This window comes from Rhineura floridana, chromosome 8 (assembly GCF_030035675.1).
Source record: "Rhineura floridana isolate rRhiFlo1 chromosome 8, rRhiFlo1.hap2, whole genome shotgun sequence".
Lineage (NCBI taxonomy): Eukaryota > Metazoa > Chordata > Lepidosauria > Squamata > Rhineuridae > Rhineura > Rhineura floridana.
The window spans coordinates 69,186,267-69,246,257 of NC_084487.1; the positions used below are offsets into that span (position 1 = coordinate 69,186,267).

Sequence of the window (59,991 nt, forward strand, 5' to 3'; positions counted from 1 at the left end):
TTTAACATTGCGGAATGTGAGAAATCCACACTGGCTATAGTATACAGCCACTCTTGTGCCTGTATAATTACAATTTGCAATATAAGAAATAAAATCAACACTAGAAATACAATTAAAAATCAATATGAATATTTAATATGGACATGTTGTAGACCACATGAATAGAGCTCATAGGCTACTGGTGGTCCAAGGAGCATAGTTTGGGAACTCTGGCTAGGCGATGATAGGCTGCAGCATTTTTTAAATGTAACGCCTATGTTTTTAAAACATTTTTATGGGAGGATGTGGGCAGACTGTTATATTTTTCTTGGGTTATTTTAAGTCCACGATTGTATTCCTACTAAGCATGTAATCCTATGCACGCTTATTTGGGAGTAACTACCACTCAGCGGCGTATATGCATACGAGGGGATTACAGCTTCTTCCCGGAAGAGAACAGAGGGAGTGGGAAGCGCGTATCCAACTTCCTCTCTTGTGGAGCACACGCACTTGCGGCAGCCAGACCAGGAAGTGCCCCGTAAACCGTAGAAAAGAGAGGACGTCACTAAGGTGAGAGGGGGAGGTGAGGGATGCTCGCGTAGCAGGTTGGTGGCTTTTCCGTTTATTTCCAAGGTCTTCTAACTTTAAACGCAGGACGAGCGGGGGGGGGGGACAAGGTCACCTAGGCAACCGTGGGAGCGCGCGCCCATAGCGGGGAGTGGGCACACACCACTTAAAGAACCCGCCCCCCAGCCGTTAGGGGAAAGCTGCTTTTCCGAGTGTTGTTATCGTTATTGCCAAACCGGGTGTGTGGGTGGATATTCTTGCGCGCACAGAAGCGCTGGCCTGGCCTTCCCTTTTTGTTTTGTCTCTGAGTATCTTCTAACTGTAAAAGCAGTGCGCGCGCGCGGGGAGAGTTCCAATTTGTTTACTGGAAAACTAGGCAACGCAGAAGTGCGGCACCACAGAGGGAGAGTGAGGCGTGGACGGAGTACTATTAAAGAAACGGACGCCAAGGAGGGCTGTGGGTCTGCAGCAAAACAGGAACCCGTTTGAACTTCACGACAGGGTGGGGAAAAGTGGGTGAAGCAGTTCTCCTCAGTGATCCCACTACCGCCGGCTCTTCCATGTCAGGTAGCCGGTGTCCAAAGACGCTGCAATCCTAAACATGTAGCCAAGAACCCAAATATGTTTATTAAAAAAAATATATCCCAGTGTTTTCAGTTGGCTTTAGATTATTTCATATCACAAGTTGTTAGGATAGACTGAAACATACGTTGTAGTTGTTTATTAAAAAAAATATATCCCAGTGTTTTCAGTTGGCTTTAGATTATTTCATATCACAAGTTGTTAGGATAGACTGAAACATACGTTGTAGTAAATATGGTTAGAGTTGTCTTACAGGGCAGCCTACAGCTCATTTATTTGCAGTACGAACAGCCCTGTTTGATCAAGCCCAAGGCCCATCTAGTCCAGCATCCTGTTCTCATAGTGGCTAACCAGACTGCCATGGGAAGTCTGCAAACAGGACCTGATTGCAAAGAGCGCTTTCCCCTCCTGCGGTTTCTAGCAACTGGTATTCCGAAGGTGTACTACCTCTGAAAAGTAACGCTGTAAACAGCTCTGCTTAAGTGCTGGCTTCCTAGGAATGGTTTTGTTAATATCTTAATTATCCACCCTATTTTATGGGCTCATGCAGGGCTATGCCATTTCTGCCAGCAATGGTAGATGAATGACAGTTCTCAAAGGTGACAGCACAATCCTACTGAGACATAAGTAGTCCTAGTGAATTGAGTGGGGTTTACTCTCAGGTAAATGGGACCAAGATTGCAGTCTTAATCTAATAAAAATATATAAGGCCTGAGAAAAAACAGTAAGCAGTGAAAAAAAGAACAGTGGCAATATAAAATCTTGAATGTATATAATTAAGATTAATAAAAACCTTTCTACTGCATAATTACAGTGAGAGGAATGTCTGCAAAAGCATTTAATGTCACTAATGTTTCTTCAAGTTGTTAAAAAGCCAAAAAATAAAATAGCTACTACTATTGTAGTAGTATCCTTTATTTATTTATTAAATACATTTCTAACTTGCCCTTTAACATAAGATCTTGGGTCTGGATACAGTGCAAATTACAATTCCCAAAATATATAATGCACTAAAACAATCAAACCAAAAAGAGCAGGTAAAAATACACGACAAACTTTAAAATTACAAGAAAACATAAAGCTGCAGAACAGGCAGCTGATGCTTTTGCAAATGGGTCTTTACCTGGTGCTCAAACAAACAGCGGTCTGCATACATGTGTCCAGGGGAAAGACATTCCATAGATAGGATGTTGCCACACAGAAGGCCCTTTCCCATATTTATTATTTATTATTACTTTATTAATTATATTTCTATACTGCCCAATAGCCGAAGTTCTCTGGGCGGTTTACAGCATAAAAACATCCAGTATACAATTAAAAACATATATCAAACACATTAAAACAATATAACAAAATAACTAAACATAGTTAAACACATGGACACGACAGACACAATCCTAAAATGTTAAGTATAAAAACGTATTAAATCAGTTAAAATATGAAGCTGTTTAAGATGTTAATGTTAAAATTACTAAAATTAAGATTGTGAGTGATAGATGTAGGTGTTAAAAGTAGATATTAAAATGATGTACATCTACAAGTGCAACATTGACAAGGGCCTCCCCTGCTGATCTTCCAGCATTCAACTGGTTTGGTCTATGAGTTGAGTTAAATGGTATATGAATATGAGAAGACTGAATAAAATTTTGCAGAAAAGCATTTCTCAATTTAATGGATAGTTTGTGCTGGTATGTTAAAAGGAAAATTATAGTATGCAAGGCTAGGCTTTGAAACATGATAGCAAGCTATTTCTGGTTGAGAATGAAATATGAAATGTATTAAAGCTGATAGATGCTATAATTATAATCAATAAATTAAGACCTGTAATAAGTGGATTGTTTTTGGTCAGAACTGTCATTCAGGAGGGATCCTTAAAACAAAGCATGCTTTGCCCTATTTCTGTCAATTATCTCTTTTTTACAGTTTGTTGTTAATAGCTGAATTCAAATGGATTTGGAGGTTAAAGGAGTTGCTGCATCTCCAAGAAAGCATGTACCACTGTCCTCAAAGAAAAATAAACTTGCTCAAGTAAGTTGGGCAAATTAAAGATTAATATGTTTTTTAAACTAAAAATGAATTGATTTTAATAGATTCCAATAAATGCTTAGAATTTTAAGACACTGCAAAATTTTGAATATATAGAATGAAGTGCTGTAAAACCTGAACTTATTAAACAGTCTGAGTTCTAGTGAATAGAAATGTCTCCCAAGTGTGTGAGTCCATTGGTACAGAAAAACAAGGTAATAACACATTGTCAGTAGAAGGCACAGATTCTACCTTTTTCTCAATCAGTGCATGCCTACATGCCTGATAGCTTGGGAAAATTCTCTTCCACAGTATAAAGTAGGTGCTCACTGACAGTAAATGTTCGATCCAATTTCAATAAAACTAAATGAAGAGCTGTTTCAGTCTTTTATAGTGGTGCACAATAAATTTCCCTGCTAACTCCATTATGAATACAATATAGGAAAAGTGAAAAAGCACATTTCTCAAATGTTGCTCCTTAGTGTAGATGTTCTCAATTTGAATCTAACTTTAAGCTACCCCTCTTTTCTCCATGTGCTTCTGGGTCTGCCTATACCTATTTGTAATAGCTATTAGATTGCTGTGTTATGTCTGAACTATCTGTTTTCCCCAGACTTCCCAGAAAAAGGTAGTGTAATCTATACCTCATCCCTGGGTAGCATTTCTGATTGAAGTTCCATTTTTAGTTTTTATTCTGGGAAAGCCAAGACTTAATTAAAGGAGTATTAGTTTTCCAGAAAGGTTTATAGTGATATTTGGACAGATGGTGTAACAAACATTTTTTATTTCAAGTTTACTACTTGAAACAGCAAGTTGTAGCATCCCCTTGTGAGCATTAGCTTGCAATTTCAAACAGCAAACTGATGTGCTTACTTGCAATTAGGTTTTAGAGCTATCTGCTTAAAAGGGACCAGCTACCCACATGTAAATTGTTTTGTTTTTTGTCATTTCTTTTGTTTCTCATTGGTTTACTGTATTCTCTCTGTTGTTCTTCAAACACACAGACAGTAGCACCGCAACAAATAAGGGGCAAGAGAATCGGTGAATAACAGAATGGTGCAGTTGTATAATTATAGTGCTTGTAGAATGAAGTATTGACAGATATTTACCACCCTGGACTCCTTGGAGGAAGAGCAAGATATAAATTTAATAATAAGAATTATAGGGAAAGGCAGTAGGTGAAGTTCAGTATTTGATCCTCTTTTCCTTAGGATGGAAATGGCTGTAGTTATCTTCAGGTGCTACGGTTCTCACTTTTCCAAAGAATCCCTCGTTAGCACATATTCAAATATCACAATCTATCCTATTCTACTGTGTTATGAAAAACACCATGTGTCACTAAACTGATATGTCATTAAATACAGTAAGAGCTGATAAGTATGTAACACTAAGACAAATCAAGGCTTAGTGCAAATACGAGGGTTCCTGGAGAGGAGATTGTGGCAGCTGCGCTCCTCCCCTAGTTGTCCTACTGCTGTGCTGCTGTGAGGTTTAAGGTGTCATCCAGTTGGGCTCCAGACAAATCATAAGCTGTAAACCCAAAAATCAACTTTGGTTTCCCCTCTGCTATGCCTGTTATTTAAATATATTTTGACCCTAACTGATTCTTATTTAAAAGATTTCCATTCTTAGGGTTCAGATGTATGGGGGGGGAACTGTGATAACACATGGTTATATGTTTGGGTTTTTTTCTGCCTAGGGATGGAGGACACATACAAAATCAAACCATGGTCCTCGACCAGCAGAGTAAGTCTTATGTCTTCATTTTCTTAATTGTCTATGCAAAACGCATACAAAAATATATTGCATGTCATACACATTTAAGGGGCTAAAAAAAAGATCAGTAATCACTTTATGTTTCTGAACCTGTAAACCAAAGATATGAAAAAAGAAATGGTAACCCCCCCATAAATATATATATTTCTTACATCTGTTACTTGCCACCATCATTTCTATTTTTAACATATAACTGAATATCATTCAGTAAAGTGATAGTTTATCTCCTGTAAATGCATGTATTTATATGAATAACTATATATTTCTATTTACCTTACATGTATAAAAAAAGTGCAAACCTAGTAAACTGTACCAAATTAAAATTAGAATACCATAAAAGAGCAACATCATAAAACAATAGTACAACAGGGGGGAACTCATTTAATTAATCAAAACCCCTTTTCAAAGGTTTGGCAGAAGATGTGTGTCTACCTGTCTAAAACAAAGGAGTGAAGTAGCAAGGTGTACCTCAGTGGGGAAGAAGTTCCAAATGCATGGAGCCACCATTGTAAAAGCCCTGTGCAGAGGTCTTCGTGGTTCATATTTCATACAATTTAGGGACCATTAGGAGGGCCTCATTTGCTAAACTAAAGAGACAGGGCAAATAGATGCAGGACAATGCACTCTTTCAAGTACTTGGGTTGCAGGTCACTTGTGTCTTTATACCTCAATGTATGCAACTTGAATTGAACCCAGAAGACAATTGCCAACCATTGCAGATGCTCCAAAATAGGGGTTATGTGGGCATGACCAAATACTCACAACATAGTCCTCACTGTGTTTTTTGTAACCTCTGGACCATCTTCAAGGGCAGCTCCAATAAACTATATTAATTTTATGATTTTTTTTCTCCAAAATGATTTTATAGCCTTGCATTTCTACTGAATGTGCAGGAAACCTGTCGTGTCCTGATTTTGTTTTGGTGCATCTCCAGCACCCATTGCTTATATTTTAAAATATTTTTTCAGCCTTGTTGTTGTGTAATTTCTATGGTGTAATTATAACATTATTTTAAAATTATTTAAATGCTGCATTCCTTTCAAGAGTAAATTTCCATTTTTGCTATATTATTTTTAGAACTTTTCCATCCATCATTACCTCTTAAAGAAGTTATCCTTAGATTCCAATTCCATCAGTATTTCATAGATACATTTTAAATTATCCATCAAACACTCAGGTGTCATGATTTTATGTCAAGTATTTTTTTCTTAACAAGTCTATCACATTTTTTCATTTCATATACTGCCTTGGATTCAGAGTAGCCCTTTTGTGAATGGAAGGGCTCCTTCCGCTTGTGGAAGGGCTGGTAGTCCAGTGGAGGCTGCTGTTCGTAGAAGGAACGGTTATTTTCTCCGACTCCTCCTGTGGTCAACTGCCCCACCTCCCATACTGATCTTGAAGGCCATGCAGTCCTCTAGAGCATATTTGCAGAGGGAATGGGGAACTGACAACAACACTTCTATTCTGCTTCTGTGAGTGGAACTCCACTTATGGGATCTCTAGGTCTAACCCCCTGAAGATTACATAATACTGGAAATGTAGGAAAACACTTTGAACAAAAATACTAATTATTCTTCACCAAATTTCACAGGCTTGTTAACTTAGGTGGTTCCAATTTTGAACAGTCACAGATATAGCCATCTTTATGATATAGATGGATATGCAGATATAGATACTCTATAAGAAGATATTATTCCTTATTCTTGTAAATAGGCTTAATCATTTTGCTCTAATTAGTTTTGATTTGCTTTAATGTATTTATCAATAAATAAAATGTGTTCATAAGTTGAAGAGAAATAGGAAGAGAAGGCTATAATTCCTTTTTATACAATAATATCCTAGTTTCATGCACTTTTTAAAATTAGTTTTGTACTTGAAAACTCATATTTTACATTGGGATTAAAATTATCCCAATTTTCAAGACTGTTGGGATTATGAATGAGGGACTAAGACCTTTGACACATGTAAATAGGAGAAAAACAGGTAGCTGCTGGGGCTGGTGGAGACTTTGACATTATGATTTGGAGGTGATTTAGGAGAACTGTGAAGGCAGAAAGCTAGGGAAGAGTGCCGAGTACGGAGCTTATACAGTGGATGAAGTAAGTAGAAGTTGTGTGAATATAAATGTGGAATGGTAATAAGAGCCTTGTTGAGCACTGTTTTCTTTTTGCAAATCTTTACATCTCAACATTTTCACCTAATTGTTAATTTCTCAATCAACTTCACTGACAACTAGAGGGTGCTGAGATGCTAGATTACTAACAGACTGCCTCTTTCTAAATATTTGCAAATCATTTTGATGTGACTGAGGACTGTGCATTGCCCACTTTCACTATGATTAGTATATCACTTCAGAGAGATTACAGGATAGTTATAAGAGGCTTAACTGCAATCAATTTATTAAGAAAGGTAATGGAATAAGACCTTTAATTGCTGCTTCTCTGTAGGTAATGAAAAAGAATTAACCTGCATTGGCTCAAGCTTTGAGGCTCTAACATAAAAATTGCCTTCCAGAATTTCTTCACAGAACTTCTAGGGTCCTTTGCAAAATGGGATGAAAGTAGTATGAAATGTCTTTCTCTGTTTCCTGAAGCAAAAAAGGATTCCTGAAGCAAACTTTTTGTTCTTGGGTTACGCTCTTTTGAAAACCGATAAAACTGCTTGCAAAAAAACATCTTGTGGCACTTGAAAGCCAGGGAAAAGTTGAAAAGCTTGCTATATTTTGTAATTTTTGGTTTTCTGCAGAGTTCCATGCCTTGACTTGGGGAAATTGGGAGATTCAGAGGATGAGGTAATAACTATTATTTTCTGAAAACTTACCAATGTGTAGATGTGGAAACTGCTGGAAGAAAAATCGGAATAATATCCAGATCTCATGCTGCAGTTTGAATAGGCTGCCATTGTTGTCACTTGCCAGTCATCTAACTAGTTCTCCTGAATTTATGAGAACATTCTTTTAATAATTTAGGCTGAATGTTCAGTTGTGTGTCTAGTAATTATTTGAAGATGGAAAATTGTGTTTTGCAGCACCTAGTTGACATGATTAGGATCAGGTTTATGCTTTTTTAAAAAATCACCCCCTCTCTGAAATTATATTGTTAGGATATGTGAAACCCCATTTTCAATATGGACATGGATATTTGATAGCAAATATATAAATTATGGTGAACTATGGTAAATATTGGAAATTCTTCAGCGACAATGGCAACTAGGTTATTTGATCTGAAGATGTTTGCTATGATGTGGTGGCTTTGGCTTCAAGAGAGAGATGCAAATTGATTTGTGATTTCTGTGTAATTGAACATGATTACTTGGTTTCAAAGGTGCCTTCCACTCGCCCAGCAGCATTACCACTCTTGAAGGGTTCCTTGATTTTTCTTGATTACCCCTTCCTGCTGCAGCTCCCTGTGCCACATCCCATTCATTTCTATAGAATCCTCCAACCCCCGGGAGCAGATTTTGGGGGAAGTAAGTGGCTGCAGTGGGAACAGGGAGGTGTGAAAGTGAAAACCCCATTCTGTAAACAGAAGTTAAGATCCCAGGTAATTTTTTCCCCTTTCCTTTTTTATTCTTGGGTTCAGTAAACCTGAAAAGAGGTATTTAGGCGAAATGCAGGGTGCTGGCAAGAATTCTCAAGTGACTTTTTTTCTGATGCTGGTTTACTAGCAAGTCTGCTTATTTTCTAATGTAATACATTTAAAATATTTAACGTTTTAGTCTGCCCTTTCTAAGCATAGTTTCAGTAACAGAACTGAACAGGATACTACCATGTTTCTAGCATGCTAGGCTTCCGCTCTCAGTTTAGATTGCCATTTGGATAGCTGCCATTTTAACACACATCTTTATCCAATGTGATAAATTTTTATCACAACAAATATGATAATGTGATTGACTAACCTGCAGTCAAATAACTCATCCATTGGTAGTATGGTTATTTGTATGGATTTTCTGTGGCCCTTCTATTTCTAGTGTCTGGAAATGTTATGAACTTCCTTCCCAAATTCTTAGGCAACTAACACTCTATAATAGTTTAACAAAGTATAACATTTTGACATGAAAAGTTCAGAAATGTTATCTTTTATTTTAGGATGGTGATACCTACATTCCATACAGTGCTGGGGAGCCTCATACTGATCCACTACAATCATCTTCAACTATTAGCTGGGGTACTCCAGTACAGAATCCTTCTGCACAGCATTATGATATTCAACAGGTCAGTTTTTTCCAAGCATATCTCATTAGCAGTTATGGATAGTAGGCGAAAAGGCACAAGGAGTGAGGTGTACCATCTTGGAAGGAGGGACAGAAGGTGAATGAAAAGCCTGTTACTCTCTCCAGATTGCCCCTCATTCAGTAAGGCTTGGGTGGCCATGCTGACCTATCTTCTCCCTGGTGGTATTTCTGGTGAATGCCAAGTCAGTCCATAGTCCATAAAAATAAAAAAACCACTCATCTGTGATATAATTATGGATAAGGGGTGTATCACCAAGGCCTGGTAGACTAGATGATTGCCAATACACTGAAGCTGACTCCAGATAAGACATAGATGTCCCGGATAGGTGAGTGCTAGAGAGTGGTGTGCTGGGACCAATGGAGGAAGGCTTTGAATCCACATGATCCAAGGTTCTCTCTTTACCCCTGGTATACCCCCCAAACCAGGAAGAAAGCTGTGTTATTCCTAGAGCAATTATAGTGGATTTCTCTTCCATAGAAGCCAATGGGAAGGAAACTGGGGGGAGGGAGGGCAGGGGAAGGCCCAGAATTGCCAGGAAGGAAGCTGATCCTATCCAGCTTTTACCCTGACAAGCACATGCTCGCCAGGGATTTAATATGATGGTTCTGTTGCTACAGACACCCCATTCCCAACCACAGTAAGATTAGTCTGGACATTAGCTATTACCTTGCTATTGTCCAACATTCTGCTGAAATAATATTTATGTTTAGGATATTGATGGCTGATTTCAAACATTGCAAGTGTTTTATTTATTCTAATGCCCTAATTTGTTTTATTTTAAATAATGATAATTGTACTTTAGTAGATGTCCATATTTGTCAAAATAAATATTTTATAGCACATAAATTATTCTGGAAAAGTACAAAAGAGTAACCATTTGACTTCTACTTTTAAATTATTATATCACTATTCCACATGCATCACCAGCCTGAGCATGTCATGATTGTATTCAGTATGGCTCCCCCATAATTTATAGAGGAAAAAGTCTTACTTATTAATGTAGCTTCATCAGCCATATGCAAGAGAGTATTACTTATGGCTATGGATAGCAGCCATTATGCGAAGTCATATTTGTTTCAGTGGAACATTTGACTGAATGGCCATGATCCAAAGGGTCCATAGTTGTCTGTCCCTATACCTGTCCTGTCTGATGACACCAAAGTTTATAGAATGTGTGGTTTTAGATTACATGTAAGGATTGGTGTTTCAGGTTGCAATCCTACACATACTTAGCTGAGAGAAAGCCTCACTGACTGCAGCAGGGTCTCTTTCTGAGTAGACAAGCATAAAATTGTACTTAGCTATTTATAACTTGCTTAATTTTTCCCCAGCCAGTCATCTCTGAAATTAATTTCTTTTTGCATCATATTGATCACCTTAATATGTTTTAAAAGATTTAAGGTAATGTTTCTTTCCCCCCCCTTCTTTCGGACAGCAAGAAAAATGGCTCTGAAGAAAGCTGAGGTAATGTAGAGACACATGAAACAATGGTTTCATGTGTTTTTCTGATCTAAAATAAGCCTTGCTGAGAAATAATGAAACCATAGACATCCAATAATGAAATTGTGGACATCCAATGAAGCTGAATGTTGGAAGATCCAGGACAGACAAAAAAAGTACTTCTTTACCCAGCACATAGTTAAACTATGGAATTTATTCCCACAGGAGGCAGTGATAGCCACCAATGTGATGGTTTTTAAAAAAGGATTAGATACACTCATGGAGGATAAGGCTATCAATGACTGCTAGCCATGATGGCTATGTTCTGACTCCATGGTAAGAGGCAGCATGCTTCTGAATACCAGTAGCTAGAAACTACAGCAGGGGAGAGTGCTCTTACGCTCTGTTCCTGCTTGCAGATTTCCCATAGACACCTGGCTGGCCACTGTGAGAACAGGCTGCTGGACTAGATGAGGCATTGGCCTGATCCAGCAGACTCTTCTTAGGTTCATGAATATTTCTGCTTCTGTCAAATAATGGAATTAAAAGATCCAAATTCTGAAAAAAGCTGACTATTTTAGAAAAATATGCCAGTTGACATTTTCATATTTACTGTTTCTGATTTACAGATGAAGCGTGGACTGCTGTATTCAAGATAATGGGATTATGTAGAAATCTTTGTCAATTTCACTCAGTGTGTAATTGGTACAAGAATGGACTAGGCTATTGACAAATATTTCAGTCTCCATTTTAAAATGGTACTGGGATCATTTTTGGCAACATTATTAAAGCTAAATATGCAATTTGAAACTCATACAATAGGGGTTGCTATTTTGACTACTCCTGATTATTCATTTTCAGCTTTCTTTGTGGGAGCAAAAGACAGTACCAGAAAATTTGCCACCCCCAGCAGATTCATATAAACTAAAGTATCAGCAGTATGAAGCAGAAATGAAGGAAGGATATAAAGAGTATTCTCAGAGAGCTGAGGAAAAGAAAGCAAAGAACAGCCAGCCTCACAAAACTCCAGGAAAAATAATTGAGGAACAGGTAACACGAAACAGGAAACTAACATCTTCTGAAAAGCACTATGCTGAGACTTAGGCCCATTGGAGCGGGTGAGGCATATAGAAGCACAATCTGGAGGATTATACAGCCAGGCGAGTGGCTGTATTCTACGGTCAGCATGGATTTTTCATATTCCATAATGTTAAATTGAAAATACCTCTATGCTATTCTACTGCTTCCCATAAGCTCACTGCAAAACAAAACCTTACAAAACTTATAGTCCTTAACTGAAAAATGCTTGCTTAACAACCCTCTTAAGTTTTCATGGTGAGAATTGAGAGCTTAAAGTGTAAAACAAGATAAAGAAATTCAGACCTCTGTTGTACTTTTTTCCGTCAGTGGTCTCATAATTTGGTGAAATTAATTAAAAATTACTCATATTCAGTGTGTGTGTAATCATATTACTGACCTTGTCACCTTCAACTTCTGCAATTTAAAATTTAAAAAATGCCTGGCTGATTTTTAATTAATTTAAGAAATTTAACGTTTGAGTCAACGATAAGCGCTGGCATGCTCAGTAAAAACCAACTGTCAGTGTTCTAAAAGCCAGACTCATAGCTGTTTGGCTTGGCTAATCAAGTGGCTGCACCCATGCCAGGCCTCTATTTCACGTGAGACAGTCCTGGCTTCCCCCAAAGAATCCTGGGAAGTGTAGTTTGAAGGGTGCTGACAGTTGTTAGGAGACTCTTATTCCCCTGACAGAGCTCCAGTGGCCAGAGTGGCTTAACAGTCAGCCCCTCTTCTGAAAATTGTAGCTTTGTGAGGGGAATGGTGCATTGCCTAGCAATTCTCAGCACCCTTCACAAGCTACACTTACCAGGATTGTTTTGGGGAAGCCATGACTGTCTAAAGTGGAATAAAGGTCTGGTGTGGATGTGTCCAGTGACAACTTTGGGTTAAATTTGGGTGGGAGACTACATGTGCCTGCTGTAGCATAAAAAGGTGGGGAGCAATGATACTGTCCCCAATGTTTTTTGGAAAGGAAAGGGGCTTCCCCTCTGCCCAGTGCCCGCCCACACACCCTTCCCTTCTGTCCTCCTCTCCCTTCCTTCCCCTCCTCCTCCCCAGGTCAGTTTCACCTATCCTAAGCATGATTGTACAGGTGTATATCCCACTGAACTCAAAAAGCATGCAAATGATCAAACCTCCCCTCCCCTCATCCTCCCTCCTATTCCCTCCTTCTTGCCCTTCCCTTCCCTCTCCTCTTCCCTCCCCTTTCTCCTCTCCCATTGTCAGTTTTACCTATCATAAGCATGATTGCGTGGGAGTAAATCCCATTGAACTCAGTAAGCATGCAAATGATCAGACCTGCCTTTCTCCTCCCACTCTCTCCTTCTCCTTCTCTCCTCTCCCCTCCTCCTCCCTTCATCCTCCCCTCTTCCTCCTCCCCTCCCCTCTTCCTCCTCTCCTGCCCACTCCAGCCCTCCTTCCCTCCCCCTGGTCAGTTTCACCTGTCCTAAGCATGTTTGCATGGGAGTAAATCCCACTGAACTTAATAAGCATGCAAATGTTCAAACCTGCCCTCCTCCCCTTCCTGCCTGCTCCCATCCCCCTCCTCCCCTCTGCCCTTTCTCCTTCCCACCCTGTCCCCTGTGGTCAGTTTCACCTATCCTAAGCATGATTACAGGGGAGTAAATCCCATTGAATTCAGTAAGCATGCAAATGGTCAATACATTCTCAGCAAACTTGCACAGGATCCCATTTATTATCTCCCAGATTAAAAAGTAGAGAAATTCACTAATAGGCAAAAAACCCTTATGGTTTAAGAATGTACCTGTAGCCAACAGATATTTCTATCAAACTTTAAAAAGCAGGGAAATTGGGCAGCTATAATGAATGCACCAGGGGAGCAGGAGACCTGACCTCTTTGAGATATTGGACTGCCCTACAAATTTATAAAAAATGCAAACACAATTTGGGTTGGTCTTTCACAGTCCAATTCACTTCCTGTGTAGCTTGGAAGAATTTTGTAACATGTGCCTCTGAGCATATGGTGAGTGGTGGCAACACTTACCATCTCCAAAGATGGAGAATTATATTTTTGTATGTTTGCTGGTGTTCTTCTTACTTTGATTCTTCCTTGTGTTACTACTGTTTCTACAGAGAATGTAACCTAGAAAATTATATTTCTTTCATTATTCACCCTAGAAATCTGTCAAATTTATTTTTTTAATTTTAAAGCCTTTTTATTGTCAACAAAATGAGAACAAAATCAGCATTATAGAAGTGCGTTCCAGTAGTTATACTAGGTATTCAAAATCCTACTGGCTGGGAAATAAAGAGCACAGCCAGTTAACAATATCACACAGAGAGAACCACATGCATTTTCTCACCCGCATTCTCATGCTGAGAGCTTTGTGGAAATCTCTGTGCACTGCTATCTTCTGTTTCTGCAGTTCTCTGAAATGAAATAATAATGTCAAGCTGCTTATTGTTTTACTGTCTGAACATCCAACAACATGTTCTGTGCTGGAGACCACATTCTGAATGTTGCATGTGCTGGTGAATGGTTTTCACTATCAGGGAAATTTTATTTATTTATTTAAAACATTTGTATACTGCTTAATCATTCACATTTCTACGTGGTGTACATAAAATCAAACCATACATAAAATAAAACAATAATATAACCATAACACCAAAACTTAAAATGCTTGCTAGAATAAAAAAAGTCTTAATCACGTGCCTGACGTTCAACAAGATGGGTGCCTGTCTAATCTGTTAGGAGGGCATTTAACAGCCTTAGGCCCTGTACATTGAATGTGTGGTTTCTAGTCATTATGAGCCATGCATTTAAGCCATGGGAGACCACCACCAAAAACTCCCCCAAAGTTCTCAGTGATTGGGCTGGGATAGAAGAGATCAGGCAGTCCTTAAGATATCCCGGACCCATGTTTTAAGGGCCTTGTAAATTAATGCAAGAACCTTGAACATGGCCTGGTAATATACAAAGAGCCAGTGTAAGCTTTTAAGCACCGGAGTCATGTGCTGGTGTTTCACTGTGTCTAAGGCACTATGGAGCAGAGCAACTTTATCCTCAAAGTGCTGTACAAACTGCTCATAGCATACTACCAAATGCTTCAGAGGGCCATCCGCCACTTCAGGTATGGTTAACCTCCAGACCACCTGAGATAACTGCTAGATGGCACATTGAGGATGCGATGCTGGCAGCAAAGTAATTCTTTGCTGCCTTCACTGCCACTTGGTAGACAGAATTGTGTGATCTAACAAGTGTTTGATCAGTTTTGGAGTGAGTTTTCCACCATCTGTGTTCCAGTTGCCTCGCATCCTGCTTCACTGCCCACAACTCTTAAGGTGCAGTGCAGACATTGCAGCATTGGAGAGGACCCTTGGGAGATATCATGTCAACAGACCTCTTCATCTCTCCATCCCACAGGATCATCGGCTCTATCCACCGGGAAATCCCAGAGCGTTGAGGAATCTACCAGATCTCCAGGGTGGACTATTTGAATTGGTCATAAATGGGCTGCCACCAAAAGTCTAAACTTCACCAGGAAGTGGTCCATCCAGACTTCCCCCCTCATTAGGGGCAAATATTAAATACAGAGTATGCGCTGCTTTGTCATTGGGCCAATGACTACCTGGGAAGGCATAATAAAAGATTCTTAAGAGGAAAGTCAGCAATGAACAGCTTGCAGTTCTTTCACACTTTTCCTTTAGTATATATACACGTCTGATTTTGACAAGATAGTTGCAGTTGTAGAACTATACACAGCGCTACTGAAATAAATATGGATTACTCCTGTAATAAAAAGATTGAGGACTGCAGCCTAAGACAACCATGATATCATTATAAATGGCCTTAGTTTGTTAACGATACTGTAAAGTTCACCAGGATTTTTTTTTAAAAAAATACAAGGTATCAACGAAAGTCACTAGCAGTTGCAATGTTGACATCTGATCCTCACACAGTGTGATCGAATTCCATCTGAATCCACACCCATGTCTGAAAATAGTGGAATTCTTCAAGCTTCCTACTTCATTTGTGCAGTTCATCTGAACAAAGGTTTCAAGCTGTCCTCTTGATGTTTGTCTCTGGTTTTCATTCTTAGAGCCATTTAATTAATTCTGTAAAAAAAAATTGTTAAAGAATTTTACCTTGCCTTTCTTCTTAAAAAGTGTTTGATAGCTTTCTTTAAAAAAAACTTAACTATTGCACCCATTTCTCTGTGTTAATTTTATTTATTCTAGCAGAAGGAAAACCTGGCTGCTTATAATCGCAGAACTCTGCTTCTGAGCAATAACTATCTCAGTCCTCTGTATTTTGAAAAAAAATCATGTGTGTGTATAAGTGCACAGTGGAATAATGAAAATTTAAACCAACTCATAATTGTGCAGAATGTGCAGTCGGACAACCCTGGGGTAGGAAATGAGACAACCAGTTCAGTGTATGAGTTAAATTTAGGTTAGCTTTTATTGGTTACAGCAAGTAAGCAGAGTTGGCATGGCACAGGGCAAGAATCAGAATCTGAACAACCCTTCTGTTGTTTGAAACCATGGGTTTCCTGCTGGTCACACCCATGATAGTTACCAGCGTAGTAGTCCCTAATGTGGTGCAAGCCTAACATTTGGCAACTTGAAGTGAATGATGTCACGGCTGGCCCTTCAAGCTGGGGCTGGGGCCTGATACGCTGCCCCCAAGACTCCTTATGGTTTTCTCCTTTAATCTGATGGTCCCACTGAATGCCATTTTCTGCCAAGGTGTGAAAAAATTGAAACTGCAGCACCTAACAATGGTATGCTGTTATTGAGGGAAAGGCAAAATCCTCACAGTCCTGGTCCAATTCTGATAGTGAGTACTCCTTTCCAGCCCTGTTTACCAGCGGCCAGTGGAGTCCTCAGCAAGAACCTAAACCCAAGGAAGGGTGGGTGGGGAATCTGGTGACAAGAGGCCTGGTCTTCTGGGCGACAGGTGCTTTTATTGGTGATGCCCCCCACCCTTTCTGCTAGAGCTCTTGCAGTGACTCAGGATACCCCCAGCTGAGGAAAGCCATCCCCCACCCTTCTGGAGCTGCTCATCCAGCACACAAGGTGATCCTACTGTAGAGAGATGGTGAAAAACTGAGTTCTGGAAGGACACTTGTATAGGCTAGAACCTACAAATGTTTCCTTGCACATTCTGAAGTGAGGAAATGAAATGAAATGGAATAAGTGACTATCAGTGGAAATATTTAGATAACATGTTGTGTTCCTACATTTGCAGCCTAAAAACAAAACAGATGATGAATTGACAGTTCTTGATGAGAAAGCTCTTCTGCAGCAGTGCTATGCAAGTAAACCCTACACAACACAACACAACATAAGAAAACTGGAAGCTGTAAGTTTTCTGTGGGATGTTTGAAAATTCACTATATACTAGCTTCTGTTCTGTTACTTTTAGCTTTCAGTAAACATTGTAAAATAAGCAAAAGTTCCAAGCTGCTGAGTACCCTGGGTTTAGCTTTACTGCAATGGCCTAGGATTCCAGTATGTGGATTTTGATTGGAGTATAAAATGTGTTAAAATTTTCCTATCATTGTAGTCACATAGATTAGTCTAAAGCAATATCCTGTGATGCTCTGAATGGAAGCAGAAGTAATGGAGACAGTTTTTCTGTCTGTTAGAATGAAATTTGCACATGTGACAGATACATTATTCTTAGCAGTTGAATGAAAATGAGTCTCTAATAACTACAACTGAATTTATGAATAATCTGTGAAAGCTTTATAGAGGATGATATTTTATGTGTCCTACAACCCACATCCACAGTTTTACAACCCACATCCACAGTTAATTTTTAAGCTATCCAAATGATCCTGTGTAACTTTAATAATATTTTCTGAACTACTTAAATTATATATTTTTTCTGTTTAATGGTTGGTTGTCTTTCAGGAGGATTTAGCAACAGAAAGAAAAAAACAAGCTGTAGTGGAACAAGTAATGATAGATCAGTTATCTAGGTAAGATAACAAATATAAGTGCTAATTAACGAAATAGAATAGTAGTACAATGTAGATTCATGCGTTTTCCCCAGGAGAAGAGATGCAAATTATTAATGCACCGGGGAGAGTTATTAATTTAACTGGGGAGAGTTAAGCACATGAAATCAGTAGAAATGCAGAGAGCCTAAGGCTGCAATGTTAACCATGTGAGAAGTAAGTCCCACTGAATTCATTGGGGTTACTCCTAGGTAACTGGAGTTAGGATTGCAGCATAAGTTTCTAAATTCAGCTGGATTGTGCCATTATTTATTGATTTTATACCTCGTCTTTCCAATATGCAGAAAGTGCCTTACTTTTGTGTTTATGTTTTATAATGTGAGAGGTTGATAAACCAAATGATAACCTGAACAAACCACTCTTAAGTATGCCTATTTAGAGGCATTCTGTGGAGTAAACATAGGATTAGGCTACTATATTAAGAATACTGATTTGTACTAAGTTCTAAGTAGTGGTTGTTATCCAGTCTCTCTGTCAACCTATAGCAGGACAAATGTAAAGGAATCTGGCAAACAAGTTCTAATGGATAAGGAAATAGGGCTGCCACCTTACCTTTCCTCTTGGTGGCTGGCAGAATGCTCTGTCCTGATCACATCCATTAATTCAGGCCTGCTCATGGAGCTATTCCTACCCTTGATGTGAGGAGAGATCATGTATTTAAAGGAGCCTAGGAGAGAATCATGCTGTCAGGCGCTGTATTTTATTTATTTTATTATTTATTTATTTATTATTCATTCATTCTATTTCTATGCCGCCGTTTGGCCAAAAGGCCCTCAAGGCAGCTCACAAGGTTGTGGCTCTGCAGGACACTACGGCTACTTGTTTCCCTCGCACTCCTCCAAAAAGCTCCTTAGAAGTGGTGCAAGTTAATTCCCTCCCATTGGAAGGGCAAAACAGCAAACAACAAAACAAAAGAGAATAAACTACCAACCCCACCACTTCCTGCCCTGCTTGCCCCAGATCTCTGCCCCCATCCCTTCTCCTCCAAGAAAGTGCTCTATGCTTTGCAATCCCCACTCCCTTTTTCTTATATACGCCACAAAATTTCACAGCTGGAGCTTAAGCAAATTGCTTATTAGAACTACAAAGGATTTATAGTTTTAAAGTAGTAGTGGTGAGCCTTCTCCTTGATATGCTGGTTTTGTGTGTGCAGAAAGTAGGAAAAATCTGCAGAACTTGGATTCTAAACCAGACTCGCTTGATTCTATCAGGGTGGCTCAACCCAGTTTGGATCATGAGTCTGCTTGTACTGTTAGAATCTGCAGATCTAATGCTGAGGTGGTCTGAGAACTCCAGTGCTACCTCTACCTATTTTTTTTTAATGGTTTCCTTTTAGAAAGCTCCAGCAGCCTTCCAGCCAGTCACAGCCCACAGCAGCTAGCACAGGGGGCTTCTTGCCACCATGCACGTTGACCAGAACAGAGGGGTCCCCTTGTGAGAGATGGGACTGGAAGACTCTCAGGCACTCTGAGGGAATTGTATGGGGAAAAAACTGGGGGAAGTCAGTTTTTCCCCCCACAATTGCCCCTGAAAGTGAGAGAAAACCATTGAGTCCCGCTGCTCCCAGGGGGGCTTCCTTTATTTTATTCAAAAGTAAACTGTAAGCTGAGCAGTAACAAGGATAAGAGAGTGAGTAGGGAAGAGGCAGAATACACCAAGTGGGTCTTTCTTTTTCCTCCCCACCTTCCCCCACTGCTCATTGGTCACTGTTTGATCACTTGCTTCTATTTCTCCGTTCACAAATCCATTGCATCCTGCCTCTGGGACTGGATTGTGACCAAATCTTTTGTTGTGAAGTTTAATTGGTGATAGCATTGCTCCCTAAATGAGACTTTGTTACAATGTGTAATTTAAATAAAACATTCATTAGTTATTATTTTCAATGTGTATGAATAGATTGGTCTATTGATAATTGTCTTCTATATAGCAATTGCCAGAGCAGGAATTAGACCCCATTTTAATTCCATAAAACTACTTCCGTACGATCATGTGTTTTTATTTTTTATTTCTTGAGTTAGAGCTGTGATAAGTGATCCAGAGCAAAATATGAGGACTGATACTTGTGAGAAGGATCTTATGTTTCCAGGTTTAAGGACAGCACCTCTGCGCTTTAGAAAAAGAACATTACATGAAACAAAGTAAGTGTACACTGTTCTGTTTGTTTGTCTTGCTAAATATATTCTTAAAATTAGTTCATGATGAAGTTTTGGTTGATCTCAAACTGTGTATCTATATTTATTTGTCCCAGTAAAAGAGAGAAAATAATCTCACTTATCTAAAATAGATGTTTGTTTTTTTAAAGACATGCTTTGTTTTTGCTTGAAATGACAAGTCTGAATTTGGTTTTTTTGGTTCTTATTAACTCAGATTTTTAAAAAGTTTCCTGCATTTCACTGTATTTTAACATTATGTTTGCAAGCCACCACAAATGCTGTTAGAGGCAGGATAGAAATTTTAAATGAATAAAATTAAATTGTTTCTATGGACCAGCAAAGCCTAGGACCACTGATTTAACTATATTAAACTATCTAGGTGCCATCCAAACTTATACTGTAGAATGTTACCAAATTCTTGCAAGCTACACAGCAAGTGGATTGGACTGTGAAAGACCAACCCAAATTGTGTTTGCATTTTGACGGATTTGTAGGGCAGTCCAATATCTCAGAGAGGAGGTCAGGTCTCCTGCTCCCCTGGTGCATTCACTATAGCTGCCCAATTTCCCTGCTTTCTAAAGTTTGATAGAAATATCTGTGGGCTATAGATACTTTCTTAAACCGCAAGGTTTTTTGCCTATTAGTGGATCATCGATATAATTTGATAAGAACATCTAGAAGACTTATTGGGCAATAGCTTGGGGGATCACTTCAGTCAGTTTTCTTAAAGATTGAGACCAAAACCCTAGGTGTCCAATCAGCCATCAGTATTCTGGTTGATTTAATTTTAATAAACAAAGCAGCCAAAATTGGAGTCCAGCAAGCTGGGTCAATGCAAACAAATTTAATGTGGCTGGGATCTTGCTTATGACACTTTATTACAGTTTTAGAATAGAGGGCCAGTTTGGTAACATCTCCAGAGTTGCCCTGTCTATACCTTTGTGTGTCATACCAGAAGCCGGTTAATCTAGATGAAATGGAAATAGCTCCTTTCATGTATGAACCTCATAAGGAGGTATCATGGAAAGATTAATGTCAGGCATCTATTGACCCTGCCCCAGAATGTCTATGCACTAGATGCCTGCACTGAAGAACCCTATATATGAGCAGCTGCTCACACTTAGGCTTCCACATGTTCAGTAGCCCCAAACACATGGAAGCCTGTGCACAAGCGCACCCTGGACTTCAGGAAGGCTGATTTCAATAAACTCAGAACAATTGTAAGTATGGTTCCATGGCAAGCAACCCTAATGAGAAAAGGAGTTCAAGATGGCTGGGAGTTTCTAAAAAAGGAAATTCTAAAAGCGCAATGGCAAGCAATTGTAACAAGGAAAAAAGGGGGGAAACAGCAGAAGCCAATGTGGCTTCACAAAAACTTAGAGATGACGTGAAAACAAAAAAGGACACATAAAAGGCCAGGCCACAAAGGAAGAGTATAGGCAGGTGTCACGAACTTGCAGGGATGGTGTCAGGAAGGCTAGAGAATGAGCTGAGGTTAGCGAGGGATGCTAAAAGCAACAAAAAAGCTTTCTTCAGGTACGTCCATAGTAAAAGACAGAGAAAAGAAATGGCTCAGCTACTCAACAAGGATGGCAAAACGATAACAGATGACAAAGAAAAGGCAGAAATGCTCAATTCCTACTTTGGCTCAGTCTTCTCCCAAAAAAGGGTGTATGACCCCCCCGGGAAACACGAAGTAGAAGGGGCAGGATTGGAGCTTGAGCTTGACAAACGGTCAAGGAATACCTAATCATTTTGAATGAGTTCAAATTGGCAGGGCCCGATAAACTGCATCCTAGAGTATTGAAGGAACTGGCTGAAGAACTCTCAGAACTGCTGTCTATTATCTTTGCGAAATCATGGAGGACTGATGAAGTGCCAGATGACTGGAGGGGAGAGTTAATGTTGTCCCTATCTTCAAAGAGGGCAAAAAGGAGGAACCAGGGAACTACAGATGAGTCAGCCTAACATCAATCCCTGGAAAAACTCTGGAGCAGATTATAAAGCAGTCAATCTGTAAGCACCTTGAAAACAATGCAGTGATTACTAGGAGCCAACATGGATTTATGAAGAACAAATCCTGCCAAACTAATCTTACCTCCTTTTTTGATCGAGTAACCTCTCTTTTAGACTGGGGGAATGCTGTGGACATAATATATCTTGACTTGAGCAAAGCTTTTGACAAAGAGCCCCATGATAATTTGATTAGCAAGCTAGCTAAATGTGGGCTGGATGGAAGAACTATCAGGTGGATCCACAGTTGGCTCCAGAATCATACTCAAAGAGTGCTTATCAATGGTTCCTTCTCAAACTGGGCAGAAGTAACAAGTGGGGTACCACAGGGATTGGTTCAGGGCCCAGTGCTCTTCAATATATTTATTAACGACTTGGATGAGGAGGTACAGAGCATGCTTATCACATCTGAAGATGATAAAAAATTGGGGGGCATAGCTAATACTGTGGAAGACAGAAACAAAATTCAAAGGGACCTTGATAGGCTGGAGCATTGGGCTGAAAACAACAGAATGAAATTCAACAGGGATAAATGGAAAGTTCTACACTCAGGAAAAAGAAACCAAATGCATAGTTATAAGATGGGGGATACTTGGCTCAGCAGTGCGACATGTGAGAAGGATCTTGGAATTGTTGTTGATCACAAGCTGAATACGAGCCAACTGTGATGTGGCTGCAAAAAAGGCAAATGCTATATTAGGCTGCATTAACAGAAGTATACTTTCCAAATCGCATGAAGTATTAGTTCTCCTCTATTCAGCACTGGTTAGGCCTCATCTTGAATATTGCGTCCAGTTCTGGTCTCTGCACTTCAAGAAGGATGCAGACAAACCGGAACAGGTTCAGAGGAGGGCAACAAGGATGATCAGGGGTCTGGAAACAAAGCCCTATGAGGAGAAACTGAAAGAACTGGGAATGTTTAGCCTGGAGAAGAGAAGACTGAGGGGAGATATGATAGCACTCTTCAAGTACATGAAAGGTTGCCACACAGAGGAGGGCCAGGATCTCTTCTCGATCATCCCAGAGTTCAGGACACGGAATAATGGGCTCAAGTTGCAAGAAGCCAGATTTCAAGTGGACATCAGGAAAAACGTCCTAACTGTTAGAACCATACAACAATGGAACCAATTACCTAGAGAGGTAGTGGGCTGTCTGACACTGGAGACATTCAAGAGACATCTGGACAGCCATCTGTTGGGAATGCTTTGATTTGGATTCCTGCATTGAGCAGGGGGTTGGACTTGATGACCTTACAGGCCCCTTCCAACTCTACTATTCTATGATTCTATGAAGCAGCTACTCACCCATAAGCTTTTTCAGGGCAGATATCCATCACAACTCTTGGAGTGGAGCCAGCCTATCTCAGGTGTGGGGCCAGCAGTGCAGCCCCATTCTCGGTTCGTTGGACCTACTCTAAGAATGACTTAGATGGATATCATTCAGTGTTACAATTTTTGCTTTTATTGATTGTACGGTTTTAAGTTATGAAACTGTAAGCCACCTTGTTGTTTTATAGAACGATGCGATACAAATATTTTAATAAATAAGCATTATTTCAACACTGAGCTGAAATAGCAGTTTGGATAATTAAGGAAGTTCCTCATAGTATTGATCTTCACTAGAAAGCCATGAACAGGGGCTGCAGTTGAGAGTATTATACATTTAGAAAGAGTGAACACACAAATATATTTCCTGTCATATTTGCTGTTTAGTTAGCAATTGGCATTCACATTTTGGCTTTCCCTACCACTTTTATTATTGGCTTAACTCATAATTTATGAGCTTTTTTAGTTTTAGAAATAGCTAGCGTGCAAAATGTTCTTGTTTTATTTGTATGCATAATTAAAATTGTAAATTCTTTCTGCAGAATAAGGACTAGGTCAGCATTAACTGAAAATATGCTTTCCAACAAATTGCGTTTTGATGGTAGATTAATATCAAGGTATGCCTAAAACTAGTTTTAAACTCCCTTTTTCTTTTTGCAAGTATATTTTAACTGAGCATGCTTCTTTTTGTGTATATCTTACTCCAATTATTTTCTATCTAATTCATCTATCTAACTGTATAATATTTTTGTAAGCCATTACGCATGGGGATGGGGTGCGGCAGACAACAGGCAAGCGAGGCAAAGAAGTGAGGGAAGCAAAGAGGGGGGCGGGCAAACATAGGGGGTGGGCTGGGGGGCGGGAACCGGAGCAACAACACTGGATACCAGTAAGCAGTTGAGGTGTGGCAGTGGCAGCAGCCTGGACAGGTGGGAGGCAGGTAAGTTGCCTAAATGGGGTGACAGGAAGTGCCTGGGAGGGTGTTTTGGGAATTGCCTTACTGTGTGTTTGGGGGTGCTTGGGAATCTGTGTTTGCGAGATGCAGGGGGGTTGGGAGTCTGTGTGTGTGTTTGGGAGACTGGCTCTGTGTGTGCGTGCATGCTAGCGTACGTGTGTGCCTGTGGGGCAGGGGTTGGTGCACAAAGCTTGCAGGGACAAAGCCCCTGGTCTAATAAAACAATGGAAGAATATTGCATTATTCTCCCCGAGGGAGTTAAGGAAGAAGGGTACCTCAGGGTGACAGACTGGGTGGCAAATGCTTCCACCTGGGAGAGTTGGAAGGGTGGAAGAAAGGACAGCCCTTGGTTTCACTGGAAGATCAGTGTCTAAGGTACAATAGAGAAGATTGGAATCGCCAGTACTGTAAGCAGTTGTGGAAATGGTGATGGTGTAACTTATCTTATCCTGCACATGTCACTCTGTGTGTGTGTGTGTGCGTGTGTGCGTGCGTGTATAAATATTGTGAGATCACAGCAGCTACTGATGGAAGAGAAGAGAATAAGATGCAATATTGTGTATTTTGCATTAGTTTTTTTATTGCTCTATGAGCTGATTATTTTGATCTATGTTGTATGTTCCTATGCTATATCACTGCTGATTAAAGCGCTGTGCAATTTGTTAAGTATTGACTCTTTGAAGTTTCATATGTGTGCTTCCAATATGTGTGTGGGAGATGGAGTAGAGGAGGTAAGGAATGCTGTTTTTACAAGGAGGCTGTAGATATTTTATTATGGCCATATGTTTGTTTAATGGGCAAACTATTTTTAGGTACTGTTTTATTGATATTACTTACTGTTGAATTGTTGCTCTCATGACTTTGTGGTTTAACTGATGTGTTATTTTGTATGATTGATTATCAGTTGGTTGTTAGCCACCCTGAGCTCCATTTAGGAGGAATAGTGGGGTACAAGAATTTCAAATAAATAAAATAAAAAGATTACACAATTTGTATACTGTGGCCTTTATCTAACATTATGTGCACAAAGTAGTAGAGTGCTGCATGCACATTTTTTTATGGGCTGAAAAGCCCCATTTGTGAATCAGAGCTGTGTGAATGTAGCCCCAAATTGTTGACAAAACTCTTCCATGTGCTTAGAGGAGGTGGGGATTATGCCTGCAACCATAAGAAGTAAATCATCTGTTCATTTGCACTGTATTTTAAAAATTATTGTTGTGGTAGATATTGTACCTCACCTGCCAAATATACAGAAAGATGGTGTGAAATTCTTGTCTGTTCAGTTGATGGGGAATCTGCTATTTTTTTTAAAAAAACCCTTTATGATAGTTTCTGTTACCATTATAGAAATGGTCGTGATGCTTGTCGAGAATTGATTGGATTTTTCTTTGCATGTGACAAATCTCTAACTGTTTATGAATATCGACAATTTGGTAAAAATAGGTATGTAGAACAAGAAAGAACTTCAAAATTTTATTGAACAATTAGTTTTCAGTGAAAGCACTTAAAAGGTTTTGGTTTTTTTTAATTTTGCACAGAACAAAAGCTTTGCCTTTCATTCAGAAAGGAATTTATAGTCATCAGCGTGGACAAAGAAAAGGAAAACAATACTGTCTCAATGATGTCTATATTGTAAGTATGGTTAACCTCCATTACCATGTTTACCTAAGGGATCGTAGCTCTGTAATGTTAGGTATGAATTTACGATTTTCAAATCTTGTTATATTTTTCTTGTATGTCTCAAGTGCTCATTTGTTTTTACAGAGATTATGGATTTGACTTACTAGTTAAATCAAGATTTGATGCCCTCTGAGAATGCTGATTGTAATGTGCAAGGATGACATTTTTTAAATTTCAGAACTGTTCAGATAAAATGTTGTGAAGGATTTTGGAGAAAAGCAGGAGTTGAATTTTACCCAAAGTTCAGTACCAGTCCACAGGCACACCAAATTTCTCTGAGACCAAACAAATATATGCCACCACAAAGGTGGAAAAAAGAATGTTAGAATGTTGCTAATCTGTATTAAAAAAGAGAGTTACATTTCCTGAAACTGTTGGCGGACTGAAGAACCTCCAGTTTGTTGTTGAACTCATTGGGCAGTGGAGAGGAACAGTATTGAACCTTCCTTAACACATTGACAGGAAAGAATAAGTAAGTGGTAAACATTTACTTATTCAGAGAAGCGTCCAAGGACAGACTAAGGAAATCCAGGTGTGCGTAATGTGGCAGATGATGTTTGTTTAATGTTGAATGTGAGATCGTTGTGGGCAGTCTTGGCAACTGTTGCTAATGGAATCGGAGAATTGGGAAAGTAACAGTTGGGTCACTTAGGCCAGGGAGAAGAAGAGAGAAAAGAAGGAATTTGAGGGCCACAGAAGAAGAAAGTGTTGTGAACTTCTGATAAGGGAAGATTGGTCAAATGGTGGAAGTGACTGTGGAGGCATGGACAAAAAGCAGTGATGGGGGAAAGAACGGCTGCAGGGTGCAGAGGGATCTGGAGCAGGGCAAGAGCATTGCCTCACAGAAGCACCACAGAAGCATCATAAGGGGCTCAGCTGGATAAAAGGATTGCAGTTCACTGTACAAGAAAGAGCACAGCCTTGTAAGGGTAGCATCTGCAGGAGAGAAGGTATTCCTTCACCATTTATAATAAAAGTTGTTTTGATAAAGGTGTTTGTGTAGGATTCCAAACTCCCTTTCCAGGGTATGAACTTGGAGTGTGGCCTTCCACCTGTCATAAGAACATAAGAAGGGATTTCTGAATCAAGCCAGTGGCCCATCTAGTCCAACATCATGTTCTCACAGTGTCCAACCAGACACCATGAGAAGCCCACAAGCAAGACCTGAGTATAAGAGTGTTGTCCCCTCCTGCAGTTTTCAGCAACTAGTATTTGGAAAAATACCCTCTCTGACTATGGAGGCAGAGCATAGCCATTATGGCTTGTAGCCGTTGATAGCGTTATCCTCCATGAATTTGTCTAATCCTCTTTAAAGCCATCCAAGTTAGTCACCGTCACTGTCTCTTGTTTAACTATGCTCTGTGTGAAGAAGTGCTCTTTTGGTTTGGTCTGTCCTGAATCTACTAACAGTTAGCTTCACATCCATGAATTCTAGTGTTATGAGAGAGGGCGACAAACTTTTCCCTATCCATTTTCTTCATGCCTTACATAATTTTATACGCTTCTGTCATGTCACCTCTTACTCGCCTTTTCTCTAAACTAAAAAGACCCAAAGGCTGCAACCTTTCCTCATATGGGAGTCGCTCCATCCCCTTGATCATTCTGGTTACTCTTTTCTGAACCTTTTCCAATTCTACAATATCCTTTTTGAGGTGCAGTATTCCAAATTGGTTGCACCATAGATGTGTATAACTGCATTATGATATTGGCAGTTTTATTTTCAATAACTTTCCTAATGATCCCTACCATGGAATTTGTTTTTTTCACAGATATCACATACTGGGCTGACATCTTCCATCAATCTGTCCAGTCCAACCCCAAGGTCTCTTTCCTGACCATTCACTGCCAGTTCAGATCCCATGAGCATATATGTGAAATAAAGATTATTTTGCTCCAATATGCATAACTTTACACTTGTTTACATTGAATTGCATTTACCATTTTACTGTCCATTCACTCAGTTTGGAGAGGTCTTTTTGGAGCTCTTTGCAATTCCTTTTTGTTTTAATAATCCTGAACAATTTAGTATCAGCAAACTTGGCTGCCTCATTGCTCATCCTTAACTCTAGATCATTTACAAACAAGTTAAAAAGCACAGGTTCCAATACTATTTGAGGGATTCCACTTTCCACATCCCTCCATTGGGAGAAATGTCCATTTATTCCTACTCGTTGTTTTCTGTTTTGTAGCCAGTTTCTGATCCATGAGAGGACTTCTCTTATTCCATGACTGCTAACCTTAGTTGGGAGTCTTTTGTGACGTATCTTGTTCAAAAAATTTTTAAATTCCAATATCCACTGGATCACCTCTGTCTATATGCTTATTGACACTCTCAAAGAACTCTGATAGGTTAGTGAGACAGGACTTATCCATGCAGAAGACATGCTGGTTCTGCTTCAGCAAGGCTTCTTCTTGTATATGCTTGGTTACTTTATCTTTAACAATATTTCCCATCAGATATCCTGGGACAGATGTTAAGCTAACCAGCCTGTAATTTCCAGAACCCCACCTGGATCCTTTTTTTAAAGTTTGGCGTTATATTGGCCACTTTCCAGTCCTCAGGTATGAGGGGGATCTGAGGGACAAGTTACGTATTTTTCTTAGAAAATCAGCAATTTCACATTTGAGTTCTTTGAGAACTCTTGGGTGGATGCCATCCAGATCTGACAATTTGTCATTTTTTATTTTGTCTATTAAGCCTAGAACTTCTTCTCTCATCACCACTATTTGCCTCAGTTCCTCAGACTCTCTTCCTGCAAACGTTAGCTCAGGGATCTGCACTGTATCTTCCACTGTGAAGACAGATGCAAAGAATTCATTTAGTTTCTCTGCAATCTCTTATCCTGCTTTAGCACACCTTTGGCTTCCTTGTCATCCAAGGGTCCATGCGCCTCCCTAAATGGTCTCCTGCTTTGAATGTATTTAAAGAACATTTTGTTAATTGGTTTTTATGTTTTTACCAATATTCTCAAATATTTTTTGGTAAAATGGAAGACTTGTGATTTTTTTAGCTTTAGATGTTGGTGTATATTTTAGAATTCAAGGGTAAAAAACTGATTAAAGAATAATATTTGGTAGAATAGTTGTGTTCATTGAAGTGTTTTGTTTTTTATATTGATCTGAAAACTGTTTCTGTATCTAGCTGTATCGTATCTAGCTGATACGAAACTGGGAGGGATAGCTAACACAATGGAAGACAGGAATAAAATCCAAAGGGACCTGGATAGACTAGAAAATTGGGCTGAAATTAATAAAATGACATTCAATAAAGACAAATGCAGGATTCTGCATTTAGGCCACAAAAACAAAATGCACGGGTACAGGATGGGAAATACCCAGCTTAGCAGTAGTGCGTGTGAGAAGGACCTTGGAATTGTAGTGGATCGCAAGTTGAACATGACCCAGCAGTGTGATGCTGCGGCAAAAAAGGCAAACTCAGTTTTGGGCTGCATAAACAGAGCTATAGTTTCCAGGTCGAGGGAAGTAATAGTCCCACTATATTCTGCATTGGTCAGGCCTCATCTGGAATACTGCGTTCAGTTCTGGGCGCCTCATTTTAAGAAAGATATAGACAAGTTAGAGCGGGTTCAGAAGAGGGCGACGAGGATGATAGCCGGTATGGAGAACAAGTCTTATGAGGAAAGGTTGAAGGAACTTGGCATGTTCAGTCTGGTGAAGAGAAGGTTGAGGGGTGATATGATTGCACTCTTTAAGTACCTGAAGGGCTGTCACATAGAGGAGGTACAGATTTGTTCGCTGCTGCCCCAGAGGGTAGGACTAGGTCTAATGGTTTTAAGTTGCAGGAGCGTAGATTCAGATTGGGCATTAGAAGGAACTTCTTGACAGTAAGGGCGGTTCGGCAATAGAACCGACTGCCCAGGGAGGTGGTGGGATCCCCTTCGCTGGATGTCTTCAAGCAGAGGCTGGACAGCTATCTGCGGGAGATGCTCTAGCTGTGGATTTCCTGCTGTGAGCAGCGGGTTGGACTCGATGGCCTACAAGGCCCCTTCCAACTCTATGATTCTATGAAAAATATATAAATAATGGACTTCCCAGAAGTGAGTGCTCAGCTGGTGATTGTCTCTGAGAGATCTCTGCCTCAGAGGAAGCTTTTTTCAGTTTAAAAGCCAGCCAAGAGGAAACTTTGACTTGCTTAAATGTTCTCCAAGGTATAGGTGAACCGATCAGATTTTCCACAGGACTTCGTTGAGCTGTCGGCTGCTGGAATTGATCAGGAATTCCCTGAGATAAGAAGGCATACCGATCGGCTGAAGACGGAGTCAGGACTTCCAACAAGCTGTACTGAAAAAAAAGCGAAGCTTTTTTTTTCTTTCTAAAAACGTTCTTAACCAGCGAGCCTCCTTCTGTCTAAATCTTATCATTTGGCTTAAATTACTACAATAAAAGGGATTTGTTTACGAATCAGCAACTGAGAAATCTGGGTGAGCCATACTTTTTCTCTTTTAAATATAATTAAGGAAGAAAGAAAATGTAAACAATTTATATATATTTTTTTACGACAAAAAGCTGGCCTGAATTTGGAGTTTTAAAGATTAAAAACGGATGAGAGGTAATTATTATTTGATGGAAATATATTTTGGACTATTTTTCTCCTTGGATTATTTCTTTTTGGACGAATCTGCTGTTCGTATATGTTACTAATCGCTTGGTGTTGTGAACCAGAATTGTTTTGCATTCCTGGACGTAGATAAGAACTGTGCTGGCCGGACTATAATAACAGGCCTGGAATATTAACTCTTTTGTTGGTGGAGGAAAAAAAAAGAAATAGACTGCCTCTAGGTTTTGGAACAGTGGTTAATATTAGAAATTAAAGGCTTCTTTTGAGAATGACAACTAAAAAAGCAGCTAAGGCTCAGGAGCGAAGAGGTTCAATTGATCCACAGGAAGGGGCTATACCCCCAGATATGTTTCAAAAAATAATGGAAGGGATTAGTGATATAAAACAGGAAATGAAAACTGAATTGATAGATATAAAAGACTATATTAAAACACAAGTGGATGAGATTAAAGGGACAATTGGGCAAATAAAGGAGGATGCAAAAAATACTAAAGAAAAGGTACAAATCTTGGAGAATAGAACAGATATATTAAATCTGGAATTAGAAAAAAAATTGGACTACATGGCTGTGATTGAATTGAGTAATAAAGAACATTGTTTGAGATTCCGTGCAATCCCTGAGGAAACAGGTGAAGACATCAGAGATAAAATTGTTAATGCTTTAGTAAAATTTCTGGATTTGAATGAAGATCGGATGAAATTTGAAATAGATAAAGTTTATAGAATTAATTCCAGATATGCAACAATGAAAAAAATTCCAAGAGATGTGCTTGTTCACTTTATAAAAAAGACGACCAGAGATATGGTATTACAACAATACTTCAACAATACCTTTAAAATTGATGGTAAGGAAATACTGGTGATGAAAGAAATTCCTATTAGACTTTTACGTAAGAGAAAAGAATATGCTTTCTTTACAGAAAAACTTAAGCAATGCAAAATTCAATTTAGATGGGATGTTCCAGAAGGAGTGATTTTTACATTCAGACAACAGAAATATCGATTGAATACTGTTCAAAAAGCAAGGGATTTCTTGAGAAAAGCTTCAAAAGACATGGAAGAAGATAAACTCAAAGATATGGATATAATTCCTGGGAAACAAAGTCAACAGGAACATGCAGAGGAGGGGAAGGAAGATGATGGATTAAAGGGAGCATCAGGTACATTTTAAAATACACGCTTAAAGATGGATTACAAATATCTAACTTGGAATATAAATGGAGCCAACACGGCGCAGAAGAGAAAGAAAGTGTTTCATTATTTGAAAAAATTAAAATTGGATATAATTTGTTTACAAGAAACTCATATTAAGAAGAAAGATTCCAAATATTTGATTTGTAAAAATTTGGGTGAAGAATTTATTTCGGCTGGATCAAGAAAAAAAATGGAGTTGTTCTTTACATTAACCCACAATTGCTTCCTAAATTGATATTACTGGATGATAGTGGTAGATTTGTGGGGGTTGAAATTACTTTACAGGGCATAAAAATTTTGATAGTGGGTATTTATGCCCCCAATGAAGATAAAACAAGGTTTTACACAGGACTTACGGAAAAATTGTCAGAGTTTTCATATGATCATTGGTGTGTTATGGGTGATTGGAATGGGGTAATCTCACCAAAAATTGATAGACTTTCTTAAAAATATATTAAAGAGACACAGGGTAAATTACCGAAGATTTGCTTTGAACTGATGGAAAATTTAGAATTGGTGGATACCTGGAGATATATAAATGATAACGCAAAGGAATTTACTTATTTTTCAGAAAGACATAAAACATTCTCGAGGATTGATATGATTTGGATATCTAAAAATCTAGTGAAAGATATTTTTAAAATGGATATATTACCAAAAACTTTTTCGGACCACAATCCTGTGATATTAACTTTTTAAAAAAAAAATCTTGGATTTAGATGGAGGCTAAATGAATCTTTATTACAGAATGACAAAGTAGTACAAGAATGTAAGAAGAAATTAAAAGAGTTTTTTGAATATAATTTACATAAAGGAACAAATGAAAATATTGTTTGGGATACAAGTAAGGCATTTATGAGGGGATATTTTATTAAATGTAACTCTGAATTAAAAAAAAAGAAACAACAGAAAATGCAATTAATTTTGGAAGAAATAAAACAAAAAGAGGAAGAATTGAAAAAGAATCCAACTAAAGTTTCTATTGTAAATCAAATTAAAATGTTACAGAAGCAAGTATCAATGCTGACAGTTAGAGAAATGGAAAGGAAACTAAATTTTGCTAAACAAAGGACTTTTGAATTTGCAAATAAACCGGGGAAATGGTTAGCATATAAATTAAGAAAAGAACGTCAAAAAAATATTATTTTAAAGATACAAGAAGGAGATGAGATGCTGACAGATAATGTAAAAATCAAAAAGATTTTTCATTAATATTATTCATCATTGTACAAGTGTCAGGAAATCCCATCTGAAAAAATAGAAGAGTATATATCTAAACAGAATTTGCCTAAAATTACAGACTTTCAGAGACAAGCTATTAGTGGTCCTATCACGTCAAGAGAGATATCTGAAGCTATATAAACAAAATTAAATCAGGAAAGGCGCCAGGACCAGATGGGTTATCTGCAATGTACTATAAATGTTTGGAGGAAGAACGCTTGCTACCTTTACAGTATACAATGAATTCTATTTTGCAAGAGGGAAAGATACCGGATAGTTGGAAAAATGCTAACATAACATTAATACCTAAAGAGGAGCAAGATTTAACTAAAACAAAAAATTACCGGCCGATATCTCTATTGAATAATGACTATAAAATTTTTACAATGATCTTGGCAGAAAGAATGAAAATAATATTGCAACAATTTATCCAGGAAGATCAATCGGGGTTTTTACCTAAAAGACAATTACGTGACAATGTCAGGAATGTCTTGAATGTGTTGGAATATTTAGAACAACGAAATGATAAACAAGCAGCTTTGATTTTCTTAGATGCTGAGAAAGCATTTGATAATTTGAATTGGAAATTTATGTTTCAGGTTTTGGAGCAAATGGATTTTGGAGACAATTTTATAAAATGGATTAGATCGATTTATACATCTCAGAAGGCTCGGATAATTGTTAATGGAGATTTAACGGATTCATGTGAAATACAAAAGGGTACAAGACAGGGATGTCCATTATCTCCCCTTCTATTTATTCTGGTCTTAGAAGTGCTGCTTAGAGATATAAGGCAAGATAAAAGGATTTCGGGATTAAAGATAAAAAAAGAAGAATATAAACTGAGAGCATTTGCTGATGATTTGATAATTGTATTAGAAAACCCTTTGGAAGGAATTAATGTATTGATGGACAAATTAAAAGAATTTGGACCGTTAGCAGGATTTAAGATCAACAATCAAAAAACAAAGATGTTGGTGAAAAAATTAACTTTAAGGGAACAGAAAGAGTTAATGGACAAGACAGATTTTACAATAGAGAAAAAGTTGAAATATTTAGGTATCATTATGACAAACAAAAATTCAAAGTTGTTTCATAATAATTATGAAAAATTATGGACAGAGATTAAGAAAGATCTGCTAAAATGGGATAAACTACAATTGTCATTAATGGGTAGAATATCTGTGATAAAAATGAATGTATTACCGAGAATGATGTTTTTGTTTCAAACAATACCTGTAATATCCTCTGATTTACCTTTTAAACAATGGCAAAAAGATATCTCTAAATTTGTATGGCAAGGAAAAAACCAAGAGTTAAATTTAAATTACTACAAGACGCCAAAGAAAGAGGAGGACTGGGATTACCAAATCTGAGACTTTATTTTGCTGCCTGCTGTTTAGTCTGGATAAAGGAATGGATTTTATTGAGGAATAAAAGACTATTGGATTTGGAGGGCCATAACCTGAAGTGGGGATGGCATGGATATCTATGGTATGACAAAGTAAAAGTAAATGTAGACTTTAATAATCATTTTATAAGACGTCCTCTGTTGAAAATATGGAATAGATATAAACTAAGGTTCTATTCGAAAATACCATTATGTGTCTCAAGTCAAGAAGCGTTTTACAGAAGAGAAATGGCTGGAAAAGAGAAATGGTTAACTTATCAAGAACTATTAGAAAATGTACATGGAGAATATATAATGAAAGAGAGAGAACAACTGATAAAGGAAGGATATAGTTCTCAATGGTTTGCCTATTTACAGTTGTTAGAAAGATATAAAATGGACAAGAAAATGTATGGGTTTGAAATAAGTAAATCTGATTTTGAAATAGGATTGTGTACAAATGATGAAAATATAATTGCGAAAATGTATAAACTCTTAACTGAAAATGGATATGGAAGAAGAACAAGTAAAAGAGTGTATGGTAAAGTGGGCAAAATTTTTTGGTTATAACATACAAATGGATCAATGGGAAAATATGTGGAAAAAAGGCTTGAGATTTACATTATGCTATAATCTTAAAGAAAATTTTTATAAAATGATGTACCGTTGGTACCGTTGACATATGTCAAAAATGTATAGTAATGTTTCTAATGTTTGTTGGAAATGTAAACAACAAGAAGGATCATTTTATCATATGTGGTGGCTGTGTAAAAAAGCAAAATCATTTTGGGCACAGATAGGTAGGATGATGCAAAAAATTCTAAAGATAAATATTCAGTCAAAACCAGAATTTTTTTTATTGGGCTTTATGGATAAACAAATAGAAAAGAAATATGGAAAAATAATATTATATATGATTACGGCAGCAAGATTATTATATGCACAAAAGTGGAAAATGGAATCAACACCAACAACGGAAGAATGGCTATTGAAATTAATGGACTTAGTAGAGATGGATAAATTGACATGTCTACTTAGAGAAAAATCGACAGACACATTTCTTAAGGAATGGAAGCCTCTCTTATACTTTTTGTTGAAAGATCAAAATAAAATGATGATACTGGGATTTGACGATTAACTAAGATAGCCTATGGAGAAAAGTGATCCTATATGTATATATTAAGGGACAGGTTTGATGTATATTATATACTTATAGCTGATCTGCGACAAATCGGAAGTCAACTATTTTATTTTTATTTTTTTTGTTGTATTATGTTTTTTTACTTTGTTTCGTTTGTCTTTTGAAAATTTGAATAAAAATTATTAAAAAAAAGAAAAATATATAAATAATGTTTGGACCCACTTTATTATATGGCCCAGTTAATATAAAGAGAGTGCTTGTATAGTTAGGGATTTGTTTTGGTTTTCGGTCCTACACTCATTCTAGGAATAGAGGAATAAGGCATACTTGGGCTTCAGAGAATCCATGCAGTTTTCTTTGCAGAATTCACTGATGCAGCCATAATTGAGTCATAGCAAGTTTCTAGCTGAGAAAAAGCTCCCAACTGATTTCTGAGTGCTGTTGCAACTCCTTCCACCGTCTGTAGCATTAATGTTGGTGGTTGTGGCAACTGGGCCAGGCATTCTGTGGACTGAAGATGTGCCTCAAGCTTGCCAGGGTTGAAAAGAACTTGAGGGCAGATGTGTACGCATTTAGGTGGCCATCATTTTCATACCTAGAGAAGGTTTTTATCTGCACAAGATGCATGGTATTCAGGATGGAAATAAAATATTTCCCCCGTATAGCAAAGTCAAAACTTACAAGAGATTTTAAACTGAAGTTATGAAAAAGAGGTCATATAGCTTTTAATACTTGATTCTCTGAGGATTATATATTCCTTTGGACAATATTTGCTTTTTTGAAACAAAGAAGAAATTAAATACAGTTCAGTTTGATCTGTGAACGCTTGGGTTTAGAAAGGCTTGAGTTAAAATGTTACTACTTTTATAGACATGCCTTGCAAGTAAATTGGAAAGAGCAGCTTGCTCCCCCTTTTTCTTTCTCCTTAGACCCCACACTGACCCTATCTTTCCTCTTCTGTTATTGTGCTATCCAACAGTCAGGATAGGTTTGTTAGCTGTTCATCTGTTCCTTGAGACACTTATTGGAAGAAACTTATACAGTTTGAAATAAATGACTGAACATATTAATTTTATACAGATTCTTGGTAACTAGTCACTGTTAAAAATGTAACAATCATGGGGGTCATGCCACAATCTTGAACAGGTGAGAACTCTTAATTCATGTTGCCCTATTAGTAAATACTGATTTTCCCTTCCCTCATCCATTTCCCCTGACTAGACATGTCTTTAATTGAGCCACACCCACTCTGAATGTGTTTGCTTAATGTTGCTGTACTCTTGACAATCCTAGTAACTAAAACTTTTCCACGCTGTGCAGTGAAAACGTTCTGTGACAATGGAACAACTGACAAAGGCAAGGAAGCAGAGAAGAGTCTGTTGCTTAATGAGGGCATTGTCAGGAGGTAGAAGTAACTTGAGGAGTCAGTTGAGGTATTCGAGAAATAGACAAGATATTTGGGTAGAATTGAGCTGGTGGGTAGCTGGTTGGCAAAATGAGTAAGGACAGCTGAGGAATGAGAAATATAGGTGAATGGTGGCTGTTGTAACTGGTAACTTTGGAGAATATTGGATAAACACCTTTGAAGAAAGGGGAAGATTGAGTTTAACAACCAAATGGTATCTGTGGTTGCATCTTGGACATAGATCTTAATGCTTTCCAGATCCTGTAAGTCAAATATATGTGAAATTATTAATCTTTATGAAGATAATAGTGATGAATGAATTATTGTTTGTGGAATATTGTAAAAATAGAGCATACTTGTAAATCATTTGTATTGTTCACAGGGAGCAGACCTAACTTTTTTGACCCTTCATCATCCTGGCCTTCCAGAAAGTATTAAACAGAAACCATTGTTTACAATCCGTGTCACAAATATTGATGAAACTGCTAAAGCTTTTCTAAAGTAAGTGGATTTAGTCTAACCGGTCAGATTTCATTTCTTGTTTTGAAAACGTGTTCACAATTGAAGATTCATGTTGTCTTTGGAGATTTGGGGTTTTTGCTTGATCTTTAAGGGCTTAAATATATCTTGACTAGAGATAGATTGTGAAATTACTGTTAGTAAGATGGAGAAGAAGGTGACGCACTGTCCTTCCTTTTCATGAAGACTCCAGGCAAATGGAAGAAACATACAGGCAGAACTATATCTTACATTTAGTTCTCCAATTCTTTTTTCTTTCAGAAAATGCAGCTGCTCAATTTTATTTGACGGGAGAGATGAGTGTTGGGGGTGAGGAGGGTCTTCTTAATACTTTCTTATCAAGCCATTTTCCTCCTTTAGCTGCTTTTACCTGCCAGAGAAAAGAAACAGCATGAATTGTCCCTTCCAATTGTAGCTGATGCATTTTATGAAACAAAACACTTTCTGTAAGCAAAATAATAAAACTACCTATGTGTGATATCTTCTAAATGTGGGAAATCAGCAATTTTATTACTAAATATAAGGGGAATCCTGAAATTGGGAGCAGGACAAAGACAGAGAAAAGTATTAGTAAAGGTTTTCACTGCAATGAATGCCACGTGTATTCCTGTAATCCTTGATCCCTACTTCTAGGACTTTTATGATAGCTTAGCAGGCTTAAGATTCAGTGATCAGCCATAAAAGCATAGTGATTGTTTTTGGAGGTGAGTGAGGGAAAGAACTCTTCACCAGGGCAAATTAGAAGGAAGTTAGTAATTAGAAACAAGAAAACACTAAAATAAAACTTAATCTAGATAAGATAGATGGCAATTGGGCATTCTGCTGATCAAGATGGAGGTATGCAACTTGTTTTGGATGGGGTTGAATTCCCCCTAAAGTATCAGGTTCTCCTGAATCCAGTGCAGTCCTTGGATTGCCAGGTGGTGTAGGTAACTAAGAGTACTTTTACCAGCTTTGTCTGCCTTGCCTACCTATTGAAGGGTGTTCTTGAATTTTGATTAGGTAATATAAAGCATTTTGCAAATTATAAAAAAGCTGCTTTTTCCTAGCATAGTTGTAGAAGAAGATAATTTGAGTATATCTACGAAAGTTAACTTCTGTTATGTGTAATGTGACTCTAATGAATGCATATATTATAGGACATTTGATGTGGAAAATGAAAAACATGCTCTCAGACAGGAAGATGATGGCAAGAATATTTTTAGGAATATTCAAGGTTTGTATATCCCATTCTATGTTTCATAGAAGGATGGGTTTTACTTTTTAATTTATTATATTAAAATCTCTACATGTAAAATCCCATCTTTATATTGTTTAGCATAGAATCCCTGCTCCATATACGCTGCTTCCTCTGTTGGCAGCTGCTGCTTCTTCAGCTCCCAGTTCTCTTCAGGCAAGGAGAGCCTGTCAGTCTGCAGTGCTGTGTCTGACCTTTTATTCTCTTCAGTCAGAATCCTTTAACCAATCAAAAGGGTCTCTATGACAACCTGACATGCCATTGATCTTTAATTAAGGTTCATTGAGTTTCAAATGGAATGTCCATTAAATGGCCTATTACACCTTGACCTTTTTGAGTCCACTAACCCATATAAAAATAATTGTCTCTAATCCCAGTTGACATAATGGAAAACGTCACAAGACATAGTCACCTCTTTAATAACTCTATAAGCATAGCTGTGCATTGACATTACATGCATTATATCTCTCAGTCCTCAGTCAGAAGTAAAACTGGCAATCTCATTTAGTTAACTGTTGCCAAACAAACACTTTTTATAACAGAACAACATTAACTCATTTAACTTTAATTTCATAATATTCTTCACAGTCTTAGATTTAAAGAATTTCTCATGACATTTAGACTGCTTTGCGTTGTAACTAATAAATTTAGTTATTTACTGATACGAAACCTTTATTTTTTTAAAAAATATTCTCTCTTAGAATACTGGAAGAGCACATATTTTGCATGAAGAAGGTCCTAGACTGAATACTCAGCATCTCCAATTAAAAGTATCTCATGTAGCAAGGTTTGGAAAGATCTCTGCTTAAGACCTCAGAGAATAATTAGAAAGTCAGAATAGACAATATTAAAATATGTTCTGCTTTTATCTTCTCAGATATGCTAAGAGAAAAGCTAAGTAAAAGAGGAGTTCGTACTGTTACGGGATTAGGAAAGTACTTCCGGGAAATGGAAGAGAAGCAAAACGGAATTCTTACAAAAGCAGACTTCAAGGAGGCACTGAAAATGTTTCATTTAGAAGTTTCTGAAAAGGTATGGTGTCAGGAACTCTCTCCTGAGGGAGTCTTCTGGTCCCCGTTTACACAGAGATTAGCATGTTCCATCTGAAAACTTCTCTGGATATTTCTCAGAGATAAATTGCTGTCCCCAACCCTCTATGGACTGTTTATGGACCTCTAGAGAACATCCTTTGGAAGAAGATGGCTCAGGAGGCTTGTGATCCCCAGTCTCTCTAGCTGTGCAATCTTTTCAGCTTTCCTTTAACAATCTAGAGCAGTTAAAGGTATTTTATTTAGAGAACAAAGAACAGGCATGAACAGAACAGGTAACTTAGAAAGGAAGGGGAAAAGACAAAGGGTTACCTTCTCTAGCTGTGTATTAACAAGTTGCTAGGAATTAACATACATACTTTTGTTTTTTTAGAGTACCAGCCTTTTTTATGCTGGTAAAGTCTGACATACACGCTCCCAGTAAATAAAAGCTGCTCCCTTTCAAGATTATACTTCTGAAGGCAGAATTTTCTTCTGAACTTCTTATCTTAGTCAGGCATGAGAGGTCAGACTGGTTGTCAGTAGTGATAGATTCCAAAACTCATAGATTATCTAGCTCAGATTGTAACATAAACCAGAGACGATCTCCCACCCGCTCATTTATCTGACCTCTGCTGCAGCTGCTTCTAAGGCAACATGGAGTGTGGCTTGGTTGTCTGTTCTCTCCACAGTCAGCCCCTCTCCCCATTGCCTGGACTGCTGCTGAAGTCATGTTCCAGGCACTCTTGTGAATGTTTTCCAGGGTGCTTGACATCCTTAGAATGAATTCCAGGGAAACTTCATGTCTTGGGGCTCCTGGTACCAGGAACCCTGGAACGTGTAGTTTCCAAGGACCACTATAGCCATACTAAGAAAGAGATAAACACTGTGGGAAAACGACATTTCCCTGGTCTCTGATACCAGGAATATTGCTGAATGGAACATTTGTGGGAGGAAAAAACAGTCCTCTGTTGTTGTCACCATCACAGAAGGAATCAAGGGATTTATGTGGGGGTGGAGATTATGGTAGGTGTTAATTTATTTAAAGTAGTTATAGGTCCACCTTTTAGGAAATGGCCCTCACAAGGCACTGTATAACAAAGAAATGAGATACATTTTAAGTGTCAAAAACAAGAATACTGCACTATAAGGAAACCAGAGTCTCAGGAACCAGTGGTATAAGCACTGTTAAAGGCAGATTGGAATAGATGCATTTTCAAGGCACATTTGAAGGCCTACACTTTAGGGAACATGTAGTTCTGTAGAAAAAGAGTTCCACAACCACAGTGCACCCACCAAAAAGTTCTGTCTCTTGCGCCCACCAACCTAATTGATTTTTACTGACAGATAGGAGGAGAGAGCCCCTTTTGCAGATCTTAATGAGTGGAAGGAGCATATGGGTGAAGATGTTCCTTCAGATAAACCCCAAGACATTTAAGGTTTTAAAAGGTAGTGCCAGCAGCCTGAATTGGGCCCAGAAATGCACTGGTAGCCAGTACAATTAGTACAACATTGGTGCAATGTGGTAACTTCCTGGTCCTCATAGTAATTTCGACAACTGCATTTTGAAGCAACTGAAGCTTCCAAATCATCTTCAGAGTAGAGTACATTACAGTATATGCTTAGAAGTAATCAGGGCATGAGTAACCAGGTGTGATGGTTCTAAACAGGGTCTCAGCTGATGTACCATTTAAGTTGTTAAACGTCACTCCTGGCCACCAATTTTTCTATAACCCATGGCTCTGACTTTCCATGGATTCAAGGACATCTTCGACTGGGAGGAAGATTTGATTTTAGATTTAGCTTTTTACATCCCTGCCTTCTCAGGAGTTCCAATACCTGAGGAACCCATGAAGTCAGTCCTCTCCAGCCTAAAAAAACTGCTCCTCATACACTGAGGACTCAAGCTCAGAGGCCATAGTAAAATCCCAACCTCCCCATCACTGCTGGAATCAGTGGTTTCTAAAACAGGCTTCTTTCATCAGGGGTGGGGCTAGCTGCTCAGAGAAAGCTGCAGTCCTGTTTAAGACTCATTCTAGATTTACTGGTTGTGGAACAACATTCAAACCTGCTTTGTCTGACTTCTGGCATGGGTGTCATCTGGCGGTATTCAGGGTGCTACTCGTCTTGCTTATCTGCCTTTTAGATTTTTTCTTCTGCTTTGCTTGATCTCGCTTACCTGGACCCTACCCTCTGCTTTATCTGACTTTGCCTTGCTAGTCTATGCTTGACCTGACTTGCCTCTTGGATCCTAATGGTATGTGATATATTGTCCCTGAATTCTGTGCCTAGCATTCACCATCACTCAGGCTAGAACCTTGTCCCCTGACTGGGATCACTGCCTGGATACAACACAATGCTACCTTCACATCAATATCATCAAATCCATAAGCACTCCCAAGCAGTGAAACTGGTCCTTCAGGGAGAGTGCAATCATTTCTAGCACTAAATCCATCAGGTTCCTAAATCATAGTACCTCCAACTTATCTGGGTAAAGTTTCAGCTTGTTTGCCCTCATGCATTTCAAAGGTGCATCCAGATACCCTTTTCAGGATTTCTATAGCCTCCCTGGGATTAGTAGTATTCCAGGAGGTCTCCTGAGTGGTTGTCTTTCCCTAGGAAATGGGAATCCAGCAGTTATTAGCCTTGAAATCCTGAGAGGTCATGAAGGCCATTAATCTCAAGCAAGCTGGCTTTATAAATGAAAGTGTCACTTTGACAGTTAGATAGGGGTCTCCTCCTTTTAGCCTTTCATTATATTTTTTTATTATGCATAGGATCAATTCACATCTGTCTCCATTCTGCTGGAGAAAATATGTGGTTGTCATGTAAAGAAACATAATTTATTCTGGTCAGCAGCATTCAGTGAAATCAATAAAATTACCTGTCAGACTATACAGCAAAACCTGTAATTAGCTTTGCTAATGATCTTTGACGATACCACAGCAAATGTCCTGTTCAAAGACCTAATTACTATGTTAGCGAGAGCTGCCAGAATAGTACTTGCTGAACACTGGAAAACTTCGCATCTTCACCTATTAGAAATTTGGTACCGAGGTATGGGAAACAGCTTTAATTGGACAAAATCTACAGCGTTAAAGCATTAAATATATTTTATTGTATAGTAATCAAACAGGATGATCAAAAAGGTCAAAATAAGGATGGATAAAAATTTGATAAACTGTGCTTATATAATTAAGTTCTCTTCTCTTTCAAAGTCCAGTACCTTGATATTACTGCAGGCAGGTCTGTAGAGCATTCTCACACAATGTCTGTGATTCATTGTCTAGTCGCATATATTCAAACCCTTCTCATTCTCCCCCACCATGTGTGAAGACCTGAAGGTAGTCAATAAGGCTAGGCTAAGCTGGTTCCTTGCATCAGGCACCAAGATAACACTCAGATGTGGCATGCTCCAAGCATTCCCATGAGTTTTACTCTGGTAGCTAATTTATCAAAATGTCTTTCCTCTAGTTCTTCTTTGAAATCAGTTCTCTGTTAGATGACTAATACAAGGGTCTGGGCCATTGGGGATCATTATAGTAGGTGAAAAGGAGCTGTGTGTCGTCCACACACTGCTGACAATGCAATCCAAATTTCAAATCATTTCCCGCAGCAGCTTCATGTAGATACTAAACAGTATGGGGGACGGGATGGCATCCCTAGACACTCCATACGCCAAACACCATTTGTTAAAGCAGAAGACCCCCTTCTGGGACCAACCTAACTAAGGAAAGAGCCACTGTAATACTACCTCCTAAGCCCAACCTGGCAAGGTGGTCCAGAAGGATACTAACGTTAATAATAGGTATGGGACCTGTTGGCTAATGCCAGTTCGAAAACGTTCAGTTGACCTAACAGGTGGTACTGATTCAAGTTCGTTCTTTGTCAACTATCCATTGCTTTTATTTGTTCATTCTTTTCTCCCAAAATTATCTATAATTAAAATATCAAGAAAAGGAAAGCAGCTTTCACTGAGGCTGGTTAGTTTCATGTTAGCAAGCAGAGACCGGCTGTTTCCTTTTGGAAAGGAAGGAAGGAAAGCAGCTTTTAATGTTCCCCCCCATCCCCCACTTCCTCCTAGGCATGCTTAGAGGGTCCTTATCATGGGTAAGATCTCTAGCCTTACCTTCTAATCATTTAACAGGTTAACACTACAGAGATTAGAAGGCAAACCTAGAGAGTCTCACCCATATTAAAGACTTCCAAGAAACTTTCTGGGGTTACCTTTTCATCTCTATTATGCTTGGCTTGCTTTCCCCCTGCTTAGATCTTGGATTATTTGGGGGGGGGGAGAGAGCGCACTGTACTGCTGTGCTGTAACAATACATTAGAGGGAAAAGAACAATATATTCCTAGGGGGAAATCTGGTGTTGGGGGAAAGCTGCTAAAGTTTGGAGCAAGCAGGATTGCTCTGCAAAGATGGAGAATATGTGGACCATTGAAAAATCTAGTGCTAAATCTGAATTCAATGGAATTCTCATCCATCGCTCGTTAATTATACTGATAGATCCTGAGAGGTCCAGTAGAATCAGTAAAGCCGTACTTGCCTCATCTGTCCCTGGCGTAACTCATCTTGCAGGCAGCCAAAACTGTTTCTGATTCACAACCAGGCCTGGAACTTGATTGGAACAGATCCAAACAATATTTTTCCTCCAACATTGGGGTGTGTGGGTGTGTGTAGTGGAGGAGGGGTTCAGATTCGGTTGCATTCCCTGTAGTGTCACAGGGTTTACAATTGGCTATTTTCTGGTTTGGGGAGAGGGAGAATAGTTTGGTTTCCTGAACCCGGTTTTGAATCAAACTAGAGAGTTTACTGTGCTTAGTTGCCACTTGTAAATTTGGACTAGAAAATGGAAAAATAGCATTCTGAAGTGTGCCTTCCATGCTTAACAGCTCAGATGTGATACAGAAATGACTATTATAGTTATATATTCTTAGAAAGTGGCGATCTCTTGTGGAAGAAGTTTACTGGGAACGTCAAAGACATTTCCCTAGAATACTATTTACTATTCCTTGACATGAGATAGTTTGCTTAGTCTCATAGCAATCTTGGGGTAGTTTGTAATTGAAAGACCATTAGGTTAGCAAAGCTGTAGCCAAAAGGGCTTTTCTGTTGCATGTGTTGAAATGAAAATTTAACTACTATTAAAATTTAGGAGAAACAAAGTGGATCTCGCAACTCAGATATATTTGGAAAATATTAATTTGTATTAGACAATGTTTGAATTAAAACTCTTAATCTTGAGGTAATATGGCATCTGCCACAGTTGCATTATGTGGTAGTGCTAGTCTTTACTGAGTTGCAACTTGACACAAAATTCTTAAATTGTAGGATTTTGAGGCTTTGTGGTTAATACTTGATGACAACAGTGATGATGAAGTTGATTATATTGAGTTTACCCATGCCATCCTTGGAGAAATGAATGAATATAGGAAAGCATTTGTCAGAAAAGTAAGTTTATTGAATTTTATAGTAGATTTATAGACAGCAGAACTACTGAGCTGCTTAATGCTTTGTTATTAAATGTTATAATGTACCTAAATAGTTATATTTTTAAGATTATTAATCAGTATATGTATAAAAGAAACATTTGTGCCACCTGCTTTTTTATTTTTGAACAGTGCTTATTGCCTTAAAATAATTGACTTCCCTGGAACAAATGAAAAATACATACGTTTGAAGTTTCAATCAGAATTTTGCAAGCAAAATTCATATTTTTAGTCAGTGGCTATGATTCCATACAGTAGGGCCCCACTCATACAGCAGGTTAGGTTCCAGACCCCCGCCAGAAAGTGAAAATCACCGGAAAGCAGATCAGCTGTAGCATTGGGGTCTGGAACCCGGTGATCGCACCAGAGGAGGAGAAGATCAGATCTTCCCCTCCTCGGGCATGATCAACTCGAGTGGGAGTCTGATCGCGCCAGAAGAGGAGAAGATCAGCTGTAGCATGCTACAGCTGATCTTCCCCTCCTCTGGCATGATCAGCTCGAGTGCGGGGAGCTCCAGCCCCCCCGCCAGTTGATCACCCTGCTGGCGCCGTATTAGCGGAATGCCAAAAAGCGGGGCGCCGAGAAGTGGGGCCCTACTGTACTCCTTTTTTTGGAAGGAAGTGGATGATTGACACTGAACAAGTTACTAAAATTTCAAATTTGTTTCTCACCATCTCTTAATAGAAGAATACTATGTTTGCTTTGTGATAAATATTGCTAGATCATGCATGCTATTACTGAAAAACACACAATGGTTTTATTTATTTAAAGCATTTCTATACCACCCTTCTTAATGTTTATCATGAACATTTTAATTGCATTTTCTTCCTCTGTCTTTGCTCTCTTTCAGTCCATCTTTCTTTTACACTTTTTGCATGGAAGATAAAAATGCTTTAGGCTAGATAATTTAGCATTAACTAGCATTTGTGCCACAAGGATGTACTGCAAACATCAGAATGGGTTTAATACACTATAGACATTATAGAAGTTTAGTTTTGAATAAATGCTTCCTAGCTATAGTAAGAATGGAGAGACAGGGCAAAGACCAAAATGGAAAGGTGGGATAAAGGGTCCCTTCCTTAGTTTAATCCCATTTGGATGAGGGAGCTTTTCTGAGTTTGGTCGGATAAGGTCATTTATTCCTAAAGCTCAAGAGTGTTTCTGAGTTGTGCCCCATCAGCTACCTTAGGAATTACACAGTTCTCTGGAGCTTTAAAAAGCATGCCATTGTGGCCTTCTCACCCATGTTCTTCTAGTGTCCAAGATCTGGAATAATAGATGAATAATAGTGGTAATCTAAAACTCAGAAGTACTTTTTGACCATAACAAAAACGAAACTAAAAAGACTGTTTCAGCTCAGCCCAGATCTAAGTTCACTCCACTTGAAGGTATTGTAGCCAGTCAGTCAACCTTCAGGCCTACAGTCTGATCTGGATCAGGGATGAGCACTATAATATGTAGGAACTTGCTGGATCAGTATGGAGCGGCTGCTGAAGGATCTCGGTCAGGTTGGAGTTGGTTTAGTTGTGATGCAGAGAGAGAAGCAGACATCCATTGCACTCAAGCCAGTCAAGGGTATAGATAAAAGTTAAGTCAGACTGATGGGAGTGCAAACATGAGTTATCAGGCTCTAAGGCTGACCATCATCTGAACCCTGATTATGAAAAGTTCCTTGTTTATCCAAACATACTGTAATTCAACCACACATAGCCTTCCCCTGGCAGCACTCCTATGGTCTTTCAGGAACCAGGTAAATAACTTCTTTAAAATTCAGCCAGGCCTTTTAAACAAATTGTGAACATCTGGTGTGTATTAAAGCTTTCAAGGTTGGAGTTATGGTTCACAAACCTCATTCCGTGTAGGTTTTCAATGGAGCTTAAAGATCTACTTCTTTACCACTGTCCTTAGCACTAATTGGATTGGAGTTGGAAAAACTCCCCAACTTTTGCCTGCTTTTGATAATTATATATTATGCTGCATTAGTGTCAGTCCTCTTGGCTTCTAGTAATGTTTTGAAAGTTTTTGTGTGTGGTGTTTTATAGTTTTACATTGCATTTTATTGTACTTTGATATGTGGCTTGTACATTGCTTTGGGAAGATTTTTTCTTGAAAATTAGCGTACTGATTTATTATAAATAAATAATAAAACTTATCCCAGGGTAGTTTCCTATATGGTTGTGCTATATTATAAATTAGATAAGTAAAAAGGGGGGTTACTGTTTAGTAAAAATGACAAGAGTATTTCAGTTTCTGACACAATAGAATGGTTTAGACTCCAGCTTATTTGAGCAGTGGCTGAAAGCTTTTCTGACATTCATCTAAAGTTGCTTGCTATCTGGCTCCAAGTATGTGTAACCCTCTAGGGATTTGCTGAGCTGCTGTGACCTCATGAAATGTTTGCAAGTATTCTAATGTTTGCTGAGAGGGAACAATCATCTTGTCACCATTTTGACCAGCAGTGCAATTTTTGTTAAGGAAGTGAAAGCTCATTTTGCCTGAGGAGGGAATTCTCAGAAAAGGCCAATAGAAAGCAGAGGTGTTGATGGTATAAAAGGAGACTGACAGGCAAGAGAACTGAAAAGACACAAATATTCTGAGCAACAAAGGGGAAGAAAATACCTTGCTTGATTAAACCAGCAGTCTATTTAGGCTGCCATCATCTGGGAGTAAGCCCCATTAAACTGAGTGAACTGGATCCAGACTTGTCTGTGTTCTGTTGGGGCTCACAGGGAAAGCAGAGGCAATAAATAGGTCATCAAATGTCTCTGACTAGGTCAGGCTCTGGACAGTACCCAGCAGGCACTGCTGACTGAGATCTGGAAGATGTTATCTCAGCCAAGACCTGGGCCTTCAGAAGCCTTATGTAGTCTGGCAAGGTATATACTGCAGTTGGCACTGTCCCCTTGGCTATGCTGACTTAAGGGCCATTGTTTAGTTCTGCAGGTGATGACTTCTACACTCTGGAAGGGATGGGGATGTTATTGAGTGCTTGTCTTCCAAGTCAGAGGGAGGCTTGATATTTATGTCCTTAAACTGGGAGTGCTGAGGATCCCCTTCTGAGTGTAGTAGCCTTCTTCATCTGTGTCTTCCTCAGGGTATGATGAGTGACTAGTTTTGGTAATCATAACAGTCTGTTGCAGAACTCCACTAAATCAATGCCTGTGCAGACACAAGTGGGAAAATGGTTTTTGGCAATCTTTCATCCCCCCCTGCAGCCTCCTATGCTCACTGAAAATATTCTCTGAAGGCTGGGGGACACTCTGAAACAGTATAGAAGCTGGTGCAGCATGACTTAGGAGGAAGGGGTGATTGTGGAAAATCACAGGATTATCTAGTTGGCAGAGTGGGAGCTTCTGCTGGATCTGAATTTCATCCACAAGTGGAAGGAGCCCTTCTGTTCATGATGGTAGAGGTCTGGATCTAACCCAATGGGTCTGCTTCTGAGTAGCTATGTGATTGTGCTGTTAGCCTAGAAATCTGTCTTTCCAGAAGTGGACAGTCAGAAACTCACAAGCTGGGCACATTGAAATTAAGTTTCCTCTTTTTTAATCTTGGAATCTGGTTATTGGAGAGATAGTATTGTGGTAGTATTCTTATCTGCTATTAATTTATTTGTTTAAAAAATTCCTGCCCCTCCCATAGGGGCTCAGGACAGCAAACAAGAATAGCCACTGATTGACCTCTCTTCAATTAATTTGTGTCATCTTTTGTAAAGCATATCTATTTTAATAGCCATAAGATGGTGATTCTGAAGTGGGGAGCGGTGCTGAATTTTTTGTATTTGAAATAACTAGTCAAATATTTAACAGTAGACCTCTTGTCTCTAATTTAGTGTTTCATTGGCAGGTCTATTTTGCATAATGAAATAAAGATATACTTCCTGGTATTTAATTTGACTTTCTTGAACATATTAGTTTTAAGCATTTCACTCTGTGAAAATACAATTCCTGCTTTGAACAGTACTAAGCCAATACAGCCTTTCTTTGGTAGTGTTGGTGGGGAGAGAAATTATTTTTCTGGGTCATCTGAATAAAATTTGTCAGTTGGTGAGAAAATGAGTGAGTCAGTGAGAAAATAGGTTACTGTTTATGCATCAGGCAGAAAAAATGTGTTAATGAATTGGCAGTGTTGACCAGCCCCCCCCCCCAAAAAAAACCCACAACGAAACAAACGTCCTAAACAGACTTTTGGGTATGAAATACCTGGCTTATGTAGAACTAAGTTTTACTCAGAGTATGAAGTTTATGTACTAACATTGGATACAACCACCTATATTTCGTTGTATGAGTCAGTGAAACAGCCTGCAATCCTGATGCCAGTTACACAAGTTATTGTTTTAAATTGTTGTATACAACTTTGATACATTTTTTTAAAGTTATATAGACATCTCTTAATAAATACATAAAATTAAAGGTGTACTTCCAGTTAAGCATACCCAGCTATTTACTTACTATTCGATTTTTTATCTGTCTTTCTCCAAACTCAAAGTGGCATACAGGGTTGCAACCAATATAAATTCTTTGTTTGTTAAATATATTCACATTTCTGTCTTTTAATGTCATACCTATTCTTGTCATTAAAGGTCTCAGGCGTATGTAAACATCATTTCTGTTCATATATGCTTATATATGCACTCTTTTCTGATCATTTTCTTTGTTCAGGCTTATATGAAGCTGGATTATAACAAAACTGGCAGTGTGCCTATGATAGATATCAAGAAATGTTATTGTGCTAAAAAACACCCTCAAGTCTTAGCAGGTAATTAATGTACAAAAAAGGAATTTTTATTTGAATTGTTATCAAAAGTGTACTTATTACTTCTGATTGGCCCTAATGTCTAGCACAAAGTGAGTGAGTGATGCTTAGTCTGAATACTTGGAACTTGGAGCCCTTCAATCATGTGCCATGTTTTGTTAGAAATGGCAAAAGGGATTTTTGTCATAATTGAATTCTCCTACCCTGGATGGAGTAATTCTCTTCCGTAATGATTCTCCTCCGTTAAGACTTCTACATGTGCTGTAGGATGGAATGGGCTACGGTCACCACAAGTAATGGCTGGTCACAAAATGTGGACCCATAAGTTTGTCCATTAGGAAAAGAATTAATACTTTTGATTTTTGAATAGCAAATTTACACATACAAATGTATCCTTCAAATAGATAGCCCTATAACTCATTTGTACCAGAATTAGCTGTAATGAGCCCTGCTGAACATGAGACAAAAATTTAATATGAGCCCATTTATCCCAAAGGAACCAGTCAATGCTATGCCCATTTTTTGGTCCAACAAAGTTTGAAGAAAGTTTGCAAAGAATACAGGAACCCTTGTGATAGCCCTCTCAATGCTGATATAACAACTCAAGGAGAAGGGCTCAAAGCTTCTTGCTTTTGATTGACAAGATGCCTTGCCACCTTGTTTTCTGACCCATTTTAATCCCACTTTGGAAATGTGGGAAAAACAAGTGTCTGCATCTTCTTGGCAACAATCTACATTTTATTTTAATGACTTGCATTACATTTTGATAATAAGGTTACAAACTGACCAGAAAGATGACCTACCTTGATCCTGTGCCTATAACAGCAGTTAATTAAGCAGCTTGTGTTAACATAATTAATTTGTGTTAATTGAACTAGAAAATATCTGAAATATGAGTTATTCTAGTCATTATGATTTTGGAAATGGGTGTGGTGATTTTTTTATTGATTTCATTAATTCAAAAAATATGATTTTGTACACTCCTCCATAATGTTACTTTAATGTAAAATATGTATGAAAGATTATTGTTTATGGACATAGGAATTTTGGGTGATAACTTCCAAACGATTATTCTGTGTATATTTATCAAGAATTCTTCAAATGTGTAGAATCAAAACAGTTTGCATTGGTTAACTTCCTTCTTTGTATCTACAACTTAGAATCAGGAAAAGTTAAAAATCTGAGATAAATTACCCTTCCCAAGGTTCCCTTTGAGTTTCCCCTTCCTTAGTATGCCACCTACAATTTTTACTTAAGAAATCCCTTCAGGTTAAATTCTTATAGTACTTTATATAAAAGGCGACATGAATTTTGACTTTTGTCTCTGCTTTGCTGCTTTCATGACATGGCTGCTAATGACTTTAATAGTAAGCAATATTTTAACAGATAATGCAACAGAAGAAGAAATTAAATCTTCATTTCTAGAAACTCTGGAGGATGCCTGTAGAAATCCCAATGAAGTATCATTCTGTGAGTTTGAGGACTATTATGAAGGATTAAGTATTGGAATTTTGGATGACGAAGATTTTGTTAACACGTTAAGGAATCCCTGGGGAATTTAGAAGTAAAGAGTGTACAATGGGTGAGAAACTACACCAGAATTTGTTACATGTTAACAATACAATTAAAATGTAATAAATTAGCCTGAATAGTCTGAAGACACTTAGTATATGTTTGAATGTCTGTTCATCTCTTGTGTATTTTACAATTTTATACTTTCTATCTCTTAATTCTTAATGTTCTTAATATGAAAACTGTGTCTATTTACTTTTACATTTTTACTAACAAAGTTGGAATATTTTTGCGCCTCTCAAAACTATTAAGACTACATCCTAGATAATGAAATGTTTTGTTAAATCAGTGAATTGTGGAACTGAGTTAAAGGATGTATGTGAGAGGAAGCTACGAGTATGATCTATCAAGGTTTTGATCAATATAGCTGATTTTGTTTAAAGTGACAGTATGCAGCTACTATAAAATGACTGTTTCTAGCAAGACTCTATAATTTAGAAGTGATTTTAACAGTCTTGTTAACCCCACAGTATATACATGGACTGAAGGGCTGGTACTATCATAATTCCCTACCTGTCTCTGACAGATCACACTATAAAAGGTATTTGTGTGTCTTTGAGTGATTTCCCAGGTGCTTCCTATGTTTTTCCTTAAGTACAAACCCAATTGCATAGAAAGTTGTTTTCAATTGTGCTCTTAGGGCATTTAAAAAGCTGTCGTCATTTCATCCCCGGCAAATATGCCTAAACTGAGGAGCATCTTATAGCAGTTGCTAGAATATGGAGGAGTCTGGATTCTGAAATTCACATACACTATTGTAATGTTTTAAAATGCAATATCTGCTCATTTCATTCATCTGGTTACTCCAGCTACAAGATTTTTTGACTGCATGTTTTTTCACAAAAATGTGTTTCCCATTTCATACTTAAAAAAATTATTTGAAAAGCACACAGATTACCTGGCTAGTTCTAGAATTCATCCTGTATCTATCTTGTTTATCCAAGTGTTTCCTCATTGTGGTAGTACTAGTTACATTGACAGCACATACCACCTAATGAAGATTTGTTTTATTGTGATTATTGGAAATGGTTGTAATTTTTATGATTGTATTGTTTGTTATTTTTAATTAGGTCGTACATTGCTTTGATATTTTTTATATAGAGGGTATAAAATGCTTTTAAATAAATAAAAGCTAAATGCTTTAGTTAACAGGTGTATTGCTTCCATATAGTTCATCGCTATGATCTGTCATTATTTTGGTTATTTTTAGTAAAAGTTAATGTAAAGAGTAGCTTAACTGATCTTGAAAAAACAGTTTAATATGTAATTCATCATCTGTGTGTTCATTTTTTATCATGTCGCTATCATGTCTTTAAATTATGCCTTTAAAATATGGATTTTATGCTGAAGAAATTTCTTTAAACTTTGGTAAGCTTGTTAGGATGAAATGTGCAATTTAATGTGAGAGACTTTTCAGAACCAAAGCTCATTTTTAATTATGTAGTATTATTGGATATTAAATTATAGTATTAAACTATGGATGTTTACTATATATGCTTGTGTTGATCTGTTGTGTATAATTCTTCTAATATACATATACTCAATTAGTGTTTGACACTTTTTGGTAGCTGGTGCTACTGAAGATTTTTCCTCCTTGAATACAGGGGCAGCTACATATATACTGATAGGAAATGGTGTTTCCTAGCAGAAGAGGAACACCGTGGTCATTGTTCAGAATGTACTAAATATAAAATGGGAGTTGTAAATATCTTACAGAGCAATCCTAACTACCCATTGGTGTAGCTCTGCAGAGTGCTGGCACCAGCCATGCAGATCAGCAGATCCTGGGCCGACTCAGCCCACCCCCTTTCTGCTTTTGGAATGCCCGGTTTCAGGGCTTTCTGCTGGTAGGGATACCGCCAGCGGATGACCCATCTGCACATTTGGCAGCAGAAGCAAGTGGAGGGACACCACTGTTCAGTCCAAATGCCACATAGCTCAGTGTAAGGGAAGAGGGGAGTGGATTGTAGCCTAAATATCTTAAAGATTGGGTTCTTTCTGCCAAGCCTAAGCAGATGTTCCATCTCTTTAACATGCACAATATTAAATCATTTGATTGTTAGGTATGTTGTTTGCCTATATTTATGAAGATGAGGAAGGAACAAAGGATGTAAATTATATACATATAAAAGGAAAAGATAACTTATTTTCTAATTAGCATTGTAGAGAAAAGATTTATAATAAATAGATAAACCTTTTCCCTACAATGCTAATTAGAAAATAAGTTATGCTTTCCTTTTAGTAGAAAAGGGTTAATAAAAGGAGATTGAGTTTTTTTAAAAATCGTTTGTTCTGGTAACCATTTACTTGTATCTTTAGATTCATCTTCCTCTTATTCTTTTGAGTGGGGAGGGCTAGTTAATATTCCCTCATTTCCCCCTTCTTTAAAAGGCTTATGACACAAAGAATTGGTGTGCAAAGGGTTAAAAATTAGGAATTTTAGATAATGCAGAAGACTTATGGGGATGAGGGAAGAGCCAGGTACTACTTGAAGGGAGTGATTCAAAATGTAAAAGTCATCCATCTTATCTAGAAACCCTGCCTATCCAGATGCTTTCTGGTTTTTGGAGTCCTAGTAAATGTTGATAAGTGATGGGCACAATAATTAAATTGCATCGAATTGCTTCCTAAAGTTAAGATGCATAAACCTATTTTCCTAAGATCAGTTTATAAACTCATACTAAAAAATATTCTATGCCAATCCAATTGGAGTTTAGATCCTTGTCCATAATTTAGGATTATTTTTAGGCTCATGTTTTTGATTGCTGTATCACAAAGTGGCAGATTAGATCACTGGATGACTCTTTCTTTCATACGGAAGTATTAATTGTAGCTGGAAAAACTATTGTAATAGGTAAATCATGATCTTTTCATGTAGTTCTTTGAAAATAATATTCATATACTGAACATGTTAAGTCTGAACACCTAGACTGACCAAGGATTCCTCCTCCAACAAATGATTGATGCTGTTAGAGCCAAAAGTATGGGCAATCTGTTTAGCAGGTGTACAGTGCAAATGGAGATGCTCAGAAACAGCAGCATCTGTAAATCTGTGGAATGTGGCTGCTATATCAAAAAAGGGTCCACTTAAATATTTGAGTGATGGCGTGCCAAAAATAAATAATTGGATTTTCTGAGTACATTGGTTTACTTCCATAATGTGAATGTTACATTAGGGTAAGCAGTCAATTAAGGTTCCTTAAATCAGGTTGCCTCAGTCCCTACCATCGGCACATGAGGTATTGTCTGGGCTGCCTGGTTTGCACTGACCCTGTGATAGGGCGTTTTCAGTGGTAGCTCCCTCTTCATGGAATGCCTTCCCTGGTGAGTTGCATCTGTCTCCCTCATTATTGACTTTCTGGAGGAATTTTAAAATATTCCTGTTTACCCAGGCATTTAATAGCTGAAAGTTACTGATCCTGACAACTCTGAAATTACTGGTTGAGAGGATGTTTTAAAACTGTTTTTAGAATGCCTTCTCAATTTTTTTTAAATTGTGGATGTGTTTGCTGCCCTGGGCTCCTTCGGGAGAAAGTTCAGGATATAATTTGAATGAGTAAATAAATAATTAAAAGAAATGGTTTCCGTACATGGAAGTCCTTACTGGATTGGGAACTCCATGAGACTGAATATGGATATGCACCTGCGTTGTGATTATATGAAGGTGAAGCATGTGCTGAAACTTCAATTCTAACTACTCAATGCAATGCATATTTTTATGAGATTGTGGTTGGACTAAATGGGGTTCTCATTTGGTCCCCTCCAGCCCTGGCTGTAAAAAGATATAGCTGGACTGGGCCAACTGGTTGGATAAATTCCATTTTGTTGGGAGAATTGGCCCTGATGGGCCTGAATGGAGTCCATTGTGTGGCCCTTAGTTGAACAGAAGGTAACAATGTCTCCTCATGCCACTTATTCAAACAAGGACACTTAGCAGTATTTTTCAAGTCACTGGAACCAAGTCTTTCACTCTGTTAAATGAACAAAATATGTGTTGTATACTGATACATATAAGATCTGAAGTGCTTTTGAGAATAACTTAAAGGAGGATAAGCGCTGTCAGTTTATCTTGTCTTGTACTGTTTTTTATGAAGGAGTTTAATGAAGGGAGAGGCATGTTAAATGGGCTTCCATAACTTCTTCCTGGCCCCACCACAGACATTCATTTCATTCTAAACTTCCAGGACACAATTTACCAGGAAGTCACCCTGAGTAAGTCCCAGAGAAATTAATGAGGTCTGCAGAAGAGCTGCAGCAGAACTTCTCAGGGCTCTGCTCATTTCTAAGTCACAAGATAACCAGTTGCCTAACTTAGCCCCTAGTAAGACCCCCCCTTTTAAAAATGGATCTGACATGGCTTGATAATGAGTTTTAAAGCATGCTTTTTGCTGAACTGTCTCTTCTCCCTCAGCTTGAACTTTGGGCTGTTATCCAGATGTACCATCCAGTTTTACGGGCACTGTTCCAATCATGAAAGCTGTTTCACCATCAACATAAGCCCCTCAAACTTTCAACCTATACCTCAAAAGGCCTGGAAGGAGAAAATGTGATTGTGTTTTACAGCCTGCCTTATCTATGTAGTGGGTCTTAAAGTGAAAATAATGAACTTCCTTAAGGGGGAAAAAGCTCTGTGTCATAAACAGCTCCCTCCAGTTTGTGTCAACTGCAAATCTGTCCCCTAGTGCAGCTGTACCCAGATAGGAAAACAAGATTGAGGTGGCTTTCCAGCTGACTAATCCCATGTCATTTACAACTGAGAAAGCTATAAAACCACTACTTTGAATTCCAGCTGGAAGTATATCAAGCTAATTCAGATCCTGTAACGTGCTGCTGAAGTGATACTCTGATTAATCTGCAAAGCATGACATTTTGCATAAGCCTTAGATTTTGTAGTCTCTCAGGATAACATTCAGTCTCAAAGAATCAAGGATATGGAAGGTTGTGGCATAACCTTGCAATGGAGACAAAACATAATATTTATCTGTATGGTATAAATTAAAGGTTCTCCAAATAGGATTAAGGGTTACCAAGCCAGATGGCTTCTGCACTAAAGCTATTTGGCTGGTTAATCAAGGTTTGCAAATGAATTGTGGACTTAAACTATTTAGAATTGCCACAGGGGCAAGGTTTCTTTTAAATTAGCACACTAAATAAGAAATATGCAAATTCTTCCACAACCTAAGAACAGGCTTGTAATTTACTACAGCATAGAGGCTGCATGCGTTTTAAGTCTACACTGTTGGAATGGCTAGTCCCTATATTTACTGTGGCTTTATGTCACCTCTGTGTTAATTTATTTATGGTGTCACTTATCTTTGTCGATTGAAAAGAGAAAATGAGCAGTAGAAGTAAATGTTGGACTCTAGAGCTTTTGTGTCTCAAAGCTACAAGGTAACAGGAACAAAGCTAGGTGTGTTAAAAGCATCCTTACCTATATATTCCAGCAATAATATATTGCGAATACAAGCTGGCCTTCAGAAGAGCAGCCCCTGTCTTGTTATCTATCATACAATTTGAATAATCCAGGAAACAAACATTGTGATGGTAATGTTAACTAGGAACCACTTTCAGGGATTCTGAAAGTAGTCTGTGTGTTGGACCAGTGACCATTTGAGACAGGCCCATAGTTCCCATGGAGGCTATAAACTCCTGAACTAGACCTGAGGTGGCCTCAGCATGGATGCTGAAGTCACCCACAATGACTGTTCTAAGTTCCTTCAACACCACACCTGAGACACGTAGCAAACTCAGTCAGGGAGGCTGTTGAGCAGCAAGGTGGGTGGTACACCAACAGCATCCCTAATCTGTCTCTTTGGCCCAATAAATGTTGTTTTCTAACTCGCATCAGCCCCAGCCAGCATGGCCCATGGTCAGGGATGATGGGAGTTATAGTCCAACAATTGGAGATCCACAGGTTGCCCACCTGTTTTAAAACAAAAGATGAGTTCATCTCTCTGCTGTGTAAGTTACAGAAATTCACAAAGGATTCCCCCCCCTATTCTATCCTTCCTTGTGCAACTCCCCAAATGTCTCTGGAGCATTTGGGGACCCACCTGTACAATATGTGATGGAGCATCAGTGCTGCAGGGAGGAGGGGATGGGACACATTCCTTCCATAACATTTCTTAGGACAAGTCTGATTATGGGTAATTCTCAACTCCCTCAACATCGCCCAGCATCCCATCCCATATGGTTGAGGAGGATCATTTGAAACTTTTTGGGGGGGCAGGGGGGGAGGTGGCTTCAGGAAGAGGAAGTGTCTGTAAATGTTCTTTTCATGAATTCCCATAAATTAATACGCCTTAGGATCCAATTGGTGTATATTCAGTGTTTCCCCCACAAAAGATTAAGGGTAGACAGGTACCTGTCAAACCTAAATAAAAATTTGACAGTTGACACAGTTGTATCCTGGCTAATGGAATTTCCTTTCTGGTGAAGTGTGGCTGTCCCCCATGTTACCATCCATGTACATGAAATCTAAAAACATTTCTGTTCAACCATGTGTTTAGTATTTGAAGGATGGCAGCTGAAATTGTGTATATTTTGAAAAGTGTTTTAATTGTTTTAAAGTTTGTAGCTTTTGTTTTTTGCTAATGGTGTATGGCTGCCTTGGGCTCCTTCAGCAGGACAGGTAGGATAAAGGTTGAATAATCAATAAAAATAAATAATAATAACACTTGACTATCAACCTTTTCTGTGTAGAGAAGTAGAGCATTCAATTCATTAGATATGACAGGAAGCCACTGAGCTCTTCCTAAAGACTTTAGTGGAAAATGCTGCTTGAAAATGAACAGAGGAATCTCAGCACTGGTCCTTTTGTAGAAGATTGTTCTGTTTCCATGGCAGTAGACAGCTCTGTTCAAACACAGGCAGTTTTCCCTGCAAAAATTACAGGGAAAGGCACGATCCAAATGCAGGTAGGTAGCACTTGATCTACAAGCAAGCATATATCAGTTCTGCTGTGATATTTTGTAAATTCTCGAATGGGGAATAAGAAAGTCAAAGTATATGGGAAGGGCTGGAAAGAAGACAACAGCATGCCTTCTTGTTGCTTCACACATTAGCCTTGTAAGAGAAATATGTCCATTATGGTATCCCTCTGTCTGATTTGGAATCTAGAAGAAAGGAGCAGATTCCCTTCCATCAGCAGCTGCTTTCAGGACCCCTTTCTCTGCCCTATGTTTCTCGGAAGGAGAGAGACGTTTTCATTGCTGCATGCACACTGATCCACACTTGGTGCTGGCACTGGCAGCAGCAGCAGCACTTAGGTTTTTCAAGGAATTGCTGTGCCAGTAGGTGACAGCTCATTTCAATCCACTTGACTTTCCTGGTTTTCTTTGGGTCTTCCCTCCTTGAAACTCAGGGCTCATCTACACCGTGGTTTAGTGTGTTTTTGGTGCTACCTGCATCCCTTTTTAATTTGCACAGTTCACATGACATTACTGGCAAACAGAAGCTATCATGCAGTTTCCCCCTTGTAAATCTGTACAAACCCAATCCAGTGATAATACAAAAAGTTTAGAACAATACTGCTCCACTCTGCTCCACGTGTCTTTGAAGGTGGTTTGCTTTGATGGTTTTTACTGGGTGGGTGAAGCCTCACTTTCAGCTATTCCCCTTCCTCCGCCCACTAACGCCATGAATTCCATTTTGTTTCTGGTGGTTTATCTAGCAACTTCTTGCTGCTCTGTCCTTTCAACATTTGCTGTCGCCCTCCCTTGTTTCCTCCCTTTCTCCCTGAGCAAACTTGCTTCACTCCTTTTGTTTCCTAAAAAATCTAAAGTAGATTTTTTAAAATGTAGCCTCAAATATTGATATCAGCATTGATATTTTGAGAAAATACCAATATTTATATTCTCAGAAAATATTGATATTATTGATATATTTTTAATTTATCTAGATAAAGATACTGTGTTGATTTGTTTTTTCCAGTGGGGAAAAATTAACTCAGAAAAAGCAAGGAGCAGCAGAGACATGGGGGGCAGATGACCCCCCTTCTTTTCAACCTCCAGACTTCAGGAAGCAGGGGGAGGGAGTGGAAATACTGCTCAGATCAAAAATATTTGCACATGCCCAGTAACTGAGCAACTGAAGGAAGTAAAATATGTAAAATTAGAGGGTGGGGCCAGAAGGAAACATTGACACAATTCCTTCCCAGAGGAACACTTACTTGTGTGAATGGAAAACAACAAATTTGAAGCTACTATTGAGCACGAAGTGTGGACCTTGCAAATCTATTATGATGGTAAAAACTATGGTATTGCCGTATTTGTATTTGCTACAAATAAATGCTCCTACATGGATAAGCCCTCATACAGAAACAGGAAGACATTTCTAACAGGCTTTTCAAAAACTTCCTGGTTCATCCTGTTTGTACTTTCTGGTGTTTTCCTTGACTTACTGTCCATGACACACTAAGGCAAACCATGGCTTACCTTGAATATATGAGATCCTGGGGAAGAAATTGTGGCTGTTGCTCCTCCCTGGTGGTTTTGCTGCTGTGCCATGCTAAGTGAAGCTGTGGCTTGGTTTAGTGCAGGGATGGGGAACCTGTGATCCTCCAGATGTTGTTGGACTACAACTCCCACCAGCCTCAGCCAGTATACCAAGGTCAGGAATAATTAGAACTGTAGTCCAGCAACATCTGGATGACTTGCAAGT

At 38.4% G+C, this 59,991-nt stretch overlaps 1 protein-coding gene across 8 annotated transcripts; it reads left to right on the top strand.

The window, feature by feature from the left end:
* The first annotated feature begins 289 nt into the window (after positions 1 to 289).
* CAPS2 (calcyphosine 2) lies at positions 290 to 52,747 on the top strand. 8 transcript variants are annotated; one of them, XM_061639720.1, is made up of 18 exons: positions 294 to 549; positions 3,052 to 3,156; positions 4,853 to 4,899; positions 7,675 to 7,720; positions 9,017 to 9,142; positions 11,465 to 11,653; positions 16,896 to 17,009; positions 17,564 to 17,631; positions 19,689 to 19,808; positions 23,704 to 23,778; positions 25,464 to 25,559; positions 25,655 to 25,748; positions 37,109 to 37,227; positions 38,385 to 38,461; positions 39,360 to 39,514; positions 44,846 to 44,965; positions 49,665 to 49,761; positions 51,145 to 52,747. In XM_061639720.1, exons 2-18 carry the CDS (start codon positions 3,076 to 3,078, stop codon positions 51,318 to 51,320), a joined length of 1,800 nt encoding a protein of 599 aa, XP_061495704.1. In that variant the 5' UTR covers positions 294 to 549; positions 3,052 to 3,075; the 3' UTR covers positions 51,321 to 52,747. The 8 variants fall into 8 exon arrangements, with proteins under 8 accessions (XP_061495700.1, XP_061495705.1, XP_061495708.1 ...); XM_061639723.1 differs by lacking the exon at positions 44,846 to 44,965; XM_061639722.1 differs by lacking the exon at positions 25,464 to 25,559.
* The last annotated feature ends 7,244 nt before the right edge of the window (positions 52,748 to 59,991 follow it).

Coding starts and splice junctions, on each gene's coding strand:
- CAPS2 (XM_061639716.1), top strand. CDS start 3,076: ATGGATTTGGAGGTTAAAGGAGTTGCTGCATCTCCAAGAAAGCATGTA. Junction 9,143..11,464: donor AGCATTATGATATTCAACAG/GTCAGTTTTTTC, acceptor ATTCATTTTCAG/CTTTCTTTGTGGGAGCAAAA. Junction 23,779..25,463: donor GATGGTAGATTAATATCAAG/GTATGCCTAAAA, acceptor TTACCATTATAG/AAATGGTCGTGATGCTTGTC.